Consider the following 69,686-nt stretch of genomic DNA (forward strand, 5'->3'; position numbering starts at 1 on the left):
CACGTTAATGCAATGCATCAAAGGTTTAAACAAATGCCACTTTACCTTCTTGTGAAATTATCACTCATTCATGTCCAGATATTAGCATAGCCACAGCACCCAGTCACCCCTGCCAACACCTCATAAACTTCACTCAAGTGTCTTGTTTCAGAAGAGGAATTAACGGAGCACTTGTGAAGGTACTGACTCATTAATAGTTTATGATCACTTTTGCAGGCACCCAACAGGCCTGGGGTTTGGCTGGGAGAGTGGCATTTTTGCATTCTATTTCATTTCCAGTGACCAGAAGCCTGCTGCAAAGGGCGAGTGCCACTAACTCTTTAGTGTGGAGGCCTATTAAACAACTACATCAGCAAGGGAGACAGGCAGAGCAGCATGAAGCTTTATTGTATACTTATCCCACCCAGCTTACAGGCACAGCTTTCATCCTGGAACACACATATAGAGGGCCTCAATCCCTCCTAATTACAGTACAGACACCAGGTATTCTCTCAGTTAGACAGACAGCACAATAGTGCTATTGACAATCAACACGAGGCGACACTTCTGAAGGTCATTTTCCAGTTAAAATAGCCCATTGTGAGCTTACATGCCATCACGCAGCTGCTGGGGTGCTGGCTTCCATCTCCGCGGTACTGTACAGTCACAGCTCACTTTGCCACAGTGGAAATAGAACTATAATCAACATTGACCCTACCCATTGCATTAACAACTGCATAAATAAGGCCAGTAATACCACCTCCAATGATCACTGGGGTGGTGGAGTGCAGACCTTTCCCCTCTGTCCTTCACACACACAGAGCTACCACCTTTGATACAATTAAGGTTTGGAAGTAGTTTCCATCAGTGACTGGAACATGAGAATCCAATGAACTGGCCTCTAGCATCTATTAGATTAAGAACCCAAGAATCATACATCCCACAGCCTAAAGCGATGAAGTTCAAATCTCTAAATCCTCTGCAGTTGCACAGCCTGGCTGCAGCATGAGTTACCACTCAGTATCTGTGAAGGCTGCGTGCTCTCAGGCCAAGGGATTAATACACAACACTAGAAACATTTTCTAGTCCAAATCCTTTGCTCTTACAGTTCTTTTTAGATAGAGAAAAAGAATGTTTGCCTCCAAAAAACAAACAAACAAACAACGAAAGAATCAGGTGTAATAGGAGTCCTGTGGACCTTCTTCTGTAGAGAGAGCAGTCTGTATGGGAAGAAGCTGTCCAGGCCTCAGTTACCCAGCACCTTCTTACGTGATGTCCTTCTGCCTGGGGGGCCGGTGAATGTTCCTCACCACGCATTTCACCATCCACTCAATTCCCTCGTTCACCCCATTGCTGAGGAAACACAAGACAAAAAGCAGTCATGGCCCCGACCATGCCATGCCATGCCTACCACCCACCCCAGCATGTTTAGTTCTCTCTATTCCCTGCAATCCTTCATTTGGATTATTACACTGGCTCCTCACGCATCTGAGGAACAGGATTCAGTTGTATGCATCAAATTTTAAAAATATTCCTCTCTTCGGTTCCCTGTTTATGCCTTTTGATGTGGGTCCCAGCTCGTACACCATGTTTTAGATCCAATTTGCTGGTAGTTAGTGGCTGCGTGAAAGGCTCATGCAAAGCATCAAATCAAATCACTCAACGTTCGGCAGGGTAGGGACTTTACTCTGAATGTCTGGCCAGCTCTATGCCCAGGTCTGCAAACCTCCCAGACTCACCTGAGTCCAGTTTGCAGGGCCCACCTTTGTGATTGGGTACTCACAGCTCTGCCAGGCTTCAGCACCGTTTGAGTTTCTCAATTAATTTTCCATTCGTTCAAACCCCAAACTCAGAACACCACTTGGGAAGAAAATTCCGCAGAGATCAGAGTGTTTGCGCACAACTCTGGGAACTGGAAAGGCTGCATTTCACATGGCTGTTGGCACCCATTCCTGCTCTAGGCATCACCTAGATACCGAGCTTTTGTTCATTTCCTTGGTGGAAATTACTTCTGTGCAAGGGTTACATCAGTAGCTCTCCTATTTGAGAAGGTTCTTTTCTCCTGCTCTCTCTGGTATTCCTGCCATAGGCTTGCAAAGCATTGCTGCCAACTAACCAAAGCTGGCAGGGTACGCTCGACCTGAACTGGATTCAGAGCCTGCATTGTAGCCTTTTCTAACCACTCATAATAGGACTTTGCATTTATACAGAGTAATACTTTTCATCCTAAGAGCTTTATACAAAGTAGGTAGTGATTGTTAGCCCCACAGAACAGAGGGCAACATTTGGAGAAGTTAAGTGATTTTTTTCCCCAAGGTTACACTGGGTGATCACCTGACTTCGACCCCCTTGTTCTAAGCACAAGCAGCACCTCAGTCACCTGTGCATGCATGCTGCAGTATTGTTCTCAGGCCTATCTACTTTGAAATGTAAGTACATCTCCTGCCTGAGAAACCAGAAGGATGGCAAGAGGGTAGTTACTTCTCTTTTTCTGAGAACAGACACCCACCCCTCCCACTGCCAAGAGTCACAAACGCAGTCATATTCCCATTTGGTTTTCTGTGGAAAATGCCTTGCGGAAAAGTTAACTCATGCAACTGGGATCATGGTGCTGCGTCATTAGGCAATAAAGCCGTCACCAACTGTTGCACAATCCAAAGTCTCAAGGTCCTATAGCACTAAGCAAGTTCGTGAACCAGGGAGGGTACCTGCTTTTAGTACAGACGAGCAGTGCACACAGAAATCCCTAGGCCCACAATGCTGTCCTCCTTTCCCCTGCCCCGCTTCTCTGAGCACCCTGCACGTGGTTAGCTCATTCTAGCAACGTACACTCGGTTGCGGCGGTATTTCCCCAGGACACTGTCCAGACCCACACTTACCCAGTGAGAGCTGAGCAGGCCTGCGTCAGGCAGTCTCTCCTCCCAATTTTGTTAATGCAGTCACTAAAGGCTGTCTTGATGTCAGGGATTGACAGACAGGTCTGTAAGGGAAGCCATAAAATATAAGCCTCATATGCTACAATAGAGATCATTGGCCCACCTTCCTGAAATGGATCCTACTGTGCCCAGAGCAGTTTCCAGTATTCCACCTCCTACTGAAAGCAGAGAGGTTTTCAGCTGTTGTCCAGGGTGCTCCACTTGAACTCTGCTCTCTGACCATCGCTAACCAGAGCATCACAGCCTCACCCTGCTTTCTTTCCATCTGAAACTGAATGATCTAGCCTTTGGAGTGAGCTTTAGTGTTTTTGAAAGTATAGAAATGACCTCACTAGCTTCAGACACGTCTATATTTAGGTACGTAAACCTGGCTCTCCAAGGCACAGGCCTCTCCGAGGCAGAAACTGTCATGCCAAATTGTGCAATGGGTTAGTGACACAGACCGATATCCCCTGTGGAGTGAAGTACAGAGCAGAGCACCCTCTGTATCCTTTTCCATCCCATGTGCATGGAAAGACTCCCTCTTCCCATCCACCAAACAAGCCCTCCTCCTCCTCCAAATCACTCCCTACAACACCTGGACTTCACAAAGCCTTTCCAAAACCACCTCAACAGGGGGCCTGCACCAACCCCAGCCCTGGCCAGAATCCCAGACAGAAAGGAACCATTTTGTCTGTTTCTGTAGCAGACCCTGGGAAAGAGATGGTGTTTCCTCAGCACTGAGTGCACTAGTGGAACTCAAAGAAAACGGCTCAAATGTCATCTCAGCTCACGCCTCTGCAACATTTCCATTAGCTAATGTGGCCTCCCTAGACTTTTCTTCCGGCAGGGAGTAGTGTATTCTTGTTAGTGGGCCCGTGACTCAGACTCACTTCGCCTGCATACTTTCTATGCCACTGGGTCAGTTTGTTCTCGGTTGACATAGGCTGACCAGTTCTTGGGTGCAGGTACATTGTCCACGTGCCCAGACTGCTAGGAGGAGTGGATTTTAGAACATGTAAGTGAATAAAAAGAAGAGGAGGCCAACGTGACCCACCCTGCTCCTAACCTTCCCCGACACAACATTGCCATGAGGAAGCTTTACCCTTCTCAGACTAATGAATCAGGCTTTCAGATTACGACCTCTCGGGTCAGAATGGCAAGAGACCTTTGGTTCTCCCCTCCTCCTGGCACCACTGGAATCCTGTAGTTCTCACCTCTCGTTCCCGTCGCTGCTAATCAGACACAGTTTACAGAAACTTTAGAAAGCGTTAGGGTCAAATGAAAGCGTAGCTGTTGAAATTTTCGCTCTGGCTTCCCTCAGTGACACAGACTGTCAATGGAAAGCCATGATCTCATAATTATCTGTGTCCTGCTTGCTAACTGCCACATTGACATTTTCTTACATGCTTGTGCAAAAGACAGTTGGAGCTCAGGCTCCAGAAACCAGCAGTGATTAATTAAAAAGCCTCTAAAAGACATGAACAGACTTGAGAAGTTTAATTAAAACGTGATTAATGTACACATGAACGTTAGCCACAGGAAATGATTTGGTTCAGAGTTTCCACATTTCTAAATTAGAGCAGGAGGGTGGAAAAGAGGAGATGTGATGACGACATGTGGTGGCCTAAGTAAAGTCTAGGAGCCGGGATCTCATACGCTCTAATTCCTGTTCCAACACTGATGCTCTCTTAGTAGTCCTGGACAGGTCATTTCAGTGCTTTATTTTTAACTAGGCATTAGCCCAGCCTCCCTCTTTGCAAGCATAGTTTGAACCTGCAGCTAGTTACAGGCTCAGACCTACTTTTGAGCCAGTTAAGTATCTTGTTCAAGGAGCAAATCAGGACTTTATCTGCCCAAGGAGCAGAATTTTGCGCTCACAATTACTGCAGACAAGGAAAAAACACTACAGGTATAATTTGTGCAGATTGTGCCCGCCAGATGAAAATCCATCTTCAACAAGGCTAGACCTTAAATTTATCTTCCTTGTCTGCAAGATGGGGATAATGATCCTTGATACCTATTGCAGCACACTGAGGCGTTGCATGGTTAACATAGGGGAGTCCTCTGAGGAGGAGTGCTGGAAGGGAGTACCATTATTCTTCAGTGCTCCTGAAAGCGAGAGGCTATTGGCAGTTGGAGCCAGGGTTAGCATGTGTTTCCCTGCCCAGCTCAGCCAATGCCCCTGACTGTGGCCTTGTGCACCTCCCCTTGCTATTCTAGCCCTGTCTTGCACTTGAACAGTGACAGCTAATTGTGCAATTTCTAGTGAGCCAACCAGGACTAATAGGAAACCATTTTCTCTTGTGCCCCAAGTTGGGCTTTGAACTCCTGCTCTCCAGCAGCAAAAGGTGAGTGTACAAATCAACTGTACTACTTAGACCAGGGGTCTCAAACTCCCAGCCCACAGGCCATCTGCAGCCCAAGAACCTCCCCAATGTGGCCCGCAGGGCTCCAGCAATTTTGGGGCCGGGTTTCTCCCTTGGCCCTGCCTGCCACCCCCAGGTGCTCCCCCCCCCGGCCCACCATGCATCGCGCCCAGGGCACCAGCTGCGCAGTGGAGCTGAGCAGCTTCTACCTGCTTGCTCCACATGTCTGCCGGACCCTCCCTGCAGCCCCGGGCTGTGCCTCCGCACGCTGCCCCTGCCCCGAGCGCCCCTGCAGCCAATGGGAAGCTGTGGGGGCAGTGCCTGGGGGAAGCCACGTGCGGAAGCCCCCCAGCCCACCCAAGAACCCCAGGTAAGCGCTGCACCCCCACCCCCTCCTAGAGCCTGCATCCCCAGCCCACTGCCCCAGCCCAGAGCCTGCACCCAGCACCCAAACTCCATCCCAGAGCCCAACCTCTCACCCCTTCTGCACCCAAACTCCCTCCCAGAGCCTGCACCCCAATCCTCTACCCCAGACCTCCTCCCCCACCCAAACTCCCTCCCAGAGCCTGCACCCCAATCCTCTACCCCAGTCCTCCTCCCCCACCCAAACTCCCTCCCAGAGCCTTAGGCTGGCTGGGGCTGGAGTTTTGGGGGGCGAGTTCTGGGCAACATGAGTGAAATCATTGGCCCGCTGGGAGGATTTGAGGACTGGCATTGGCCCAAAGGTAAACTGAGTTTGAGACCCCTGGCTTAGACCATATGCTACAGTTCGCCAGCCGTGGAGCCATAACAATCAACTCTCCGCTTCTTTAATCGGCTGCAACGTGTAAATACGATACGTCCAGTCACCTGTTGTGTGGCTCACTCGAACCCTAACTGCGTTGTGAGTCAGACGGGCCCTTGGAGAGGCAGAACTCACAACAGAGGGTCTGGAAGGTGAGTGAGACACCACCACACTGAAATGATTGCGCCCCTACAGATTTTGTAGGCACTCTCTCAGGCACAATGTTCACTGAGCAAAGAGAAGGGCAGAGCTAATCACCTCCTGACAAATGGAAATTCAGGCCAAGATCCGTACTAGTGAAGATGAAGAGCGCTGCCTACCAGGAAATGCCCGCTAGGAAATGCGTAGTATTTACTGTAACATGACCTTTTTTTATTTGGAAAGTGCGACTTTGCAATGCTAAGCTGCTGGACATTAAAACCTCTGAGGTAACTCACGTTGAAGGGACACCGTTCAGCTTATCACGTTTTGATAAGCTACATCAGATTCTCCACGGAAGGCTTATGGGTAGACAGAGCACTGACTCATTTGGCTATAACGTCCGATGTGACTTTTCAGAATCTTTGAAAAATTCCAAGGAGCAGCAAGATGCAAGTGAAGAGGCGAGAGGGCCCTGTAGGATGCTCTGTGTTAGGATCTGGAGCTCAGGGAAGAAAACAGTTCTACTGCCTGGACTAGTATTTTGGGATAGAGCAGAGGGGGCACATGCACATATGCACCCCTGCTACCCGCATCTGTAGAAACTCTCCTGAATGACAGGATCTAGGCCTTAAGTAATAGGGGGCTTTTACCTCTCAACTGCATATTCCCCCTTTAATCTCCCCCATCCCTCTAGCGTAGGTACATCTACAGCCCACGCATCATCACAACCCCAAGCGTTCTAACTGTACCGCACCAGCGAGCGAGGCCCAAGGTATACCGACTTCAATGAATTCACTTGTCCTGATCCAAACAGGCCAGTAAGGCACACTATTGTTACAGCAGACATCACCTACTGCTGTTGTTACACCCAGCCTGCCAAGTTCTTTTTCTCTGTGCGCAAGACACTTTTGTCTTGGAAGAAATACTCGTGTTAGATTGGTTTCAGAGTAACAGCCGTGTTAGTCTGTATTCGCAAAAAGAAAAGGAGTACTTGTGGCACCTTAGAGACTAACCAATTTATTTGAGCATGAGCTTTTGTGAGCTACAGCTCACTTCATCGGATATGAAGTGAGCTGTAGCTCACGAAAGCTCATGTTCAAATAAATTGGTTAGTCTCTAAGGTGCCACAAGTCCTCCTTTTCTTTTCGTGTTAGATTGTGGCTGCCTAAGGTTCTGGGATAGAGAGAGTGGTGTGCAAAGCAGGAGCATTTGCTCTCTGCTGTGGGCTCTGGTTCGAGTCAATTCTAAAGGCAAAGTTGCTCCCTGGGAATCAGGCTTTGGTGCTGGGCTGAGACTGCTGAAAGAAGAGACTGCTGGCATCTGTCATCCAGGACTGGTATGTGTGTCACTACAGTCAATAGATTACACTTGGAATATAGCCAGACTCTGCATCACTGGTTTCTCCTCCACTTCTTGAGGCCTTGCTTGTTGGCTTCAATCTGATACCGCTCAACAGAGAGGCAATGCTACAATAGTAGTGTGGTGACTTCTCTCATCCAACCCCTGCCGAAGGGACAAGACTTTACAGTCTTGACCCTTACCATGGTGGTACAGTGGACACCGCTACAACACCAGGTTAGTTTGATATTAGGCCTGGTCTACGCTATGAGGGGGGGAATCGATCTAAGATACGCAACTTCAGCTACAAGAATAGTGTAGCTGAAGTCGACGTATCTTAGATCGACTTAGAATCAGTTACTTCGCGTCCTCGTGGCGCGGGATCAACGGCCGTCGCTCCCCCGTCGACTCCGCTTCCGCCTCTCGCCCTGGTGGAGTTCCAGAGTAGACGGCAGAGCGATCGGGGATCGATTTATCGTGTCTACACTAGATGCGATAAATCGATCCCGGATAGATGGATCACTACCTGCCGATCCGGCGGGTAGTGTAGACGTGGCCTTAGACTCACTATAAGCTGGAAACTGATTTGGCTTTCAGAAGTTATCCCAGGCTCCCACTCACAGGCTTTGGAGGATTGGCCAGAACAAAAGAAAGCAGGATGAGAAATAAAGACCATCTTCACTGCTGCTCCCTCTGTCCAGTGCAAAATAGCCAGCCTGGAGGCTTTTCAAAAGCACTGTAGTTCCAACGGCCATGCACACCAGCTCCCTCTGGGTGGCCATTCTCCATGATCTATTAACTTCACATGTTTAGCCATTGGAAGCCCTTCTGTGCTGTGATGTAGAGGCCCAGAGCGTCAGTCTACTTCACTGTGTCCAGATCTCTACAAAGGACTTGGGGGGAGATATTTTCACCACTCATGGCACAAACAAACTTGGAGAGGCTCCACCTCAATAGTAGTTTTGAATGCTGTAGTCACCCAGGAGGCTAGGAACAACTTTTACACACTATTTCGGTCACTTCTCTTTCTTGTTGGCCCCGCAATGATGGTTACTTATTGTGACTTATAGAACCAGGCAATCATTGACCCTCAATGGAAACGCAGGTCAGAGGAAAACCAAGGCAGGGTTTATGCTGACTACATTAAGCAGCTAGTGCACTAGGATGAAGAATCTGCTTTGAGGATTTAATCACACTTTGTCTCAAGAGGAAGAACAGCAGCGGGGTCAGCAGTAGGTTGTTGATACAAGGATACACCACTTTTGACAGAGTAGTTGCTTTATTACAGCCTCCAAAAGGAACGCATGAATTGGGATCCTGAAAACCATTCCTTTCGGCCAGACACATTTGAATGCTTGGGAGAGAACGTCAGCATAGTTTAAGATTATTTTCCCCCCATGCTTGCAAAGAGATATTTTAGAACGTCATTTTGTTTCTTACGTAAAACCATCTAAACTAAGAACAAAGTGATGGAAATCAGATCAGTAAGCACACAGGATAGCATGTCATTACAACAATACAACCCACACAAAGACTGCCCTGGAAAGGTCAGATTCATTAGTTATTTCAAAGCAAAGTCACACAACTGCAGAAACTGTTTTCACTTGAGGAATAAATCTGCATCTCAACTCTCCATAAACAGTAAATTCCATAAAATCCCTTTTATGAAGAATGGCTGTTTCCAAGACACAGTCACTTCCCAGAATGGTCTTGCTTTTAAATCTTAGGAGCAGGCTTAAATCCTTTTATGAAGGATCTAGAGAGGGCTCCAGGGGAAGTGCTGCACCTGAAGGGACCCTGTCTATTTTCATGTCCTTGACTGGAAAAAGACAGTGATGTCACAGAGCCACAGTGTCGGGAATATGCTTGAAATAAATATGGGCTCTTTAAATGCCTCACGAGCAACTGACTAGCAGGATAGGAATAAGATTGGGACTGTTCTGCTAATTCCAGGATGGGTAGCAACGCTACCAGTGAGAAACATTTAAAGAAAAGAAAATGCATGACCAGCATACCCGATCTGCCATGATATTCTTGGCTTCCTAGAATATAATCTTATTTTATGGATAGGTTAAAATAGTAGGGATGCAGTGTTTCCTAGTGGATACAGCACTGGCCTGGGACTCAGACCTGGGTTCTATTCCTGGCTCTACCACTGAGAGGCTAGCTGACCTTTGGCAAGTCACTGCCTCTGTGCCTCAGTTTCCCATACATAAAATGAGGATATTAATACAAGCCTCCTTTATTAAGCACATTGAGATCTACTGCTGAAAAGTGCTACATAAACTAGGTATTATCAAAAATTGGAATTGCCAGTAGGGGCAGGAAGAGGCAAATTTCCTAAATTCTGCACCACTAACAACTATGAGGCAAGATCACCAAACTCCATGAACACACAGCTATCCACCAGTACTCCTCCCATCTCTTTTTGTAAGGCCTATCAGGAAAAAATGGGGGCTCTCCAAAGCTCTGGGGTTTCAGACTTCATTTTCAGAAATGTCAAATGATTCCCTTGCAATGACCACATCTCCCTACATTTACATACCACAGCCCATACTCAGAATACGTTATAAATGGGCAGGTCACAGTTTTCCAAAATAAAATGTTTTTTGCATGAAGTTTCAGCCTCACAATTTTCCCATGACACTGACATTTTTATCACCCCAGTCACACAGGAAAAAGAGCGTAAGCTCACATTTATGCAGGTTTTACTAGGATAAGCAATCAAAAAAATGTAAACTTGTCTAAACATTAGGGATTCCCACTCAAAACCACTTGAAATATCTTTGTGGGAGAAACTGTGAGGTTACATAGCTCTGTCACCAAACCAGTCTGTCTTCAGTCAGTCTAAATGCAAAAAGTTCTGATCTGAATCTTCAGACTTAGCACTGACTATGCATCGGATATATTAAGAGAAGCTGTATTGTACCATTGGTGGGGTCCCACACTCCGGTGAGCACGGTGCAGCCTACTTGCATTGAACTTGCATTCTATGCTTTTGACAATGCCAAATGCTGTTACTCTGAAGTGCCAGGGCAAACTGGAACAGTTCTTGGAACCAGTGTATATGACTGGTTGTGAGTGGCTGAATATGAGAGCGAAGATGGAAATGGATTATGGGGCCCTGGTGTAAATTACAGTGTTTCATGGCAGCTTATATTCCAGTTTCCCCACAGTAAAGCAGCTTCTTTTACAGATAGAGAATCTGAAATAAGAGATTCAGTGACATCCCCAAGTCACAGAGCTCGTCAGTGGCAAAACTAGGGCTAGAATTCAGGAGGCCCTGGCACTCAGGCCCATACTAATTCTTCTAGATCAGGGGTAGGCAACCTATGGCGTGTATGCCAAAGGTGGCATGCGTGCCAAAGGCGGCATGCGAGCTGATTTTCAGTATCACTGACACCGCTCAGGTCCTGGCCACCGGTCCTGGGGGCTCCGCTGCCAGCCTGGGGTTCCATCCGCCGGCCCCACTCAGCCCACTCTGCAGCTGGCCCCAGCCTGGGGCAGTGAGGGGTGCAGACAGGGGCAAGAGGGGACACAGCTCACCACCCCCACCTCAAAAATTGTTCCAGTGCCACTGTACTGGGATATTTTTAAGTCCTGATTTGCCACATGGAACAGCGCCACATGGAACAGCGCACTGCATTTGACGTTGAGATTAGAATGTTCATACAAGAACTGGAATCAGAATTTTCTGACAGATTTCAAGATTTCCAGCAATTTGGCCCAGTGCTTTCTTTTCTAATTAAACCTGAAAAGTTCAACGAAAGTGACTTGGATTTGTCTGTATTTCAGTGGATGGGTGTCGAAGATTTCGAAATGAAGCTCATTCAGTTAAAAAGCTCAGAACTGTGGGCAAAGTTTGGAGATCTGCGGAGTGCACTTGATGCATCCGATGAAGAGAGCTGTAGCTCACGAAAGCTTATGCTCAAACAAATTTGCTAGTCTCTAAGGTGCCACAAGTCCTCCTTTTTTATTAAAATGTATCTGGCTCTCTCTAGAGGATAACAGATGTTACTGCAGCTCTTGGAATTCCAGGTAGACCATATGAAAAAGGAAAGAGAGAAGTCTTACATTTCCTTAGAACAGCAAACTGTCACTCAAACAGTATCCACAACTTGATCTGAAACTACAGTAGGTCTATTCTGTAATTCTAGATATCCAAGAGAGTTTTGAAATTATAAACCCAGGAAAAAACAGGCTGAATCTTCTGCCATTCACTGCTTTTTCCAATGGAGAACTGTAGCAGAGACTGTCTCTTTGAGTAATGCTGGTCTGGTTCAAGGAAAGAAGAACGAGAGCATCTCATCACATGATTTGTCACACCGGTATGAGATTACATGAGCACCGAGTTTCACTGGGTGTTATTACTCATCAAAAATTGGATCAGTTGTATTAGGTCAATATTTAAAAAAAACCAGCCCTGTACTGTGTTGGTGTTCACATAAAGTACACGACAGCTACTGCAAAGATGGAAATATTTGCTAGAGAGTCATTTTACAATGTGGAGGGAGGGGAGGGGAGGGGAGAGAGGAAAATACTTGAAAAATCAAATTCACAGCAATTACGTCGAATAGCAAGAAAGCATTGCCATTGCTCAGCCTAAGAGCAGGAAACAAATGCAGAGTGAATACACGGCCCACCTTTTTTAAGCTAAAATAACATGCAAGAAATTTGCTCAGTTGAGAACACAATGTACGGGGGTGGAATGTCAGGAGATGATCTTACCTCTACATCCTGCTTGTTAGCTAACACCAGTATGGGAACCCCTTCCAGAGCTTCACTGGTGACCACTTTCTCTGTAAAGCACAGAAACAGGCAATGTCTAGGTAACTCTAGAACATATAGAGACTCCTCCAAATACAAAAATTACATTGGCTGGATAGACAGGAGTGAAAGCCACCATGTGCATCACTGCTTACTTTGATCAAACCTAGAACCAAATTAGTCATGGCACAAAAACATTACAACTTCCACCCTTTACTTTGATCAACTGAGTATTTTATGCAGGTATTAATTGGATAGGTTATAAAAAATTTGCTACATTTGGAATAAGGGACAAAATGCTGACAGACAAGGAAAACAAGACCAAGGAAAGATCCAAGAGAACTAAAGGCGACTACAACTAAAGGTTTTGTCAGTAACAATGTCTGAATGACAGAACAGGCAACACGCCCAAACAGTCCCATTGATTTCAAAACATATACCTGCAAAGTATGCAAGCCATGATATGCACATAGGTGGTCACATGCGTAATACAATCAACTGTATATTTCAATCAGAGTGGCAGGAAGGGGTTTGACTGAAATAAAAGGAAGTCTTCACAGGATATAATGATAAGGACATAACTACAAGTAAAAACCCAGCGTACTCACCAAAAGCTCTTTTAGAGTCTGAGAGCCTCTCTTCATCAGTGGAGTCGATAACATAGATGACCCCATGGGATTCAGCATAGTACTGAAATCACAGCACAGGTGTTAGTCTCTAACAGTTGGGGATGCTTGCTTGTCTTTTCAACATTGATGTGGATTTAATATGATTTTTGGTACTCATGAAAGAGATGGACCAAGATCAAATAGCCAGAGCCAGGCACGGTCCCGGCAGTTGATTTTGCAAGCTCCATCTACGCAGATCTGCCGAAGTTCCTCTATCCAGACAGGTAAGATGCACTGCCTGCTCCTCCTGTTGTGGGCCTCCTACTGAATTCTGCCAATACATCTCAATCTCGACTTACAGTACCCTGTGCTAGTCCAGTGCCACAGGCTCTCTTAAGCAGAGCCTGACAGTGGTACTCAGCTGTGCGGATGTTTTCAGATGTGCACAAATTCACAAAGGGCTACACAGAGATGACAAAACTCATTACATTTATTCCAGGAAACAGATTTGAACCTGTTGAGCTGGCCTCACCCAACAGAGCACCACAGCGTGGATTGGGTGGCTTTTAGAGCATGGTACAAAGGGTGTTTAATCAAGTGTTCTATTAACTAATGATCTGGTAGCTATGAGGATCCGTTTGTCAGACAAGTACACCCAACAGTAAAGGTGGCTTGTCTGGATGACCTGCGGGTACATTTATTCAATTTTACATTGGACAGCAGCCAGATGCTATTGTGAAGGGTATGTAATAATTCTTCCTGGCAATGTAGGTTATAACATGACACAGGACTCTGCCGGAGAGGTTAGTGCCCAGCACGCAGGGCTCTTAGGGATGGAGACTGCTGCTGCTAACAGTTACAGACATTACTTTTTCACAGTGCTGTAATAACCAAGGGGCATGGTCAAGCCAAAAATTCCTAAGTTCTAATACTGGCTTTCATAGATTTTTAAGGCCACAAGGGACTATTTAACCTCCTCTAGTACAAGCAAGAGAAGCTCCCCCAATAATTTTTGCATCAAACCCGTAACTCCTGTTGGAGCAATAATACCTAGCTCTTGTAAAGCACTTTTAGATTATGGCTGAGAAGCACTACACAATGAAAGTCAGTATCAATATCCCTATTTTACACTTTATAACCTATCTTTTAAGAAGCTATCCAAGCTAGACTACCACGTCACTCTGTGATCTTGTGCACATAACTTCTGGGTTAATTAAGCTCTGCCCCAATTTCCTCTACTTGTTATATAGGGATGAGAATAGTGGCACTTACCTGACATGGGTGCTGTGAGAAGTAGTTAGTGTCTGTAAATCTACAGTAACTCCTCACTTAAAGTCGTCCCAGTTCATGTTGTTACATTGCTGAGCAATTAGAGAACATGCTCATTTAAAGCTGCGCAATGTTCTCTTGTAACATCGTTTGGCAGCCGCCTGCTTTGTTCACTGCTTGCAGAAAGAGCAGCCCTTTGAAGCCAGTGGTGGGGCCTTGGAAGTAGGGCGGACCAGCAGCCCCCAATCAGCTCCCCACTCCCCTAAGTTCCCTGTGTGGCAGCAGCCCAGCTGCGCTGAGCAGTTCAGCTGTCCCTCCCGACACTGCCATGTGCTGCTCCCGCCCTCTGCCTTGGAGCTGCTCCCCCGGAGTCTCCTGCTTGCTCTGGGGGGGAGGGGGAGGAGGAGAGGGGTGTTAATAGCAGGGTGTTCCCCTCCTCCTCCCTGCTACTTTACCCCATTTCCACAGAGCAGGGGAGGGACACGACAGGGCTCAGGATGGAGGGAGCTTGCCGACAGTAGCTGCTGTCTCAAGCTGCTGATCTACTTAAAAAGGCAATGTGCTTTGAGTGGGGTCAGCCCTGTCTCCCCACCCTCCATTCTGTGCTGCCTTGTAGAGTGTGAGGCTACATTAACAACAATGTGTTAACCCTTAAGGGCTCAGCTGAGTGTTAGTTCATCATTCAGCAGTAAGGCATTCCCTGGGAAATATCCCCCCCTCTGACTCCACCACCTCAACCAAGCTTCACAATCATCATGGCTGTGTACAGTATTAAATTGTTTGTTTAAAACTTATACTGTGTATGTGTGTGTATATATTAAAATATAGTCTTATCTAGCAAAAAAATTTTCCCTGGAACCTAACCCCCCCATTTACATTAATTCTTATGGGGAAATTGGATTCGCTTAACATTTTTCAGGAACGTAACTACAACATTAAGCGAGGAGTTACTACACGTGTAACTGTTAAATATTAATTTTTGTGACTCTCTCAAACAGAGAAGTGGAACAACAGCACAAGGGTCAGTGCTAAGGAGCAGGGCTGGCTAATTATAAAGTATCCCTGTTTCTCTGCAACTCTGAGACACAAAACATTTAAAATAGAGAAGTTATTTCCCCTACCTTGTCCCAGAGGGACTGCAGCTCATCCTGTCCTCCAAGATCCCAGAACATTAGCCGGGCTTTGCCCACATCAATAGTACCAACTAGGGCAGGGAAAGAAGAAAAAATAACCCAATGCAGACTGACTGTTCTCTAAAGCAGGCAGGCATGCATAGTCCCACAGGAGGGAAGGCAGGCTGGAAGAGCAGCGTTAATCCTCAGCAGGATAGCAGTACCTATCATTGGCAGATAGTGGGTTAAACTGACCTTTGTATCAGCAGATACAAACCCATTGATTTCAGTGGAGTTACCCCAGTGTAAATAAGATCAGAATCAGGCTAACTTCAATGGTGTTACCGTGCTGAATTTGGCTTAGCATCACTAAATGAGGCACACTCGCCTTCAGATCCAGCATGTTTTCTCCATCTGATGGAGAAGTCCATTTGCTCTTTAAAGCATGCGTGGGCAGGTGTGTGGGGGAGGGGGGGTGTTGGTAGGGTCGCTCTTATCAGGAACTATTTTCACAGTGTAAACTCTTGGAATGATCACTTGTTGTCTAACTTTGTCTGAGGCAGCAAAAAACCTCTAAACAGATTCACTTACTGTTTAAGCCCACAGTGGTAGTGATTTTGGATAAGCTCATCCCCTTGTAGGTCCTGTTAAATCGGGTTTTAGTCTGCTCAAGGAAGGTCTGAAAGGGAAGAAGAAATAAAACTAGCTACTATTATATACTCTTTATTGGCAAGGACAATCCTATCCAAGACCTGTTCTCCCCCCTATTGGATCAGGATTCGCCATGAAATCTTAGAATACAACACAGACCTTAGTTTTCCACTATAGCACAGAGCCATGGAAGAGTTCACAGGTGATTATGCGCTTAGCGAAGCCCATGCTGGTGTGTGTCTGAAGGCTTACTGTACTAAAATTAGATGTGTGGGAGTCAAATTCATACTTGGGATAACACCACTGAAACAACTGAAGTGACACCAGGGAAGAAATTGGCCCGTGCTAACATAGTTGTGTTTTTGGGGAGGAGTGAGTGGGGCTGCATGTGCCCTCCATGTTAACGGGTAACTAAAAGCACATACCGTTTTCCCCGCATTGTCCAGCCCAAGGATCAAAATGCAGTACTCATCCCTACGGAACATGTACTTATAAAGTCCAGACAGCAGTGTATACATCCTGCTCCTGCAACAAATATCAAGACATCAGCAAATGAGTCTTCCCAGGGCCTTCCATTCAACTGTATAATTCTGTTCACTGCCAGATGATAATACAATTTTATATTTATATAGCACCTCACCTTGTGGGATCACAGAGCAACTCACAGACTCTAGGAAACAGACCTTAAAAAGAATTCAAGGCCAGATTTTCAAGTGCTCAAACTCAATACTTGGGGGTGGATTTTCAAGAGAGCTCAACTCTTGTTTAGGCATCTAAATAGGTCCAGATTTTCAAACACGCTCAGCACCCAGCAGCTTCTGTCACGACACCGATGGCCAGATTTTCCAAAGAGCTCAGCACCTAATGTGCACCCCTCACGCTGACCATTTTTGAAAAATCTAACCACTTATTTTGGTGACTAAATGGGAGCTGAGCACTCGTGAGTATTAGTCTAGATAGCGCTCTGAAATGTAGCTACCTCCGCAAAGCAAGGGCGACAGCCAGATGCGTAGCACCCACACATGTGCAGAGAGGGGGTATTTTGACTAAGAATGAAGAGGGCAACCCCTACCTCTGATGAGACACACTGGGGCACACTTAACGATTACATGGAGCAGACAGGACCTATGTTTTAAAAACCTACGAAAACAGTTTCTTGTCAGAATTCAAACATTCCCCGGCAGGACCTCCTCTCGCAGTGTTTGCAGTATACACATTGCATCACCACCTGCATGAGGACCAGACCCTGAAACTGACCAGGCGGTACCCTGAGGATGGCTCTAGACTGTTCTCAGTGGTAGCAGATGACAGAACGAGGAGTAATGGTCTCAAGTTGCAGTGGGGGAGGTTTAGGTTGGATATTAGGAAAAACTTTTTCACTAAGAGGGTGGTGAAACACTGGAATGCGTTACCTAGGGAGGTGGTAGAATCTCCTTCCTTAGAGGTTTTTAAGGTCAGGCTTGACAAAGCCCTGGCTGGGATGATTTAACTGGGAATTGGTCCTGCTTCGAGCAGGGGGTTGGACTAGATGACCTTCTGGGGTCCCTTCCAACCCTGATATTCTATGATTCTATGAGTGAGGGTGGCAGACTCAGACAAAGCCAGGTGGCTGCTGTACAAACAAGAACAGGAGGACTTGTGGCACCTTAGACACTAACCAATTTATTTGAGCATGAGCTTTCGAGAGCTCTAGTGAGCTCTACGGTGCCACGAGTCCTCCTTTTCTTTTTGCGAATACAGACTGACACGGCTGCTGCTCTGAAGCCTGCTGGAAAAACAAGCACTCTTCCACGGGGCTTGCCTAGCAGGGGTGCGCACACACACTTCGCCCAACCCGAGGCCAAGTTTACTTCAAGTTTATGAAGGGGGCGATATGCTGTGGCGGCCTGTGAGAGCAGGCGGCCTGTGAGAGCAGGCGGCTGAGCGCGGTGACTGAAGGTGCCTGCCGTTCCACACCGATGACAAGGGGGGTGCTGGCCTCTCCCCGGGAGCCGGAGGCCTGCAGTCACAGCATCTCACAGAGCCCCCAGAGTCTACAGCAGGGCCCACGCCCCCATCCCCGGGGTCACCCGGCTCCGGCTGCCGAGCTGGGGCCGGGGCCCAGAGATTCCCCCTCCCGCCCGTATCCCCGGGGTCACCCGGCTCCGGCTGCAGGGATTTGGGCCGGGCCCATCGACCCATCCCCGCCCGCCGGGGCCGCCCCCCAGCTCGACCCGGACGCCCCGCGCCGAGGCCGGGCCCCGGCCGCGAGCCCCCCGCGGCCGGTGGCGAGCAGGGAAGGCCCCGCCCCCTACCTGGGTGACGGATCTCGGCGGCCCCGCAGCCCCCCGCTTCCTGCTGCGGCTCCGTATCAGCCCCCCCACCTGGGTGGGCGGCACCCGCGTCCCGCCGGGCACCCTGGGAAACGGAGTTCCTCCGGCTGAGACGGCCCGCGCCAGCGGCTCGGAAGAAGGAGGCCTAGTGGACTACCACTCCCAGAATGCTTCGCGCGCCCAGGTGACGTGAGGCGTCCCTGCCTCGGCCCGCCGGAAATCCTATAGGAGGCGGAGCTGGAGGACTCGTCCCCCTCCCGCCCAAGATGGCGGCCGAGGCGGAAGTCAGATCTAGCCGGAAGTCGGGCGGTATCTATCGTTCGGACTCGGTGCGGGGAGGTGGAAACCCTGGCAATGGAGGGTGTCGTGGCGGTGGCTGAGCGGGAGGCGTAGGCCTGAGGTGAGTGGGGTCTTGGGGGTGGGGCTCTATGGCTGGGGAGGGGCTGGGCCCCCTTGGGAGGGTTGGAAGTAACCCCTCCCCCCTCCGGGGGGCTCCATCAGGGTGGGGGTATCCATGGCTGGGGAGGGGCTGGGCCCCCTTGGGAGGGTTGGGAGTTACCCTTCCCCCCCCCGGGGGCTCCATCATGGTGGGGGTTTCCATGGCTGGGGAGGGGCTGGGCCCCCTTGGGGGGTTTGGGAGTGGCCCCTTCCCCTGGGGCTCAATGGGAGGGGTGGAAGTAACCCTTCCCCTGGGGTCTCCATGGCTGGGGAGTACTGGGTTCCCTTGGGGAGTACTGGCAGTTGTTCCCCCTGTTTTCTACCCCAGTGAGTGGGAGGCAATGAGGGAGAGGGATTTTAAGCGCCTCACCTAGGTGGTAGGGTAGACTCTGTGCCCCCAGTGAATCGGAAGCACTGTGGGGCTCCTGATGGGGCCTGCGGAGCGTGGGAGGCGTTGGAAAGGTGCAGGTTGAGAGCAGCACAGGTGGTTTTGCCCCCAGTTCCATAGCAGGTGAGATGCTGCATGCCATTGAGTGGGAGGCAAAGTGTGCGGAAAGATAGGATTAAAGAGGAGGTAGGCAGTGATGGTGTTATGTCATGGGGCTGCAGGTTTAAAGGGACAGAGAAGCAATGCAATAGTTATGAAGAGAGGATAACATATGCTTGAATTTGCTGAGCTAAGTTAAAAGCTTAACAGTTTGCACTTTAATTCTCTGTTTTGCAAATGCGATGTGTCAGGTTGAATGTACATGACTCGTGCTAGGTGGGTATAATGCCACATGGTGGTAGCTGTCTGCATTAAAGATGCCTTGTTCAATTTAGGATGGCTACCTTCCTTGTGAACCCTTTCTCTAACACAGCTTTATAATATTTGTTCACTGCAGTGATCTTCATTTGGTTGCACCAAAGGGAAGAAAACACAGGACCACCAAGAAGATTGACAACTAGTTGGGACAAAGATTCAATGTTTCACATCACTGTCTAGTAAATTACTTGAGTATGTACTGAATTCCCAGAAAGGAATCAACAAAACAGCTTTTTGCATGATAACAATGGATGAGGAGAGTCTGGAAACAGCAATTCAAACCTATAAAGCACAATTGCAGCAAGTGGAGCTGGCTTTAGGGGCGGGGCTGGATCCATCACAGCAGTCTGACTTGATCCAACTGCAGGAGGATTTGAAACAATTGATAGAACTCACTGAATCCAGCCTGGTGTCAGTGAAAAAGAGTAAACTACTGGCCACTTTAGACACAGATGCACCCTTCATTTCTCCAGGAGGTCACCTAAAACAGGACAGTAATTCAGGCAGGTCTGGCAATGATGAGGAGTATGCTGCTTTTAAGGAAGCTATTGCTGAACTCAAGCCATTGAGTACTGAAGATGAGGCCTCTCCAAAGCAAGATGGAGAGGCAGATGGGGAAAATGAATCAAAGTACAGTGAAGAGGAAGAAGCATCTGAGGAAGAGGAGGAGGAAGTGAGTGGGATGAAGGTTAAAGCCCCGTACTACAGTCCATGGGGTACCCTGGAGTACCATAATGCCATGATTGTGGGGACAGAGTGTTTGGAAGATGGCAGTGCAGGAGTCAGAGTGCTGTATCTCTACCCAACTCACAAGTCCTTGAAGCCATGTCCATTCTTCTTGGATGGCAAATGCAGATTTAAAGAGAATTGTCGGTAAAAAAAACTTATCTCCATTGTGTAGTAAGAAGGCAATTAGTGGCAATGTCAGCCCGTGGGAACAACTTCTCACTTGTAAATATCTCACCTTACTTGGTTTTTAAATCAGCTGCAACTTTGCCGAACAACTTTCTATTTGTTTAAAGTGTTGTCATTTTACTGTGCTTTGTCAGTGCGCGTACACTCCTTCAGCTAACCCATGGAGAAAATGGAAAATCCTTAGAGGGAAAAGTACAAGGATTAGTTCTAATATATTGGGTAGCTAAATGAATATTGGCTAAAGAGGGGAAAAAATAAAATCTACTGTAGGGAAAATACCACGTCTTAATAAGAACTTTGCATTTAGCTAGTGTATCTTATCCTAAAAGATGTGAGCCTTGTCATTTTTTTAATGGATTTGTCACTGGCCCATGAAATGCAGCCGCTTCTGGGGTCAAATGTGACACTTGGTTAATAGAACACAATAATGCTATAAAACAGTCTCTTTTTAAGACACCGTGAAGGATAAGTTATGCAGTTGAAACTATTCTAGTGGTGAGATCTTCACAGTTATTGGTGAGAACGATGCAGACAATTTGCCCATAATTCCATAAGGGAAGGAAACTTTTTCTAGAATCCCCTTCGAACAAGGGCAGATCTGATTGCTTCTCCCTATATCCCCTGCAGGTTTTCCCATGGGCAAGTGGTATCTATGGACGAGCTTCATCCATTTCAGGAGCCCAATCTCAGCTCTCTAGAAGTGGGCTCAGCTTGCTTGGCAAAGCACCATGATGGAATATGGTATGCTGCAAAAATCACTGGTGAGTCTTGTTTTATCTGGGTGGGTGTTGAAAGGTGAACAGAAGTATGTCAATCTTCATTCTAACTAAACTCCTAAGACAAAACAGAGCAAAGGATGGTCTTGTAGGCTAAAGCCCAGGAATGGGAGTCCGAGACAACTGAGTTCTCTGCCACAGACTTTGGGGGTGGCTTATGGGGGATCTCAGATGTTGTGATGCTTAATTCATTAATGTTTGTAAAGTGCTTTGAGATCCTCAAAGGCAGATGATCTTTAAGAAGGGGGAACCAGAGAAGGATTTAGGGATAGGAAGGCATAAAAGTGGTGGGAGGGATCTACAGGGAAAGTTTGGGAGACTTGGGAGAAGAGAATAGTAGCAGAGCAGAGGACATAAAAATGAAAGAGAGAATGAAAAAATCAATACAAACAACTAGACATTCAGTAAATTGTCCTTTATTTTCCTACCCCCTGTTCAGCTTTGTCCTGATAATTTGTCAAATACTGAAATTCGATACTTGGAACCACTGGCTCTGTTTTAATCCAGTTCCAGTTTAAACAAAGCCAGAGAACTTCACCTGCACACCAGTCACTGAGAGGAGTGTTAGACTGGTGCTTCACTGTGTGTGTGGGGAGGTTGGATTTGTTCCTCACACTTCATCTCAAAGCTCTGTGAAGTAGCATTTCTCATATTTCTCCAAATGTGTCGTCCTTCCCCTGTAAGAACAAACTCTGAGTAATGTGCTCAGATGCTGTAAAACACACTGGTACCATTAGAAACTGAAGATAAGTGATGACCCTAGTACTGTTTATTATGACACTAGCTCTATGTTTGTACCATGTGGCAGTATCTGATGGTAGCAGTGGGTGATGATAGATCCACCTTCTAACAGAAAACCCAAAATAGATGAAGCAGAAAAAGCCAAGAGGAGACTTTTAAATCCATGTTCCTGGACTAAACTCATCATAGGTGTCATTCCACTGAAGTCAGTGTGATTAGCTAAGATGGGATGAACATGGTCCTCTAGTTACATTTTGTACTCCTGGGAGACTTCTGCACCAAAAATTAAAAATTCTGCACATATTTGAAAATTCTACATATTGTCAAAATAGCGTAACATAATCATGCCAGTTACAATTATTTTGGTAATTTATTTCAAAATATCTGTCAGCAAGTATGTCTGTAACAATACAGACCAAAAAAAAATTCTGGTAATTTTTTTTTGACAAAGAGATTCCTTACTAGGCATATTAATACAGAACTTTGTGTAATTCATTTAAATTACAATATAGAACTGTATTTCCTGCACTTTTCAGAAGCAGTGCAAAGGCTTTGGGGGGGGGGTCAGGGGTAACGGAAGAGCTGAGGGAGAGGGAAGGAGCCTAGGAATGAGCATGTTGGGTTTGGGTGTGGGTGGGGGAGGTTTTTCTTTGGGGTTGGGGGGGATTGTTAGGATGTTGGGAAGCCTCCCCCATGCAGACCCTGTCTGACCCCAAGCCTCTCTGTCAGTCAGGCCCTTTTGCCCCTATTTCCACACCTCTCCTCCTCATGGGTCTCTGCAGTCTGTCTCAACGCTGTCACCCCACTAGCTCCTGAGCCCATGCTCCAATCTGTCCCCCCCACGAGCCATTCTGAACCCCCAGCAGCCTTGTGTGCCCCACTCTGTCCTAACCTGGCTCCGTGGGCAGGGTGCTGTGATGAACCCTATTCCTGGGGGAATTCTGCAACGCTGGACATAGAGTTTTGTATTTTCCTGCATAAAATAGATTTTGCCTAAGTAGTGCCACAGTTCTGCCTATTGCCCACCAGAGGTCGCTGTGGTGCTAGAACAGCCGGCATGATGGCAGCTGGCTGTTATGGCGCCACAGCAGCCTCTGGTGGGCAAAAGGCAGAACTGCAGCACTTCTGAGGCAAAATGTTTTTTATGCGGGAAAATACAAAATTATATGAGACCGATTAATTCTGCATGTCCGCAGATGCGCAGAATTCCCCCCAGGAGTAATTTCGTGGAGATTTGCTCATGTGGTCCATTGCTTTTCCTCCCACAGATGTTGACAGTGGTTACTACACGGTGAAGTTTGAGTCATTGCTGCTGAAGGAGGCTGTCGTGGAGGGAGATGGCATCATGCCACCACTGAGAAGCGAGGAAGACTCTTCCTCTCCCGAGTCTGAGGAAGACAATGTAGATGACTCTGGCTATGCTAAAGGTAGACAAGGCAGAGAGTGAACTGCAATTGTCCGTGATCAAGGTCTGCTATTTAATTCAGGACCTCTTCGACCATTGCCCGACTTGTCAGAACTTTGACAATGTTTTTTACCTCTTGTTCTGCTGCAGGAGGAGATGAGAGGACATTAAGTATCATGCATATCACTGTCTCCAGTTAAAATCTCTGTGATGTTTCATGCTAATGGTTTTCACTAAGCTGATGCAGATAAATAGCTTAAATGAAAAAGAAACATAGTTCACCCCCAATGGGACTAGAGAGCATACCGGAGTGAAATGGAGTTTAGGAGTAGGAACCCCTGTGGTGGTGGTGCGGTTTTGCTGTGTGACTCTGGGCGAGCTAATTAATTATTTACTAAAAAAAGTTTTGAAAATGAAATGAAAAACAAGGAGACTTCAAATTTCCAAAGGACGTTGCTAGGACACCAGGACATCTGTCTTACATATTTACATGGCACCCATCACTGTAATACCTGAGCGCCTTGAAATCTTTAATGCACTTCTCCTGTGAGGCAGGGCAGTGCTGTTATCGCCACTGTACAGGTGCTTCTGCGTGCCTCAGTTCCCTAGGTGACTTTCTGAAGGTCACACTGGGAGTCTGGCAGAGCAGGGATCTGGCTCTCCCTAGTCCTAAGTTAGTGCCCTAACCACATTGTAGAAACAAACAGGGAGTGTCCTGGGATCCTTAATTTTAGGTAAATAGAGAAAAGGCTCCTCCGTGCCATTGAACCTGTTAAAAGTACGATAGAGGCACAGAATGATGTTCTTCTGCATGCTGAATTCTGTCCTGATGAAACTGTGAAATCTAGCCAGACCCCAGAAGCATGGAAAGGATCCACTAACACTGCTGGATGATTCTGCTTGACTTAGGGGTTTCTGTGTGTAGTAAATAGGGATCTCCGCGTGAACCCCAGCATTTAAAACCCTGCTTGCTCTTCACCTGGGCTGATGCATTAGGGAGTGGCTGCTCAGTAGGAACAGGGGGGGCAGAACTGATTGTACTCCGGAGGTCTGAAGAAGAGGCTGCGAAGTTGCTGAGTGCTTGTGTGGAGGGAGAGGTTGCTGTTTTTTGCAACATTGCTCACAGCTTCATACCTGTTGAGGTTTTCACTTGGTGCTTTGCTTCCTCAGCCTTACTGATCAATCTCCTTTTTGTGCTACAGTGATCGATTCGGAGCCCTTGGAGAACGGGGAAGGGGCTCCAGCTTGCAGCTCCTCCTTTGGTGGCTGGGAGGCACATACTCGTGGCATCGGCTCCAAACTACTCGCTCAAATGGGATATGAGTTTGGAAAAGGTAAGGGCAGAAGAATAAAATACCCGCAGGACAGGAAGCCTGCATGTGTTGCCTGCTGCTTAATCCCAGCCTCACAAAGGGACCAGGGGCTTGTTCCTGCAGAGTGGGGGAATGGGGTGACACTAAATCCTCTGTCCATTGACAGTAAGTCTAATCAGCATTGCTTGGATCACGCCCAAAATGGGGTATGCATTCAATTCTAAATGCAGGCTTACACGTGTGGTGGTGCTGAAATATGACCTAGTACAGTTAAGGGATAAAGTTTTAATATCTATGTTTGGGGGGATGCAGGTGTGTGCTTGTTGACGTTCATGTTCAGTGATACATCGGTGGGGGGGATTTTAAAGCAATGGCCAAATGATTAAAGCTGTTAGAGCAGAGCTTTAGCTATTCAGCTGTCCTGTAGGGCATTAGGTAATGGGGGATCTGGCTCAGGGACTTCTAGCCCTGAACACAGGCTTCAAAGCCAGCTTCTGATTCCAGACAACTTGTGCTGAAGTTCTGCTAAGCCAAGTGGGCTTGGGAAGCCAGCCTGCTGCCCATGCTTGCCTCCTGTTCTTGTGGAGAGACTGAACCTGCTTTTGAAGGGGAGTGTCTTCTCTGCTCAAGGAGGTGACAGTGCAGATCCAAGCGTGGCTTCGCTGCAACACCTCGGCTGCATGACCCTGTTCTGTATCGTTGAGGCTCATGTGTGCGTAACAATGTGAATCGTGTGTGTATGGGGGCAGGTGCATCTTATCTCTTGTTGCCATCACGTATGTAGTCCAACACTGCTCCTGTTGACGTCAAGGGTAGCGGCACTGAGCCCCAACAGACTGTTTTCTGTTGTTCTGAGCCTGGTGGCTGTGCAGAGGTGGATGGGAGGAATCATTGGTGGATGAAGAGACTCCACTGTTAGCATTTGGCTTCTATTTTGTGCCCTTCTTCCTCCCTCAGGTTTGGGGAAGAATGCTGAGGGCCGAGTGGAGCCAGTGCAAGCCATAGTGCTGCCTAAAGGGAAGTCCCTTGACCAATGTGCCGAGATCCTTCAGAAGAAGAGGCTGGATCCAGCTAAGTCAAGGAAACGGCGAGTGAAAGCAAACCATGTTGGCCGTCCCTCTGCAGGGAGCCGCAAGACCTCTCGCAATGTCTTTGACTTTCTGAATGAGAAGCTTCAGGGGAAGGGCTCTGGGGAGCAGGATGGAGGGATGACACCAGTGGAGAGAAACAACAAGGAGATCTACCATGCCAGTAAGAGCACCAAGAAGGCCCTCAGTGTCCGCCTCTTCCAGACAATGGAGAAGATTGACCAAACGCAGAAGACCATCAAGGGAATCCAGGAGGCCCTGGCACGCAATGTTGGACGGTATGGGGAAACCCCCAGTTGGGGTTCCAGAATGATTGTGGGTTGCCTGTTATTTAGGCTTTGGGTGGATCATGCAGGTCATGGGAGCCGAAGGTGAAGAGTTGGATTATGTTACATTAAAAAGTAAGAGTTTTGAAGAGGACTCAGAATGGGTACTCAGGGATGGTCTAGATAGAAAATACCTAATCCTGCCGTGAGTGCAGGGGACTAGATAACCTCTTGAGGTGGCTCTCTATAGGAGAAGAGCTGAACTTATACTAAGGTGTTTGTCACTGTTCCTACTCTACCCACTGGCATGGGAGGAGGCCTAGAATAAAGTGGTAGGCAAAAGCTTCCAAACCATGACTTGGACCAGATTGTGTGTCTGATTGCTGCCTTAAGAAGGCAAGGACCCCTGGGCCAGAATCCAAATTGGGGAAGGAGGAGAACCCTCCAGAGTCCTGCAGAATTTTCTCTTTGTTTTTTTACACTGATCGGGGCCATCCTTGTAGTATTTCTATGAGTAGTACTCTGGCAAGAACAATCACAGTTGTCTGGCTCATGTTTTGCTTGATATCTGACACTTCATGGCTCCCAGCAGGTCATTTACATCCACCCCACTGCTGAGACTGGGATTCCTAGCAGTAAAATGGAGATGTTAATGAGGAACCTTTGTTCTTAACATGCGAGATATCCTTAATGTGCCTGTCTTCTGCTTTCAGGCACAGTATTGCCACAGCCCAGCTGCAGGAGAAACTAGCTGGTGCTCACAGACAGCTGGGGCAGTTGCGGGCCCAGGAAGCCAGCCTGCAGCAGGAGCAGAAAAAAGCAGAGACACACAAGAAAATGACTGAGTTTTAGTCTTCAAGGAAAGTTGTTGATGTGATGTACTGGTTGTCATTATGTCTGAGCCAGCACTCAGTGCGTTGAAACCGGGATGAGCTGGGCCATCTCCTCTGGTCTTGGGCAACCCAGCTGTGAAACTGGAGTGAAAAGCAGCAGTTCTCCCAAAAAAACAGATGCTGTCTGAGCTGAGCTTTCCTGGATGGGGAGAGGGGGGAGTGAGTACTTGCTCAGTCCTGAAGGTGTTCAGAAGGCCCAAACTGATTACATTGACCTGCTATAAAGAAATCAGGCCACTACACCCTGCTTTTGTTCCCTTTTCCCAGTTATCACCATGGCAGTTCTCTCCGTCCAGAGAGTCTATAGCCACCCAGGTGATACCATGGTGGTTCACAGATCAGCTGGTGGGAAGAACCATGGGAGCCCCATGGCCTGTCACTCTGCCTTGGAGACTCAGTGGGTTGTGCCTCTGTGTGTTTATCTACTAGGCTGGGAACTGAGTCCCAAACACATTTCAGCACTGCAGAAAAGACAGTCTGGTTTTGGTGAAAACCAGGGCGGGTCACTTCAGCTATCAGCTTCCCTCTATCATTGGCTCTGGGTGTCACTCAGGGACACAGGAGTCAATGCTGGGTTTGTCCCTATTAGTTCTGATGTTGCTGTGATATTTAAAGTAGCTCTTTAGAGCACGAGCACGCTGAACAGAAAGAGAAGAGGCAGGACCGTGTTAAGTTCTGAGATCCCCAGGCCTTGCACTATTGCCAGCTGACTGCAAAAGTATTACTGGGTCCCAAACTAGTACAAAAGGCCCTCCCTGTGAAGTCAGCCTGCATGCTAATGGTGACAATATGGAATGCTGCCCCATTCCATATCACAGCACTGAGTGCCAGAGGTAGGGGAATGTGGCAACCACATAAGTAGCTAAGTACATAAGAGGTCAGCTACATACCTGCCAGCCGGGAACAATACTACAGGCAGCCTTTTGCTTTCGCTCTGGCTGCTTTGAGTTTTTCTGCTCTAGATCTCTATGTGAACAAGTAGGTTCTTCTTGTTGTGAAACACCACAGAACCATACAAAATGACACAAGATCCAGGTGTACCCACCACACATACCTATCCCTGTGAAAGAGCAGACTCTCCTGCCCTGCAGTGGGTACAGACAATCTCAGGCAGCTGAAAAATCTCCCAGACAGGTTCTGTCGGTGGTGGCCAGCTCTTGCTGTAGAGGAGGTGTTGATTCTATCAGGCGTTCTGTGTTAGGCAGAGGCCTATACATTCGAGTGTTTTCTAGTGCACCTTTATTTTCTGATTCTGTAATTTTTGCAGGTGTCTTGAGAAAACACTTTTTTTTTTAAGTAAAAGATATCCGACCCCTGTTATCTTAGAAGAGACTTGTTTTGCTTTTTTATCTCCACCTCTCAGATGCCTTTGAAGGATTACAGAGCTGTCAACCTCAAGGGTAACAGTCACGAGAGCTGCAGACAGTGCTTCCTTGACTGCAGGGGCAGGGCAATTGAATTCAAATGACCACAGCTTTCACAGCCTCAGACTGAGGTGTGGAAGTTTTCTCTCCTCCGCTCCTCCCCATGACTTAAGAGCAGCAAAGGAGACTGAAAAGGAAGTGATGGCAAGAATGAGAGAGAGAAAATATATTTTAAAAAAAAACGCTAACTTCTTGCCTACTTCAGGGATGCAGGAAGAAAATTAGATCTTTCGTGATTGTCCTTTTCTGAGAAATACTTGATCCTACAGCAATGGGCACTATCATAAGACCTTAAACAGGAGCTGAAGTTTCATCTCTTCTGTTTACAGTGTAAATGAAGGTGATGTGGATTTTGTCTTGAACACATCAGTCTCCTTCCAAGCCTGCAACTAATCAGCACCAACACCACAAGCATTATCATTCTGTGACTAAGTATGGGTCTTCTCTCTGCATTGGGTTAATTCAAAGCTGTTTTGGGTTGGGAAATGGGAGACAGGTGGTGAAGAAGGTTAACACACTTAGCTCCCAAGTTACAGTTAGTGGTCTCATATGAGTGCTCTTTGTGACAATTTGTGGTAAGATTCACAGCTCCACATGGCTATCTGTCTCCATTTGAGAGATCCGGTACTGGAAAAGCATGTCAGGGTGGAAGAGTCTTGCATGGGAACTTCTTTTGCCAGTATTCATGGGCATGTCATCTTTATTTATTTTGTGAGAGTGGGTATGTTAATTCCATTATCCAATAAGCATAACTGTATTTTAAGTCCCTTGAATTTTCTAAGTGGTTTCAGTTGCCTCCTCACATACCATCCTAAACACTTTCACCTTGAGACGGTTGCATGTCAATGGTGGATAAAGCGATCTCTCTTTGTAAAGCATTTTGTGATCCTTCACAATGAACAATACTATACCAAAAGGTAACTTATTCTTTTTCACTATATTAATCTACAAAACAAATCAAGCAACCCCTACAGGTGTTATATGCTTCTGGGGGAATTCTGCGCCACTGCGCAATGCAGAATTTTGCAGAAATTAATGTGCATGCAGTTTCCTTTCCCCCACAGAAATGGGCTGCTGGCTGCCACTAGGGGCTGCTGGACCTGGTAGAGCCCAGCTCACACATAAAAGACATTGCTGTGGGATGGGGAATAGGAGGGGAAGAGTAGAGAGTTCCTAGCAGCTGCAGTTCCCAGCACACATTAAGGGAAGGAGACTGCAGCATGCAGGAAACTCCACATAAGCCTTGGACCCAGCATCAGGCTGTTTCTCCCTCTGGATCCATGGGCTCTGAGGGGAGGGGGGCGGGTGTCTGGGCTGTGGGGGGGTCACAGCTGGACTTTGGGGGGCAGGGGATGGATGTTTGGGCTGAAGGGTGCCCACAGCTGGACTTTGAGGGGTAGTGGGTGGGTGTCAAGGTGGGTGAGGTCCCATGGCTGGGCTATGGGAGGGGGAAGGGGAGCGGATATCTGGGCAAGGGGGGACCTCACAGTTGGGCTCTTGGGGCGGGGTATGGGATTCAGGTATATTGGCTGGTGGGGGCCCGCAGCTGGGCTCTGGGGGAGAGGGGTTGTGGGTGTCTGGGTACCTGGCTGGGCTTGGAGGGGGGTGTGCCAGAGAAACAGGAAGCGGGTTGTCATAGGGGTTTCTTTAACTCTACTCCTGGGGGAATTTTTTTGTCTGTATTGTTACAGACATACTTACTGACAGGTATTTTGAAATAAAATTACCAAAATAATTGAAACTGGTGTGATTATGTAGTGTTGTTTTTGACAAAATTTGCAGAATTTTAAAATATTGTGCGCAGAATTTTTAATTTGTGGCACAGAATTTTCCCAGGAGTAAATGGTGATAGAAATACGGTCAAGTACTGATGAATGGCCAGGCGTGGGTGCTGTTGCACATAGTCCTGCTGATCCCATCCACCTGCATGTTTTCTGCAAAAGCAGAGTAGAGAGAAAGTAAGTCAGTTGGGTGATATGATGACTTTTGCAGGCCAGGAAATGAGCTGTGGTATTAGACTGCCTGGTGTCTCAGCTCAAAGGCATCTCTATCTCCGGCTGAAAATCAGGGTTGAACAAAGGAGCAGCCTGAGAAAGAGGCACAATCAAGATGTTTGAAACACTCCATAATGTGTAGTTCAGAACAGTTGTATTCTGCAGTGCAAGGGGAGCAGGCATAGAAGGTAAGGAAGGATATGGAAGGAAGAGGATATGGATGGATTTCTGCTCTTCATGCTATCTGGCTTCTTCTGAGTCTCTGTAAAGTAAGTGTTTCTTGTTTCTTACCAAGCAAACTCGGGTATCTCCTTATCAACTACTGAAAAACATTGCTGCATCTCCTGTATCTGAACCAGTTTTGTTCATAACCCTCTAAGTATTGTACGTAAATGTTAGGCTGGCACTGCTGGAATGGCAAGATTCTTGCTCCTCAGTTAGCTCTGTATTGGTCAGGTTACTTAACAAATGTCCATGTGTTAGTCACTGGCCAATGAGGGCTGTCAGCTTTGTGCACATTAAGATTTATACCCATTGGAGCATCTAGGCTTAAATGCACAGAAAGGTCCGCTGAGCTTGATAATGTGTCTGGCATCTCATGAGTGGAACTTCACAGCCCTGCAACTGACACCCTGTTAAGAACAGTGGGGGCTGTTTCATTTCCTAGTGCCTGGTTTTCAGAAATGCTGAGTTTGGAATCAGTTGAAACTGGAGGCTCAGCACCTGGGGTGGAGGGGTGGGAGAGAAGCAAAGTCAGGCCCCTGATTGTTTGGGTTGAGCCACCTTCTTGTAGAAATCCCCAGCATCACTGACCACACCACTGGAGTTGAGGTTGTGAGGGGTGGAGAGACTGATCACAGAAATAACAGCATATATCCGGGATTTCAAACTGTGTAAATGGAGGTTTCAGAAGCAGGTGAATGATTCTAGTAACTACCAAACACATCTCTCTAAAAGCACCTTCCTGGCGTACAGCACGACTCGGTATTTTGTAATCTGGCTTTCTAAAAACGTAGCAATGAGAATTCTCACCAGAACTGCTACCTTGCTGTTTCCAGCCCAATATTTGTATCAGAAACCTCTCTAGCAGTGCCTGCCTCATGTTTTAAAAATACATACAGTTCAGCAGAAACAGTTTTATTGTCTCAGTCAGCAGAAGGGAGGCACAAAATAATCAAATTTCTGAATCTCAAGGTTTCAGCCAGTTTTCCATGGTGTTCAAGGTATAGGAGGGCAACCTAACATTTAAAGCCACAGGTGTCTTTACCAAAACTTCTATTTATTTTTTCCACTTATTTTTAGTGTAAACAGCAGCACCTATGCTGTGATCAAAAACAGGGCCGAAGCTGTCGGGCACCTAATGTGTACTTGGCATTGGCCCAGCTCCGTATGGCAATCATTCAGAGTTTTGCCATGGACTTCCAGGGGAGAAGAGTTAGGCCAGTGCTGAATGCCTTTTAAAAGCCCACCCTACATGGAGCAGTAAGCACTGCAATCGGAAGTGTTTGTGCTTTTGTGTCCGTAGCCCTGGCCATTCTGAGACTAACCTTCATAAATCCAGCACGGCTCTTCAAAAACCCAAACCACACCACCCCCAGCCATTAGCCAAAGCTGTCGCTCAGAGCCTGCCCATCTCCTCATGGGTTCTGTTGCTGAATTGCTGTGCTTCTGTGCTCAGTTCAGGTTTGAAAAGTTCTTCTCGGATTTGTTAGTGCTTTATCATTAGCAGCCTCCCATGATACTGTCCTGGGCTGACTGTAGTTCTCGCTGAAGTGAACCTCTCTGGCTTCTTTTGCTGTTGTAGAAATCTTGATAAGGAGAAACCGTCTTTTTTTCAATAACCCCCCTCCTCCTCGCCCCAAGTCCCTGAGAGCCGTGTCAGCCACAGTCCAGCTGATGATCTCTGGTGGTGCCCAGCTTGTGACCTTCCTCTCTCCTTCTCCTCAAATAACAGCAAAAAATTGAGCCAATGTTTTGGGGGATTTTGAGGGCATCTCTCTTTCAAGCTGCTATTTCTTAAATGTGGATTCATGTTCATTGATTTTTTTTTTTTCCACCACAAGGGACCATTGGATCATCTGGTCTGACCTTCTTTTTTACACAACCTGTCGAATTTCATCTCCCAGTGAATTTCATTTCGGGTACTCTTGCAGCCTAGCTTGGATGTAAGCCCTACTTGTAACAGCCAAAAAAAAAAAAAAAGGTGGGGGGGGGTTGGAAATCAACAGCAATGAACTATTTTCATGCTTGATTAGCACCTATCTTTGCATGCTTTTCCTAATTCTCCTAGTGCCTAGGTGTTTCTGTATTCTGAACACATGCTAATAATGGTAATTGCCTGATCAAAGCTGCTATGCATAGCCTGTAAAGCTTGTCCTCTGTGTAGCACTGCTGTATGTCTTTACCTTAGAGAACAGCTGCAGGGGCTTGGGTCAATAGCTTTATTGCCAGGGAGCTTAATTGCACATTTCAAAGTCCATTTAAGGACTTGATCCTGCAAACCCTTAATTGTGTGACATGCCCTTATGCATGCAATGAGGCCCACTGACTTCCATGAGGCTACTCGCAGAAGGAGAGACTCCTCATGTAAGTAAGGGTAAGCAGAGTCAGCCGGTAAATTTTAAAATTTCAGATGACCCCGATTCATAGTCCATAATGCTGACTCCAGCCTCCCAAAAGTATTTTTTCTTAAAAGTAATCATACTTTTGTCAACAGATGTAGGATTCTCCTTCCCCTCCTCATTCCTGCCTTGTTCTTCTGTTTTTTCTTAAATTCATAGAGTTTGAGGCCAGATGAGAGCATTATCTCATTGTGGGTTCTGGGATCATTTTTTGCTAGTTGAGTGTTCTGACTGTTGTGATTTGTATTTTATGGAATTATTGTACAAGGCCATCTGGACACTTGATGGGCCTTGAGGAAATGTTAAAACCTGGCTGAAAACTTTCAGGAAGAAAGCTGCCTATAACGTGAGGCTGGGGACTCGGCTCACTGGTGCTAATAGACAGTAATGTTTACCTCCTCACACTGGTACGTTGATACTAAAGGAGGGATCGGCAACCCTTGGCATGCGGCCTGTCAGGGTAAGCCCCTGGCGGGCTTGTTTGTTTACCTGCAGCGTCCGCAGGTTGGCCGCTCCCGCTGGCCGCAGGTTGGCCGCTCCCGGCTAATGAGGGCTGTGGGATGCGATAGCCAGCACGTCCCTTGGCCTGCGCCACTTCCTGCAGCCCCCATAGGCCTGGGATGGTGAACCGCGGCCAGTGGGAGCTGCAATCAGCCGAACCTATGGACGCTGCAGGTAAACAAACTGGCCCGGCCCACCAGGGGCTTACCCTGAGGGGCTGTGTGCCAGAGGTTGCCGATCCCTGTACTAAAGGCTGTATCTGTATTATATGGTCCTAAGGCACTGGGTCTTCCGAAAACAGATGGGAGTAGATATTGTGGTAGCTCTGTGCAGCAAACGAATAATCTATCAGCGCGCTGTAGTGCACACCTGACACCGTGTTCATGCTTCTGGACCGCAGCTACACTTGGCAGCATTGGAAGGCTGCTAAGGGGTGAAAAATATTAGAGGATGCCTAGTATGTGTGCACCACCAGGTATCCGTCCATTTGAGCGTTAGCTTTGCTTTGCGGGACCCACACTCTGAGGCTGCACTAGGACTGTGCTAGCTAAGGGAACTGACTAAAATTAGGGTTTGTCCTGCGAGTATCCCATAAAAGACCTGTCCCCTCTGAGAGAGAGGCAGTATTGTCTAGTAAAAGCATCAAACGGGGCGTCAGAAAATTCAGGTTATCTTCTCAGCTCTGGCACTGACTTGCTGTCTCTTCGGGCAAATCACTTAACCTCTGTCTCAGCTTTGCCATCTGTAAAACTTGGAATAATTCCTCTCTGGGTGTTGAGGCTTTGGTCACTAACATTTTCAAAGGACGGTGAGATTCTCAGGTGGCAGGTGCTGTCCGAGGGCAGCACTCTGTTTGTTTGGGCAAGGATTTGTCGCGCACATTGGCTTGTACCTTTGGGTGCGCAAGCCTGTGAAGAGATCGGTCAGTCTATGGGAGCTGTGGCTTCCTTTGGCTCCCATTTCTCAAGTGGCTTCCCCAGGCACGTGGCCTTCGACTGCTGAGGAAGGGTTGAGGGCGTCTGTTTCCAATGTGGTGTGGCTGGAGATTGTGTTGCTTTGTTAGGAGGCTGATCCTGGAGCTGCTGAGTGCACTCCCGCTGTAATCAAGGGGAGATGAGGGAGATCAGCACCTTCTAAGATTGGGCCCTAATTTCAACACGTGGGGCTGACACTAGGGCCTGCCATGGGCTGACTGAAGCCGGGTAGTTGCCTGACTTTGTTTTCCTTTTCTAGGTACTTTAGTATTGGGCAGGGTGACGGGGCATTTAGGAGGCACACACAGGGCCCAACGGCATGGCTGAGCTGGTTCTTTCCCCTCCAGGGATGCTGTTGAAGTTGTGTGCTTCTGCGCTGCCCGATCCAGACTGCGAGCTGTTTTTCTAGGTAGTGAATCTGTCTTTGTGCCTTCTTGTCCATTGAGGTGAGCAGTAGCTGTTTCATTGCCTGTCCTTCCTTCACTGACTTCCTTTCAGCATGGCAGCTGCAACGATGGGAGGTTGCCCTAAGTCATTCTCTTGCAACCCCCATCCTTCCATCTGCATGGGGGTGGGAACCCCCGGTTCATTTTGCAGCCTGCCCATAGAGGTTAGGGGGTCAGGAAGAGAATTGTGGATGCACCTGGGGAACAACTGTGCTTTGCCACATCCTCTGGGGAAGGTGGGATTCCGGAAAGAGCCCTGGAAAATAGGACTCTCGCCTTCTCCTAGTTCCTGGACTCAGCACCACATCCACCTTGGCAGTGTGGTCCTTGGGTTTATGCTGTCTGTTGGGTTGCCTAGGGCACTGTGCCTGGACACTTGGCCTGCATGCGTGGATATGGGAGGAGGGCCAGCCACAGATAAGCAGGCTTAGGCCAGGTGTGACTTATTTTCCATAGGACTATGCAAAATAAAATACTTTGTCCTTCTACAGCACTCCAAGATTCTCTAGGCCCTTGGCAGACATTAAGACTCCCAAGCTTCCTAGAGCTTCGATACCATTATCCCCTTTTTAAAGAGAGGGAGATCCAAGGCACATAGTGTAAGTGACCTTCCCATGGGCCCCCCGAGAATCAGTGGCAGAGAGGATGCTGGAGAGCTTGCTGCTGAAACTCTGGCCTCTCCATGCTGTCTGGCACTGCCTCCCCTGGCCGAAGGAGGAGAGAATAGGACAAGGAGGATTCACAGTCGTCTCAGAGCCCAACACATTGTCCGCATCTGTGTTTCTAAAGCTCATTGGGTTGTTCTTTCCCTTTAACAAGAGAACGGCTAAGGCAGGAGAGTCCCCCTCCCAAGAGGTGACTTTTTTGCAAAGAGGGAAGTGGGTGAAACCTCAAAGGCAGAAAATGCATCATTTTCAACGGTGGTGTGACAACACGCATGTGGCCTTGAAACTCCCACCCTTAGAACTGCCTGTGACTTGTGCCCTACAGCCAAGTGTTCTATAAACAGGCGCAGAGCTCCTTTCTGCACGGGAAGTGCTGCCCAATGGAGAGCCTGGGTGGGTTCAAATATGGCTAATTCTTGCCATGTGGGTGGCACTGAAGCAAATCTTACCCCATCCCTAGTCTGTGCCATAATGAGGTAAACTCTAGTGCTGGCATCCAGTTCACAAACACAGGGCGACATCCTCCACAGCTATGAATCAGCACAGTGACTTTGCATTGCTTAAGAACTTAAGAGCGGCTGGACTGGGTCAAACCAAAGGTCCATCTAGCCCAGTATCCTGTCTTCTAACAGTGGCCAATGCCAGGTGCCCCAGAGGGAATGAACAGAACAGGGAATCAAGTGATCCATCCCCTGTGACCCATTCCCAGCTTCTGGCAAACAGAGGCTAGGGACACCATTCCTGCCCAGCCTGGCTAAATAGCCATTGATGGACCTATCCTCCAAGAATGTATCTAGTTCTTTTTTGAACCCTGTTATAGTCTTGGCCTTCACAACATCCTCTGGCAAGGAGTTTCACAGGTTGACTGTGTGTTGTGTGGAAAAAATACTTCCTTTTCTTTGTTTTAAACCTGCTGTCTATTTTCATTTGGTGACCCCTAGTTCTTGTGTTATGAGGAGTAAATAACACTTCCTTATTTACTTTCTCCACACCAGGCATGATTTTATAGACCTCAATCATATCCCCCCGTAGTCGTCTACTTTTCCAAGATGAAAAGTCCCAGTCTTTTATTAATCACACTTCATGTGGCAGCCGGTCCATACCCCTAATAATTTTTGTTGCCCTTTTCGGAACCTTTTCCAATTCCAATATATCTTTTTTCGAGATGGGGCGACCACATCTGCATGCAGTATTCAAGATGTGGACGTACCATGGATTTATTTAGAGTCAATGTGACATTTTCTGTCTTCTTATCTGTCCCTTACGTCAACTGTCTTTCAGGAGCCATCTCACAATGCCCTGCACTGACAGTACAACTGGTGCAAGGGAGGATGCGTACCACCGACACAAGGAGTTAAGTGTAGACACACTTAATTTTATAGTGTAGCCGTGGCCTAAGAGAAACCCCTCTGCACAGTGATGATGGAAACCGTGCAAGCACCTTGCTTAGACACAGTTGCTGGTGCCCTTTCAGGGCCAGGCCCGTAGTTGGTAAGAGGCAACAGCAGGTTCATGTCCCACATCACAGGAAGTTTTGCTAACCCCTTGTGCTGTTGCACAGTTTGCTCTTTTCTGCAAAACCTTGCACCGCCGCACACTCTCTCTCGTCTTGTTTCTCTTGCAGCCCGTCGGATGCACTGGAGACCACAGTGAGCGCGCTCGGGGGGTTGGCAGGCCAGGTGGAGGGGAGCTGTGGCTTTTTCGTTTTGTGGTCCCTTTTGCAAGGAGCACGCCTGGTGCAGGGGGGTACAGGAAACTGATTGCCCTGATAGATGGAACTGGAGCCAGCCCAGAAAGAGAGGATGTGACTACATGCCTGCCTGCTTGCATGCAGGAAAGCGTCAGCCCTTTGGGGACGGCATTGGGGGGCCTGCTAAAGGGTCAGCAGCACTACAGATTGTTACTGAGCTGGTGATGTGGATGAGTCCTTATGTGCCACGTTTAACACCTGGCTCCTACTCACGTGGGTGGGCCATGTTCCAAGCCTGCTAGTGAACAGGGTGGTCAGGCGATAGTCAGGCTGAAGCAGGTTCTAAGATGGCTCTTCTCCCTCCTATCCCTCTGGGTGGGAGAACATCCCACATCCCCTGTGCCATGTGATGAACGTCCCCAGTCCTCTGCCACTCGCTCCAGCAGCTTGGGCAGGAGGGGACAGCAGCCGAGACTTCCCCTCAGTGTACTGCCCGAAGCCTGGCTGTGTGCCATGGGAGGTGCAGGCTGGCCAGCGTGGCTGCGTGGAAGCACTCGGCCCCTCTGAAGGGGGCAGTTGGGAACAGGGTACTGCTCAGTGTGGGTCTGTCTGTGGACTGTGGGTGGAGCGAGACACAGCCACTGGTTTGCAGGCCCCAGAAGCTCCTGTGAGACATCTGGCTGCGCCCCAGCCCCATAAGTCAGCACCGCCCCAGTCGTGTGACTTTTGCTACAACCCAGACCTAGTGAATGGCTGGTGCCTTGCGCTGCCAGCGAGGATGTCCAGGGGCTGAAGCCCCAGTCTGGTCTCATGCCTCATGCCAGCAGGGGCTGGGCAAGCTGCCACAGCCAGGGGAAATTAGCAAAGGCCGGGCCAGGAAAGGAATTTGTTTCCAGTACCAGATATGATGTGTGCAGGAGCGGAGAATCCAGCCAGCAGAGGCTGCCTCTTGTCTCTGCCTTTTCCAGGCAGAGGAATGGCTGGCCAGTCCTCTCCAAAAAACCCATCCTGGTTATTGGGCCCCCCAGTCACAGACAGCATCTGAACCAGTCATTGGGGCCATACCTTGAGCCCAGGATGTGGCTGGGCTCATACAGTGGTGACTTAATGTGCATGGGAAATGGAAAAAGGCCAAAGCAGGTTTGCAGAAGGCCAGCACTGGATTCTGAAATAGCACCGGGGCGGGCTGAGATTCAAAACCTGCTGCATATCTAGGGCAAAGGGCGGTGAGCCTGCAGCCCTGCTCTTCTGTCCCACATGCATTTGTTCTCCCTTCCCTATTAAGCCCCCTTCTGACCTTGGCAAGGATCAGCTCTCACGGTAAGGATCAGAGACCAGAGAGGGGCTGCTTTCCCCGGCTGGTGTGACCTGGACTCCAAGGCCTGGGGCCACACTCAGAGCTGGTGTCAGTGATGGGCTCCACCGGCTGCGTTAAGCCAGCTCTAACTCCATGAAGCCAGCGGCATTGCATCTGCTCGCACCAGCTCGGAGTATGGCTCTCGCAGGGGTTGGTTTGCCTACAGGACTCGTGTCACTGGCAAGCTGCTGCTCTACAGAGCTGAACTTCTTGAGGGCCTAAGCCTGAGAGCGGGGAGTGCCTGCTGAGGCCTCCTCAGGATCAGGCCCCAAGGAGAATACCAGAACCACTCCCACTGTTCACAGCTGCTAAAGTAGGTCTGGTGGCTGGCTGGGCTGTGGGAAGCGGGCGGTGCGATTAACTGTGAAGCCCTCATGGTTTCCTGTGTGCTGACACAGAGCCTGTTTGCCTTCCCATTGTTACTCACCCCACAACTCAAGCCTGCTTCTGCAAGAGGCCGTGAAGATGTGCGGCTGCTGAGCTCTCTGACGGTGGGCACAGCATTTCCACTCGCCACCCCGTCCCCGGAGCCACGAGACCAGGGTCTCGATGTGCCGGCCAGAGTGGTGAGTGGGGGGAGGGCGTGGGGAAAGAGCAGTTGGGTGACCTGGACGCACGCAGCACGAAAGTGTCTTGCAGGTAGGCCCTGGCCCCAGCTGGACTTGGCCCTGTCAGGCCTGTCCACACAAGCCATATGCGCACATTGGGGCACCTGGTTCCAGAGCCGGAGTGTCCCTTCCACATCCCAACGGGCTGATCCATCTGCCATGTGGTGTTGCCCCAAGGAGGGGGCGCGTGACGGTGTAGGAGCTGGGCTAGTGCAGGCAGGCAGGCTGTTAATGGCAGAGGGCTTCTGGGATGTCCTGGCAGAGTCCGGCAGCAGGCACACACGGGGGTACGAGCTGTGTCCTTCCGAGGAAGGACAGTGGGATTGCAGGGCGGGGTTGGTGATGCAACCACCAGACCAAGGCCGGATGCTCCGGGGGCTGGGAATGGGAACTCCCAGGACTTTTCCCCATGGCAATACTTAATGCCAACCCAACTCTCCCTCGTGAATTTTTTGCTACACTGAGGCTCCCAACTTTGCATGGACCCAATACCCAGCTTGGGGATTTCAGGCTTGGGGGCTGCCTCTCATTTTAGATTTAAAAATGTGTTGAATCTAAACCAAAAGCGGGGCCCCACCCAGAACCTCATGGCTGAAGCTCCCTGAATTTCAGGAGGATCTGACTGTCTGGATCAGAGCTTCTCCTCCACGCCATTATACCTTTAGTTTTGGATCAGAACCAGGAGGAGCCTGTTACCCACTGAGATCTCAGGGGCTGAACAGCCATTCTTGGGAGATTTGAACCTAAGGAGAAATCTCATGAGAACAGACGATCTTGCAAGGTTTCCACCAGTGAAGACCAGAATGGCTTGTGAGACAGCAGCACCATGGGACCTGAATCCCAGCCTGGATTCAGCCCGCAACTCCCATGCCCGCTTGAATGCAGAGCAGATGCCCTGTTCTTAGCCCCGCTCAGTGTAAATACCTGGCTAATCTGACTCCATATTCATTTCCAAGCACCTCACCCCTGTGCTTGCTCTGTTAAGAACTTGCTGATGGGCTAGATTGAAACTTTCCCTCCACCTCCCTTTCTGATTCTACTGCATTAGGTGGATCAGAGTTCAAATGCAGTCTCGTGCGCTGGGCTCCCATCTTTTTCTCTTCTTTTTCCTCCCTTCCTTTCTTCCAAGCAGGTGCCATTACTCCAGCATCGAGCTGGCTCCAGGACAAAGTGCCACGGCTCCAGAATTCAGTGTTGTCATGCCCACTTGGCCCCGGAATCATTAGACCCCCTGGCTTATAGTTGGAATCCTAGTACTGGCAGCCCCAACTATTTGAAGATCAGGTGTCAGGCCCCCAGAGATCATAAGAGTGGCTTAAAAATGACAAGATTTTTCAAAATCTTGTCATTTGGGGTCCTTTTTCTTGGCCTCGTGCTGTTTGAGTCTTTAGGGAGCACTTGAGTCAAGTTCTTGAGCGTTTCTAGGGCTAGGAACTTTTTCTTTTAAATGGAAGCTGCAATTGGCACCTAATAACGTGATGCCCCCAGGAGCTGGGGCTTCAAGAAAAGCACCAACTTGAGCCAGACTCGTGATAGAACGGTGAGAATTAGCGATGCCGGAATCCACCTGGCTGGGCTGTGCCAGGAACAGCCGCGTAGGATTCTCCCATGGCTTGGTGCAAAGCAGCAGTAAGGAAGAGGGTGCCCTCTTGCTGAGCTGCAACTCTGCCTTCCAGGAGAGGAACCGCATCCATCCCCCAAAACACCTCTACCTGGGAGATCACAGGCTCACGGCCCACTCTGCCCGAAAGGACACTTGAGAGAGAGTACGTACAGGATACAGCCCTGGAGCCCCAGAAACTCAGCAAGGAGGGAGATCTGTTTACTCCAGCCATTCAGCATTTGTCTAGGAAAAGGGGAAATTGGGCCAGATCTGGAGACAGTGGCAGCCCCCAGGAATGCTTTGGCTCAAAGCGTCCATTGACGACGGCTGCTTTTTCTTCCTTATTGGCTCCCCCTGGTGGCAAATCCATACGAATTTCGGCAGTTCAGTTCTAGAAGACTTCATTGGCAGGACAAGCTAGATGCAGGTTGCCGAAGTGTAATTCACGAGGCAGATCCTATAGGTAGCTATTGAGCGGCTAGTACCTACCTCCAGGGTGGAGCTGCGCTCTGTGCTGGGGTTTGATCCGTTTTTGTTGGACTCCATGTCTATGCTGTTGAATTAAACTTCCTAACTTACAGTAGCTGCAGCGGGAGAGGTGGCGCTTTGGGAAGCGGAGGTAGGAGGAGCAGGAGATCGGCTGCAAGGATTGTGGCTCCCCATCCACGCTGGGAAGATGCTATTGTAGCTGCATTCACCTGAAACTCTTGGCTCAGGTGATGCGACCCACTGGGCCAATCGGTGCCTGAATCCTGGGCTGGGCTACTGAGTGTGGATACATTGCTGTAAACTCAAGACATGCCAACCAACTGCTTGTTATGGTGCTTTGTGCTTGGGATAGACAGGAGGACAGGAGTAGCTGGGTTCTGGCATCATGCTCAGACCTGGCTCTAAACAGACAACCTACCGAATTCTCAATTACTGAGGGACAATCTCCACTCATGGATATATCTTTGCTTTCCACAACCAAATCTCTGTACAACTTCTCATGAGTGATGTACCCGAGTATTCAGATTCTAATATTTAAACTGTATTGTTAAATCTGTTCACCTAAACTTGGGTTATTGCTGATAATGTACTCTATATATGATACGACTTTTAAAAACTAACTTTATATTTGTGGATAATCTAAGCAGTACACCCAGATGTACAGACACTGTTTTCCCAACTTATGTAGTCTATAATTTTTTTAACTTTTAGCTTTAATAAAATTTTTAAGCACGACACTATTACTTCCCTCGCTGGCGTGATCCCATGCCTGCCCCAGCCCGAGACGGGGACATTAGATGGCATTGCCCTCTGCATTCTCCTTCGGGTGCACTAATTACCAATGTTCTCTTCCTGCAGAGCTCTGCGTGAAGTGGATTTCTGAAGTGGCTCCAGATCGTGGTGAAAGGATGGCTGGGCCCCATCGGCCCTCCTTCACTGCCGCCCTGGGACTGGCATTGCTCGGTGTCCTGGTCTTCCTCTCAGCCCTGTGTGCTGCCTGCAGAAGGTACGTGTCTGAGCCTCCCTCTCACAGTGTAAACCACGCGTCAGGGTAGAACAAACCTCAGGAGTTTTGCATGGGTCTTGGAAGGGTTAATTCATACATGGATCTCCTTTGGCTTAAGTAGTGGCAGTCTGTATGTCAGCCCCTCTCCCCCACCCCGTCCCACTGTCCCTCAAATGCAACCAACCAACCATGGAGCCGTGCATGCTGGGGCAAGGCTGGGGGAGCTTAGCTGATGCTGATGCTGTGTGGATACCCACCTATCTCTGTTGCTCAGCAGTGCAGGAGTGTGAGGACCCCAGTGCCTGGATTTCAGTTGCCTGAAACCCCCTGCTGCAGACATGCAACTAGATTCCAAAAGCTCCCACCCTCCTGCTTCACTCCTCTCCCCTCCACCAAGGACTATCCCTGCCAGGTTTGTTCCCCAGCATCAAAGCAGGAACAAAGCTCCAAGCCAGCGCTGCACTGGCTGCAAACAGATGAGTCACAGGCTAGGGAGAGGCTGGTATCTCCCAAACTGGCGGCTTTTTCCAGCCAACCCAAACCACAAGCCACAAAGCCAAGCTAGGCTCCCAGGGCGGGGATGGGATCAGAATCAGCCCTATGCTCTCAGCTACGATTGGGCCTCTCCCCATGCTTCTCCATCGCCTGGTCTTCTGGCCCCAGCACTTGCCTGGCACAGCAGCTGCCCATCGCTGTCATAAAAAGGGGGCTGGACATATCTGTCCTGGCTGAGTACAGTGAGACCTGCCTTAAACCCCCCACCCAAGGGACCAGTAAAGATCCCCCTTCTTGCAGAGGCGGGGCTTGAACTAAAGGCCAGACAGGATTGTCCTGGGAAGGGCCTAGGGAGGCTTAAGGCTGCCCATTGGAGGTGGGGTTGGGCCATTGCTCCCAGTGTCACCATGCCATGTGGGGTGAGGTATGGCTAATAGGAGGAGTTGGCCCTTACGCCACCATAGAGATTCAGAGCAGGGAGGTTAGGGGAGTCTGAAATGTAGGGGGAAGTGATCCTAGCAACACCCCTCCGCCCCTTGGCAGCAGCATGAGCCCAGGAAGGCTGCCAGGGCCCGGAGGCATGTGTCAATCCCACCGGATCCTCATTAAACACTTCCCATAGGCTGATGTGTAAACTAAGGAGGGCCCGGCACAGCTGCGGAGATGCCAGGCCCTTTGAAGAGGGAGCCCTGAGGTTTCCATCAGGGTTAGCTGCAACTGAGCGTGTCGAAGGTCTTGTCAAGATAAAGGGAGTGGGCAGGATTCCCACGTCGAGCGCAGCAGGGCGCTCTGCAGCACCAGGCTGTCGGAGAGCCCAGACAGGCTGGGCAAAGAGCAGGGGAGTGGGGGCCAAGTGACAGCTGCCCTCAGGAGAAAGCAGTGCTGCAGGAAGCACAGAGAGTCGGCTTGCCACCTCACACAGTGTCCAGGCCTGGCTAGAGGGGGCTCTGGAAAGATACAAGGCAGGACACTCACAGCGGTGTATGGGCACAGTGAATCCTGAGTGGCGGGCAGGCTCACAAGAGCACGTGGGCGTGGATTCAGAGTGGCGGGCGTGCTCACAGGAGCACGTGGGCATAGATCCTGAGTGGCGGGCAGGCTCCCAGGCACAGGTGCAGTGAGGCGGGAACAAATGCGATGCACCGTGTTGTACAAGCTTAGGAGCTGTGCAGTGCCGACAAGATACCAGGTCACGGGCATGCTGCAGCTGGTGCCCGTGCAGGCAGGATGTGGTGTGTTCGTCTGACTGATCCGCACAGCTGCACGATGCACTGAGTAGTCTCAGGAAGCAGAGAGCGCTCGCCGATGGTGCTCTCATTAGGCTCATTCCCAGCATTCGGTATATGCTCCTAATGTCCGCGTGACCACTGTACTGCAGTAGGAAACGTGGCCTTAGCTATAACGGTGATGGGCATGGTGTAAGACCCTGGATACAATACACCTGGATCCACTGGGCTAGCCATGAGAAGCCGATTCCTTGGGTGATTAGCATTCACCAGTGCTGCACAGAAACAATACGTTAAAGCCGAGGCTTTAGAAAGTGACCTGTGATTTTGGGTGCCCAACTAGAGACGTCTCACTGGGGCCTGATTCCCAGGGGCAGGCTGAAAATCGGGCCTCTTGGAGGCCTCTCCACAAGGGCCCCCAGAAACACTGGTCACGTCTGAAAATGTTGCCCTGCAGGCCACAGGAGAGCTCTTCTCACAGGATGCTTGCTGGCGGATCCTTCACCACCATCCAACCTTTGGCTTAATCCTTCTCCTTGCAGGAAAACTAGGAAGAAGGTGGTCCCACCGGACGGGGTGAAGCTGGTAGATGTGGTAAGTGCGCACATTGGCTAGATAAGCTTATGGCCCCAAAGTCACGCAACAACCAGCGGGAGCTGCTACTCCTGCTCCAGGGGAGCATGGGTGGCCTAGGGGGAGCCCAGCGGCACTGCCTTAGGAAAGGGCCAGGATGGCCGTCTCCTGGACAGCAGCTGTTGCAGGAAAAGCTCTAGAAATGGGCTGTCTTAGAGCCCCATCCTGCACGGTGCTGAGCACCTTCTCCTGGCTCAGTGGGAATTGGGGGTGCTCAGCACCTCACGAGGACTGTCTGGAAGCCTCTGGGGAAGAGCTGTCAAAGTGGAAGGTGGAGCGAGTCTTCTCTGCCTGGAGTGAGCAGCCCGCGGGAAAGGGAATTGGGACGGCCTGTCGAAAGGTGTCTGTGTTACTGCTCTGGGAGGGACCAGCTGAGCTGGGAGCCAGGTTGTAGCCGAAGCAGCATATTTTGGTGTCCAGAGATGCACTGGAAAGCTGAGTTATTTTATTCCCAGGCATTAATTCAAAAACACGAGCAGCAGGGGGCTGGAGTGCTCGTTACACAGCAGAGACCAGCCTCCACCAAGCATAGTATGTGACAGGGAGAAGGCACTGAGCCCTAGCTGTTGCTGGATGGTGCTTAAATCAGAAGGTAAAGTTCACCAGCATGGCACTAGGCGGATGGAGCAGGCTTGCTGGGTGGAGCTGTTTGGGGAGGGCCTGGGGCAGTGCAGCCTGGCTGTAGGGATCCCCCAAAATGGGTACTAGCCAAGCAAATGGCAGGCAGGGTTGGTAAATGCAAATTGTACTGCACACTGGAAAACATCATCCCAAGTACACCTACAAAATAATGGGGTCTAAATTAGCGGTTACCACTCAGAGATCTTGGAGTCATTGTGGATAGTTCTCTGCAAACATCTGCTCGATGGACAGCGACAGTCAAAAGAGCAAACAGAATGTTAGGAAAGGGACAGATAAGACCAAAAATATCATAATGACAAGATAGGTTTCAGAGTAACAGCCGTGTTAGTCTGTCTTTGCAAAAAGAAAAGGAGGACTTGTGGCACCTTAGAGACTAACCAATTTATTTGAGCATGAGCTTTCGTGAGCTACAGCTCACTTCATTGGATGCATACCGTGGAAACTGCAGTAGACATTATATACACACAGAGACCATGAAACAATACCCCCTCCCACCCCACTGTCCTGCTGGTAATAGCTTATCTAAAGTGATCATCAAGTTGGGCCATTTCCAGCACAAATCCAGGTTTTCTTACCCTCCGCCCCCCCCCCCCCCCAAACTCACTCTCCTGCTGGTAATAGCCCATCCAAAGTGACCACTCTCTTCACAATGTGTATGATAATCAAGGTGGGTCATTTCCAGCACAAATCCAGGTTCTCTCACTCCCCTCCAAAAACCAAACACACAAACTCACTCTCCTGCTGGTAATAGCTTATCAAAAGTGACTCACTTTTGATAAGCTATTACTAGCAGGAGAGTGAGTTTGTGTGTTTGGTTTTTGGAGGGGGGTGAGGGAGTGAGAGAACCTGGATTTGTGCTGGAAATGACCCACCTTGATTATCATACACATTGTGAAGAGAGTGGTCACTTTGGATGGGCTATTACCAGCAGGAGAGTGAGTTTGTGTGTTTGGTTTTTGGAGGGGGGTGAGGGAGTGAGAGAACCTGGATTTGTGCTGGAAATGACCCACCTTGATTATCATACACATTGTGAAGAGAGTGGTCACTTTGGATGGGCTATTACCAGCAGGAGAGTGAGTTTGTGTGTGGGGGGGCGGAGGGTAAGAAAACCTGGATTTGCGCTGGAAATGGCCCAACTTGATGATCACTTTAGATAAGCTATTACCAGCAGGACAGTGGGGTGGGAGGGGGTATTGTTTCATGGTCTCTGTGTGTATATAATGTCTACTGCAGTTTCCACGGCATGCATCCGATGAAGTGAGCTGTAGCTCACGAAAGCTCATGCTCAAATAAATTGGTTAGTCTCTAAGGTGCCACAAGTACTCCTGTTCTTTTTGCAATGACAAGATATAAATCCACGGTACCCCCACTCCTCGAATGCTACGTGTGGTTCTGGGCTCCCCATCTGAAAAAGAGATATTAGAGATATTAGATATGGAAAAAATACAGAGAAGGGCAACAAAACTGATTAGGGGTGTGGATCAGCTTCCATATGAGGAGAGATTAATAAGACTGGGACTGTTCAACTTGGAAAAGAGACGACTGAGGGGAAAGAGAATCAAGGTCTATACAATCATGACTGGTGTGGAGACAATGAGTAAAGAAGTGTTGTTTACCCCTTCATGTAGGACAAGAGCCAGGGGTCACCTAATGAAATGAATAGGCGGCAGGTTTAAAACAAGCGAAAGGAAGTACTTCACCACACAGCACACAATGAACCTGTGGCGCTCATTGCCAGGAGCTGTTGTGAAGGCTAAAAGTATAATTGGGTTAAAAAAAGAATTAGATAAGTTGATGGAGGATAGGCCCGTCAATGGCTATCAGCTAAGACGGTGGGGGATCCAATCCCATGGTCTGGGTGTCCCTAAGCCTCTGACTGCCAGAAGCTGGGACCGGATGATGGGATGGATCACTCTGTAAATTGCCCTGTTCTGTTCATTCCCTCTGAAGCATCTGGCACCAGCCACTGTCGGAAGTCCAGACACTGCGCTAGATGGACCCTTGGTCCGACCCAGTGTGGCCGCTCTTGAGAGTCTCACCGGTGCGTCTCCTCCTTTCTTTGCAGTCGTTGCTGAGGCAGATGCAGCTCCGATCACTCAGTAAATCTGACACCAAACTGCATGAGCTCAACAGGGTGAAGCACGTGGATGAGCGTGAGTGGCTGTAAAATTCTACCGTAGCTGGAGCTGATGTGCAGAGAGATCTGGCGGCTCTGGGGCTGGGAGTGCGCCGATGCAAAGGGAGATGGTGTCTATGCCTGAGGAGCAGCGCAGCCTTCCAGTTGCAGGGATAGGGTAGTGGTTCTCCCAACATCCTCTCTGGTAGGGCCACGTTGCCTGCTACTAGATGGCTGGTGTATTCCTGCGATTACACGTGTCCACACGGGGTAGTTGCACGTGCAAGTCATCCTCGTTAGCATGAGCAATGACACTCGTTCACGCTGTGAATGAGCTTCCCAGTGAAGGGGTATTGACAAGGGCAGGGTATTATTAACACTTATCTTTCTAACTCTGCTTGGTGAGTCCATTGAAAGAGCCAGCCAGTGTCCCCTACAAGAGCCAGCGCAGACTCCTTACGCACCTCTTCTCTTCTCTTTCTCTTTCTCTTCCCAGACCAAAGACCAGCCAGCATGGATTTCCTTTACCCATCAGGGTCTTTGGAGGATGGAGAAGGAGCTGCGCATAGCTCGAGCTTCAGCATCCTGCTGCACCGAGAGCTGCCCCAGATCCCCCATTCCAACCCTTCGGCTGATGCCCTGAGTCCTGACCAGACTTACTCGAACCTGTTCTTCTCAGCCCCGCTGAAACCAGCCCCGGAGGCGCTGTACGAGTGTGCGGCCGTGACTCAGGAAGGGCCTCAACCAATGCCCGTCTTGGGAACCCCAGTGGAGGCGTCCCCTCTAAGCGAGGCAGACAAGGCAGTGACAGCTGAGTACGCCTGCGTCCGCAAGGCGAAGAAGAATTTCCAGCCAGAGCTCCAGGACGAGACACAGAGTGAATCCTTTGTGGGGCCTGCGGACCCAGAAGGCTGGGAAGGAGCTGCCTGTAACCCCCCAGCGGTGAAGGTACAGTAACATCCATCACCTCCTCCCGCCCTGAGCCTCACAGTGCTGTGGGATGGGAGACGGGCAGTGTCGGTGCTAGGTGGGTAGGAACACACTGCCTGGCCCTGAATGGAAGCCCCGAGCTTGGCTTGCCATTATCCAGGGGGTCGCATTGTTCTTTATTTGTGGGGATTCAGGTGGCTGGGGAGATCTGTGGAAATGGTTACAAATCCTGCCAGCCTCCTGAGTGTCAGCAGGAAGGGTATATTTATTATCGATAGCACCGAGAGGGGGCCATTGCTGGGAGCTGCAGAAACTCAGAGCTCAAGGACTGACAAGCCCCAAAGAGCAGAGTGCTTTATTCTCTGGCCCCTGTTATACAGGAGGTTCAGGGTAAATGATCTCGCCTTAAACTTTATGAATCTACCTATTTTATTCATTATTTGTCAGCTCCTTCCATTTGAAATGTTTGTTATTCAATCAAGGAGCAGAAATGTGATTTTGGCAGCCAACTACTCGCCATGAATAATGACTAGTCGAAGCAAACAGTGTGGGAACAGCGAGTTTGAGGATATTCATCCAAACTCGTCACCTCTAGTAACGAAAGGTGAAGGAGGTGAGAATTGACTTGCAAACCCACTGTCATGGAGATTGGGTCCCCCCTGTGGAATGGGGGAAGAGAACTTGAACGCAAGAAGGAAGCCAGGAGCTCTGGAAAATTTTTAAGCTTTCAGAAAGTTCTAAGTGGAACTAGAGCCTGGGGCCCCAGAATTGTAAATATTGTGCCTGTGAAAGGCCCAAGTGTTGGGAATTGTGTGCGCAATCTTAATAAATGCACATGCAAATGTGCATGCCGTTCTGAAAACGTGGGCCTTGATTTCTTTCCCCCTTAAACTAGATTCTCACCTCCTTCCCTTCCCCACTAAAGAATACACTTAACCAGTTATTGTTGCTTTCATTCTTGGGGGAGTCTGGGTGCAGACTAGCTGCAAGATGACCCTTAGAAGGTTTCCTTACAGGAAGATTCTAGGTCCGCCTCAAACAAAGCTTGATGGGGCTGGTGCTGGTGCTGATGCCTATTGGACTAAGGTTCTAGGTCTATTAAATCCTCTGCTCCTAGGAGTGCCAACAGTCCCTGCCTGTACTGATGAGCTGACCTTCCTTAATCACACGTCAGAAGGGAAGGAGGGGGTTTGGATTAACTCTGGATTTGGATTAGGTTTAGGCTGGATTTTGCCTGTGCTTCTGGAAGGGAGTAAAACAGTTTATCCTGTCTTCGCTGTTGTAACCGGGCATCTGCCGGGCTGATGAGTAGCTTATCAACTGAGTTCAGGAGGCCATGAGCTTGCAGGGGATCAACTGTGCAGCAGGGTACAAGGGTTCACCACAATCCCTAAGGCAGATCTGACCTTGGGGGATCACTGGGGCATCGGGCAGTTCAGTCAGGGCCTTATCCAAAGCTGATGGGAGGAAACAGGAGGCTTTGCTTTGCTTTAGGTAAGCCGTGGCTCAGGCCCTCGGGATTCAACTTCACAGGTGGCTGAGGGAATACAAAATTGATTTGGGAGGGCGAGACCCCTTGGAATGACCCAGGGAAAACACTTCCCTTAAACATGTGTACATAGCCCTTAGAGCTGGTGAAAGTCTTTCCGATAAAAAGTTGGGGTGGGGGTGGAGGGGGGTGAGATGGGGGGAGGGGTTGATGAAAGTGTTTTTCAGAAAAATAAAACTTTTTGCAAAAGAAAAATTTTAAATTTTGATCAAAATTTTTCAGCCAACCATTCTGAGCTGTGGGTGAAATCCCAGCCTCTTCCCCCTTGTTTTTATTCCTCCCCCAAACTTTTTCCACTTGAAACCAGTGGGGGATGTTTGTATCCACAGAAAATTGGCAGTCTTTTTTCACCAATAAACACACATTGTGGGAAATTTCAATTAAATAAAAAACATTTTGTTTCTGTCGACATTTTTGTGAAATATATTTGACCTTTTTAACAAATACCAGCTCTGGGTGGGTGGGTGGCTGGGTGTAAGCTTCATTGAGTCAAAGTGCTGGATTCAGACCTGGCTGTAACGGCAGGCACTCATCCCACAGGTGCCCCCTGGCAGTCCAGTGTTGAACCACAGTTTTGCCTGCCTCCGTTTCCCCTAGTAAGCTTTCAGTACGTTCAATGAGACTTGCATACAGTGAAAAGCGCCACTTCTGGAGTCTGGTTTATTAAGCATGGTATGTAAATAAGCTGTCTCTTCCTGCTCTAAGTCTCCAGGGCTCTCCACTGCTTGGAGCTCTGTAACTTCTCCCCTGTACAACTTTGTCTTTTGTCTTTCTCCTTGGGAATTTTCTCTCTTTGCATTCTGGGGGGGATCTGAGCAGATGCCTCTGCTCTCCAGGGTGGCATCACTGGGAGTAGCTTCTCTCTCCCCAGAAGCTTCCTCTGTCCTGGGGCCTCCTGACTGAGCACTTTATAACTCTTTATACAGCCCAGTGTCAGGACTGGGACAGTTTGATCTAGTGGTCAGAGCCAGGGTGGTCAGAGCCAGATTCTAAGCCAGGGGTCAGAGCTGGAATTGGGGAGCAGTAGCCACTTGGGAAATCGCTCAGTTTCTTGGACAACTCCTTGCGCCTCCTTCTGGCTTAAATGGTTTGGTCAGGCCAATCAGTGGGGCCAGTCATCGTCCCCAGGCTGGATTCTTGTGGACAGTGCCTGTGGGCTGGGTTCGAGTTCTGCTAGCCCCTCACTTCCAGCTGTTCTGGGTGGCCTGCCTAGTGGTGGCCGGGGGGAAGGTGCCTGGCACCTGTGAGCCCTTGCAACCCCGTGTTCCTTAACTAACTAACTGCAGCTCAGCAACTTGTCCACTTAACGATGCACAGGTGAAACTTGCTCTCCCTAGTAAGAGCCGGTCACAGGGAGGCTGGCTGGCTGGCTCCTCAGAAGCCAGTCCCTGGGACAGAGGCAAATCCATTCACTTCAGTTGGTTTGTCCACCGTTTACCCCAGATCTGAATTTTTGCAGAGGGCGATCCCTCCAAAGAACGGGCCAAGGCCAGGGCAGGTGTAAGCCAGTGACTTTGAGCAGGGCTGAACTTGCCCAGTGACTGTTGTTATGGCAAGGGATCCCCTAATAGGGCTGCACATATCAGAAATCCAGGAGGCCTTTTTCCAGCCTTGCCCAATTCCCTCCTCCTTCCTTATGTTGTCAGAGCGCAGGCACCATCTGGATAATGCTCCTTCCCCTTGGTGAGTTGGGATGATGGCCGCTGACCTGGCCATGGCTCAGCTGAGAGCTGCTAGCAGAGGGTAGACCCAGCAACCTGGCAGGGAGAAGACAGGTAGATTGTTTCCACTGCAGACAATGGTGGAACTGTGGAAAGCTAGTGAGCTCCGGGCAATGACACAATGAACTTTTACCCCCACGGAACTAAGAGCTCAGGAATTCTGGAGTCACAGGATTTGACGTCTCATACATAACTGTGCAGCCTGCCAGAGGGGCCAATGGGTAAAAGTGGCTTCTCCACAGGAGGGGGTGGACCTCTGGTTGCAGAGCGGAGGACTCCAGACTTGGTCCCAGAGGAGCAGCTAGCTACACCTGTGACTTGGGCTGGGATAAAGTGGCTCAGGAGGAGGAGAGAGGGAGGGAGGCCAGCTCGGTTCAGTTTGCAAGAAGCCAAACCATGGTCCAAACTGGAGGAACCGAGCCACTAGGCGTGTAGAGACAGAGGGAATTCAGCAGCAGATTGCCAGTCCTTCTGTCTCCGCACTGGGTTATTTTTAAAATCCCTCCTGTCTCGCCAGCTTTCTGGCTCTAGCGTCCGGCGGGGTTTCCTGGAATGTTGCTGGCTGGTCCATGGCAGCATCTCCAGCCAGCCCTGGCGAGGGCTGTGCATTTACAGGGGCCAGAAGGCAGAAGAGCATTAACAGCTTCAGAGAAAGCAAAAGGCTGATTGTTACCATCCCAAGCCTCAGCGGCGGGGGCGGTGGAGCTGGGGGGGGCAGGGGAATGTGAGTGCCAGCAACTCCTCCTCCTCTATCTCCCGAGGGAGCATCCAGAGCCAGTGACGTTCGCTTGCCGAGCCCCACAGCTAAATAGCAATATAAACAGCAGCTCCCACTCCCTGGCTTTTGGGGCCAAAGGTGCCGGGGCTTAAGCTCTGGGTATGTGAGCTGGGTAGACAGATGGCCGGTGGCGGGGCTCATGTTGAGCACTAATAAAGAGCAGTGCGGGTGTTTTGGCAGCAGCGCGGGCTAGCCACGCGAGCTTGCACCGAGGGGGTAGCTTCGGGTGGCTAGTCGGAGCCTCTGCCACCTGGCTCTTTTTAGCTTGCTAGCACACGGCTGTCTCCCCGGGCTAGGAGGCTCGTTCCCCGCTGTAGCATCGCCATCCCGTTAGCAAGGCGCGGGCCTTCCCTTGGCCACGCCACACTGGGGGAACGGTGCCAAGAGAGGCCTGTTCTGCCCGTGCAGGAGCTCGCTTGGGCCTGGGCATGCGGGTGGAGTGTGAAGGTGTAACGCGCCATCGTGTGCATTGCTACACAGACCAGCCGTGCAGCGCTGGGCTGGGCCGTACACAAGCGATTATACGGGCAAGGCTCCCCCCCCATGGCAGCAGAGCTCCTCCCTGCTCAGACCCTGTGTCCCAAAGACCCAGCCCCGTCAGAAAAACGCCTCCCCAAAGTGAGACTAAATTGGCCAGACGTGGGCTGAGTTGCTGCACGGGGCGGGGGGGGTTGCACAGCCACCAGCCCTCCACCGAGGATGCTGCACCTGCCTGGAGAGCCATGTGCCAAAGTCTCCTCGCTAGAAGCTGTCAGGCTGGACTGCAGACAGCCCCCGGCCCTCTGTGCTGCTACCGTGATGCCTGCAAAGGACTTGCCACTGACCACAGCTCGGCAGAGGATGTTCCAGGACCTTGGCTTTTTGTGCTATAATTTACTCACTTTGCTGTTACGTCACCCCCCGCCCCATTCATCTCATCTCCCTGTGGCACGTTGCTCTCTTGCTGTAACCTAGATCGTGGGCTTTTACGGGCAGGGACTGTCTTTTTAGTGTGCGTCTGCGCAGCAGCCAGCATTGTGGGGCCCTGATCCACGAGGGGAGCTGCCGGGCCCTCCTGCAGTAGAGGAATACGAATAATCACAAGAGGCAGGTGAGGACAAGACTTTGAAATGGATCCCTCTAGGATGGGAGCTTCGCGGGCTTGCCCGAAGAGGAAGTTAGTGAAAGGAGAAGGGGGTTGTTAGCCAAGTTTAGACCCTGAAACCTCACCAGTAGATGGTGTCCTAATGGGAAAACCATGAGCCTTCCTAGGAGGGGCTGTGGTGGGCACTGAGAAATACTGGGCACTTTGTTCAGGGGTTTATATTGGGAGCTGAGTCAGTCCATCACCAAGGCTAAAGGCTTCTGGGAGGAGGCTCCTTGTGTTTCTCTTGGATCAGATGTTTCCCCGGAGGGAAGGATGGGAGGCAAATCAAAGGAACTGAATTCCCAGGATCATCCCGGGTAGGAACAGGGCGACTGAAACGGCTGCCCAGTATTCCCTGTAACAAATCTGGGCTGGGGCTGATGGAGGCAACTTCCCCCATTTCCGCACCCTCGCTTCAGGTGCCCCGGGCAGCTGGGCGCACCTTCTGCTGAATTAGTACTAGGCTATTGCCCTCAAGTTAACGTGCCTTGATATAATACCCCTGTTACAGGGGTCAGGGGCTGATGATTTAGGAAGTGCTTTGGGCCTCTGTTAATCCTGTTGGCAGGTCGGGTAGATGTAGAGCCTCTTTGAAATCCAGGTCTTGGGGCGAAACCAGGCCTGGCATAAATGGGTGCAGTTCAGCTGCTCCAGGGTTGAATTTGGCCTGTTACGTCTAGATCAGTTGTTCTCGACTTTTTCTGTCTCATGGCTCCGTTACCCCCTGGTCTAGATTGACCTTTGCTGCGTAAATGCCTGGATGCCCTTAATTCTGTGGGTGGGACTGGTGACTTTATAAAGCAAGTGGGCTGAGCGTGAGTCACAGGCAGGAATACACGGGCAGGTTTTGTTGTCCCACTGCTGTACAGGAATCCCCAGTAACCGCAGGTGTTCTTTTCTAGGTAGAAGAAATGTACTCGACGGTGTGCAAAGCTGGCAAGAAGAAGAAACACCAAGGCTCTGCTCTGTCCCTCTCTGAAGGAATGGACCTTGGGGAGACGGGCCAAGGAGAACAGGGGTGGCCAGCTGCCCATCTTGGAGATGTCAGGGCGGGGTATCAGTCCACACCGGGCCAAGTCTCGCGCACTAAGCCCTGCTATGAGTCTATCAGTGTTGGATCCTGGACTGAGCACAGCAGGAACCCAGCCCCAGAACCGGCCTACGAGGCGGTAGATGTCAACTGGAAAAAGCCCAAGAAAAGGGACAAGTCTACCAAGAACTGCCCTGCTGAGAACTTGTATGAAAGCATCAGCGAAATGTGGGAAGGGGACGCTAGGACCACAACTGCCCTGACGGCTCCCAATGGGTTGGAGATATACATGACAGACTTATAACCCCTTATGCATAGCTGCCCCCTTCCAGGGACGATCTGTGCTCCTCCACCGAGACCTCCAGCTGTCTCAGATCTCAGCCACATGGCGAGGCACAACAAGAACATCCAACACCACAACGGTAAATACTAAAAACATCAACCCGCTCTAAATCCTTCTGCCTCAGGTCTCAGGCCAACCTGACACTAATGGGAGTTTCCCTGTGGGCCAGGTATCCCATTGCTCCTTCTGCAGAAATCCTTGCACCTTCCTCTGAAGCAGCTGGTGCTGGGCACTGTCTGAGGCAGTTCGCTGGGCTACATGGACCTATGGTGACCTGAAAACTACAGGCAAAAGAACTGAGTAATTCTAATAGGTGCCCATTGGAGTTTGGCATTGCTTGGGGGCTGTGCCCATTCTAGGAGCACAGACACCCAGGTCAGGTACCTGTCTTGCCTGAGTCTTTCTGCAGGGTCCAGTGAAGCTGGGCACAAAAACCTAGTTAAGGAAAGGGGCAGCTGAGTTAATAAAGAGGACTCTCCCATATGTATTTTAATCCTGTTCTGAATTTCTGCCTCTGTCCCAGCCAGCAGGCTAACAATGCAGCAACTGAGAGACCCAGAAACAGGATGGTTTTTATTGCCTGAGAATGCACATTTAATGGGATAAGATTGCCAGTTTGTTCCAGTTGAGATGGTGAGGGTTTCCTGTCCAGGTGCTTGGAGCTCTCATTATCAGCCTGAGCTGCCCAGGGCTATAACAGTTCCGGGGTAGCAAAACCAGGCAAACGTTGGCCAGACTTCTGAGTCAGGCTGGAGGGCACAGGCCACAGGCTCTGGAGCGGCAAAAGGAGAGGACAGGAAATTGAGGCAGTGCGGTGAATGGGTGGAGCTCACCGTTTGGGGCTGAATGCACCGCAGGTAGAGCAGATAGCTTTGTGCTCAGTGCATGGCCTGGGGGCAGGGGGAAAAGGGTGGCTCTAAGCCACCTGTACCCCTCCTCCATCCTTGGGCTGAGCAGGGCCCTTTCAGCCCCTAGCCAAAACAGTACCAGCAGGAACGGTCCTCCAGGTCCTGTTACGCTACCCAGGGACTGCCACTTTGGCCTCAGCCCTTCCTGCTGCCAGCCTTCCCTGGTGGTGGCTGAGAACCGGCTATGCCCTTCTTACGCCACCCTGGGATTCTCCAGTGTCGGGGCGTCCCCAGGTGCACTGCTTGTTCTGCGAGAGCCGTGCATGCCAGACAGACAGAGGGCTGAGCAGCTGGCCCAGAACGCCCATGTGCCAAGCTTGGGAGTTATCGTTGGGGGCCCCGCTAACGGGTTACATGGAGTAACTGGCTCCTCTAGTGCTTGGAATATTGAAGAGTCCAGAGACAAATTAGCAAAATAAGGACTGTTTATTAAGAGAGAATTTCTGCAGAACTGCAGGGCTGAGCTGGAGTGAGGGCTAACGCCTGCCCTATGCGGATCTAGGAATCTCCTCTCCTCACTAACCAACGTATTAATACAAGGAACCCACGCTGGCTGACAATACCCTGAGAACCCCAGACACTGGTGCTTGCTGCTTGGGGAAACTAGGGCTGTGTACAAATTAACCCTTTCGTGGTGGACACACACACACACTACAGCTGCCTTGCCTTAGGCTGGGTCTACACTCAAGAGTTAAATCGACCCAGCTGTGTTGCTCAGGGCGTGAAAGATCCACATCCCCTCGCAACGTAGTAAAACCGCCCTAGCCCCTGGCGTAGACAGCGCTCGATCAGTGAGAGGGTTCGTCCGTCAGCTCGCTACCGCCGCTCGGGGGAAGTGCATTAAATTCGCTGATGGGAGGACCCCTCACCCCGCTGTCATGAGCATCTACACAGAAGCATTTCCAGTGTAAGGAAATCCGCAGTCCAGCAAAGGAGGAGAGAATTGAGGACTCTGCCCCATGGCGCCTCAGAAATGGTGCTTCTGCCCAGAAAGCAAGCCAGGCCTTGTCTCCGCCGGGATTCCAGCCACTGGTGCTGCCGCACTAATGCGGCTCTGATTTGCCCGCTGGCACGGCTTACCTGCAAGGAAACTGTTCAAATCATGCAGTGCCCGGGACAAGCGTGCCTGGGGGCTTCCACCACTGGCTGGAATCCCAGCGGAGACGAGGACTGCGTTCCAGAGAGCTTGACGAGCTGTGCTGTTCAAAATGTGTGCTGTGTATGTAGCGTTTCTGTGTAACGTAGCACCCTTTTAAAGCCCTTACCCTGTAACAGAAATCACAAACCTCCATGCACTGCTTTGATAGTTTGGAAGGTAACTTTGGGAGGCAGTGTTGCCTAGTGAGGAGAGCACTGAAGTGGGACTCAGAAGAGATGTGGGTTCTATTTCTGGCTCTTCCACTGGCCTGGGTGACTATAGGCAAGTCCCGGTGCTGATCTGTGCCTCAGTTTCCCCATCTGTAAAATGGGGATAATGATATTGATTTCCTTTGTAAAGTGCTTTGAGATCTATTGATGACCAGATTCAGGGATTACTGTTTTTCTTCTAGATGTCTCCTGCTGGCTGTTGAAGGTCAGAAAGCCTGCAGCCCCCTTCAGTTTCCTATCACTATAATAACACAATAATATTAAAGGGCTGAGAGTGTTTTTATACTGGAGTAAACATCTTTTTAAACTTTCACCTAAAAAACAGGCTTGTGGTTGGGTTTTGTTTTGGGGTATTTTTTCCTGACACATTGTAACACACAAACCAAACCCACCCAGACTTTATTGTCATGTCCACTAGGATGGCTTCAGGGTTCAAATAAACACAGTGGCGGCATTTCAAGTGTGCCAGCATGTTTGCATTACCAAAGTGCTCGGATGCAAAGGTAACGACAAGTGGCTCTGCAGAGCCTAAAAATGGTGTAGATTTGCCCTATGCAATGGTTCCCTTTGTGACAAACCTGAACCCAGAACACAGCTGGAGGGACCAGGCCGTGCAGGGAGTGGGGAGCTCTGGACTCCAGGCCACTCCGAGAGCCTCAGGCCTGCACACCTCCCTCCTCGCCCTGCGCACGCGCATGCGTGACCATTTGAAAAGCCCTGAGGTGCATTGTGGGCTGCTGGAGGTGCAACCCCTCTGCCAAGTTTTGTAAATCCTACTTATTCCCAACCCCTAGAGCTCTGTGGGCCCGTCTGGGCGGAGTCAGGATTTGCCCTGGGAAGGTTTGATGTTGATACAGGTAAAACTCTGCATTCCTCAGCTGGGACAATTGGGTTTGCGCTTCATTGTCTCTCTCCAGCATCAAATGAGTAGGCTAGTTTCTGGATCCCTGCTGGAGGGAAATGTTTCAGGGATGGGGGAAACTTCAAAGGCCATTAAATAGATTAGGCTGTACACTTTGTCCTATCCTAAGCTAAGGAAACACTTACCTGCCTTTCAGCTGCCCATGAGTTATCAAGGTGCCGTGGCCCAGATGTTCAGACCTGCGCACCTCGTTCTCAGGTGCCAAAGCGTGCATTTGCTGTGTGTTACTGCAATTGCAGCCATTGTGCCCTGGAATCGGGCTGCACAAATATGCACACCAGGTCCTAAGGTATATTTACTACTCTCATTTCCCCTGGTGATCAGAGCAGGCAATCTACAAGGGTCAACAAACGTGTGTCATTAACATAGCGTATCAAATGTTTCCCCCTCGTGCATTCTGGGGAACAGGCAAGTATGGTCATATTTGAATGTGGTTTAGTGCATCTGTGTGGCATAGCGTTACTTTGGTGGAAGCAGCTTAATTCCAGTTGGTTCTGATTGAAGTTCCCATCTTGTTTACAGTCCGTTTAGCTAAAGGGTACATAGCCCTGCAGCGGCACCTCTTTGCAAGTACTGAAACAGTGGTGACCTTTAACAGCTCTCCTGGCACCCTTGATTGTAACTGGCAAAGCAGTATCCTGCCAAGATAGACATTGAGCACAAGGCACCAAGCAATTGGTGACCTTTCACCATTGTATTAACACCTCGACTTTTAAATGATGCAGAAATTAGGCTAAATAGTCTTCCAGTGCCCAAAGCCCAAATCCCAAGCCCAGTGCAGAGACAGAGCCGGCATTCCGTTTCATAGGATCGAAATCACATAGCATCTCCGAGTGGCTTTGACCCTCTATTGAATTTCTTTTAAAAACGCTATGCACAAATAACGTTAAGCCTAAAAGCCTTCCAGGCAGCAGGGAGTTAATGGGCCATTCTTCACGTGCATTTTTGTCAGACTGATGCTTATTGGTGAACCACAGCCTTTAGCGATAGAAAAGCCCTGCTAGAAATCTGGTCCCATCTCTCTGCCAGACACAGTTCCCTGATAGGGGACATATCAGATCGTGAGCCTGTTATAACATTAGCACGCTGTATGTGGCTGCTTTGAATTTAAAAGCATGTGGCTAAGGTGCTAGATTGGGACTCAGGAGAGAGGGGATAAATTCCTGGCTCTGCCAGAGCTTTCCTGAGCAACCCTCGGCACCCTCTGTAAAAACAGGGCTACTAATCTTCCTTTTCTCCCACGCTTGATCTCTCTTATCTCTGTGCATTGTAAACTCTGCAGGGCAAAGATTCTCTCTCACTAGCGGAGCGTACAGGGCCTAGCACAACGAGGCCCTGTTCTTGGGTACAGCCTCCAGCTGCTCCTGTAACACACCTGAGTAATAATGATGCCGATGGAACCAAACCAAGTGCCATGACATTCGCGCTCGTGGGCCAGGGTTTCGGCTATTGAAGTCGTCATTCAGTGACTTCAGTGAAGGGACGTCAGTTGGTACCAGCTGAGCCTCTGGCCCTGGGCATTCAACTAGTTTGTTAGTTACAGTGCTGAGATAGTGATGTGGAGAATTAGGATGCCCGTTCCTCAGGAGCTATCTGCTTCCCCTCCTCATTGACTGCAATGACAGCAGCATACACTGTCAAAGACAATGAAGTCTTCCGAGAGCAGTGGAAACTCTCATTGGGAATGGCTTGACTTTCATGCCTAGCCGATCTCAATCGGTGCTCTGAAGTGGTTTTTGTCCTCGTTAGCAGCTGGTTTGCAACGCCTGGGCTGGCCAAAGCATTCAGCAAGGTCTGAATGGCCACAAGCTTTTTAATCCTTAAAGTGCTGGTGGGGGGCAGGGGGTAGCAGATCTTCAAAAGTGCTCAGTTCACAGCTCCGTTTTTTCCTGGATGGCAATGAAACAGGCTACAGCAGGACCCAGATCTCTGGCCAGCTAGCTCTGAAACCTGTCCCACTGCACAACTGTTTTATTTGTCACAAGCTGGCTGGGTTTACCCGCGGTGGGAACGTCCAGAGCCTATGGGCTATGGTAGGACCTAGGTGGGCTCAGAAACTCTTGGAAAGACACTAGATTTGGCTAACTGCCAGCAAAGACATCATGCCCTGAAATGTGAACTGTCCCAGGGGCATGAAGCACCTGGGTGAGAACAGCTTCCCTCCCTGTGGGCTCGGAAGCTGGGCAGAGATTAAAGTGCAAATTGGCAGGGCACCCTTTTTTCCTCAGCTAGCATCCCAGCAAGGGAGGAACCTGCTGAGCCATCGGACATACAGCTGAGGATGTGGGGGCCAGTCCTGAGCCATGTGTGAATCCTGTACAAACAGGCAGCATCCAGGGTTCACTGCAGGAGTGAAGCTTCACACCCTCAGGGCTGCATTCACATCTGTGGTTCCTGCACTCCCCCTGTTGCTGCAGGATTCACGGGAGTCCTGGCACCTCTTGCCACAACCCTGGCTTGGCCCGCAAAGTCCCTTGCCGGGCAGTGCAGGGAGAGTCACCGTGGACGAGTGCTCGGGTGCACAGAAGCCGGTTGCGTAACTATCCTGTGGCTGGGTTCTTCTCACTGCGTCAGAACTGCCCTGGCTCCAAGGACTTCCTGGGGCTGCAGGATCTGGCCCCCTAAAGGAGTCAAATATGTCTATGCATGTTGCGTAACTGCCCCCATTGGGGTTCTGACTTTAGGGAGACAGGCCATGGTGTGCCCTGGAAAGGGGGTGATATGACTATTGGCCCCATCCACTTCTGCAAAGCCCCTTAAGATTCATGGCTCTGCTAATGCTAGTGGGATGGTTTCATTATTCAGCTCGTCCAAGGATTGCCCCTTTTGACCTTGCTACAGACAAGATTTTCTGCTGGGAAATGGTGTCCCGAGCTAGTTACCAGAACGAAGGTTGGAGAGCGCTGAGGGAAATGAACATCATGTCTGCAAACCTAGTTTGGAGTTTGGAATGCTGCAAGAACTGGGGCCTTCTCTCACCACAAGGGAACCCATTCTCTTCTTCTGATGGGGAAGAAATCAGGAAGAAGAGGATAGTCCCATCTCTGTCATATGGCTTTGTGCACAGATGTGTAGAAGGGGAATTGCTGGCTTCATGTCCTGAACAATAGCTGCATCTGTGTGGTCTGGGGGAAAAGCTGGACCGTTTTAATCAACATTTGCCTTGTGACTTTTTCTGATGTGCATGTTCCAGCCTATTCCTGTGCAGCAAAGGTCTCTCTGTGGGGCCACGGTGCGTGTGCCTTCGGACCAGGCCTCTTCGGAATAGGCCTAAGTGTATTGTGGAGAGGCATCAATCCGCACTCACATTGGCATCTGGTACCAAGAACAGTGCTCTTCTGATATACCCTGTCCTCCTAACCAGCATCTTCACCCATATTTCCCTGATAGGCTCCTGATAGTCTCTTCCTACCTGGTCTCATAACCAGAATCCATTCCACATGGGCACAAGAATCTAGTCTAGGTTTCACCTGCGGGTGTCCTGGGTTAAAAGCATTAGCTAGCCCAGTCTACAGGGTCAGAAAGACAGAGGTCTCTCCCTGCCCCCCACAGGCTGCACATGTCTTTGGAATAAAGAAAAGAGCTTGGTCTGGATTCTTCTCCACAACACACCTGCACTTCACTAGCCCGGTGGCTGGAAGACCCAACAACGCTCCCAGGCTAAAATGCTGGAGTCGGGCCAGTGGCCCGGCTCCCACACAGCTCTGGGAAGTGGTCAGATGAGTTCAATGGGAATTGGACCCACTTATGCCAAGGCCAGCGATGGGCCTATTTCTCACATTAAATGGTGTGACTACCAGGGGTCTCCCAAACCCGCTCTGAGCAGCATCGTGTGAGCAGCATTTGGAGAAAAAGGTGCAGTCTGCCATGTTGCCAGTACTCATGATTTTGTCACCGGCCTCATGGTATATGGAGTTTGCTGTCAAGCCCCAGCTCCTGGAGTCCAGGGATTAAGGGAAAATCTCAGCTTTCAATGAAAAAAAAGAACAAATTTCTAATCCTTGTGAAGGTGTAGAAAAGTGTCAAAATATGACCCGAGTGCAGCCTAATGGCTCAAAAATCAGAAACCAAGTGAAAAGAACCCCAAGTTTATGATTTGACTTAAAAATCAGGAGATTTTCTTTTCAATCTCATGATTTTTGGGGGCCTGACTCATCGGAGGTTGGTGATGCTGAGTTTGAATGGAAACTGTGCCTGCCATGTTTGGGGTCCAGCCATGCAGCACAAACCCATCTCTTCCTAAACCCTTGTGGAGAGCTGCTCCTCTCCGCCGCGCGCCTCGTGGGACTTGCCCAGGTATGATCAGGGCTTTGTAGACACCGCCATGCTGCAGAACTGGGCATGTCCCCAAGATACCACAGAATTCAGCTTTCTCGCGGCAGGGTTTGCCTTGCTGCAGCTGGGAGCCCGGCATTCTGGGTCTCTGACCTGCCCAGCTGCAACCTTCCAGCTTTCCCCACAAGGGGGAGTTAAACGGAGCACGGTGCGTGTTCCTGGAGCTGGTCAGCAGGGGGCTGATGAGCCAGAGCTGTCTCCATCTTGCAGCCAGGGAGTTGAGGGGGAGCCAGAAGCGTAGACTAGCCAGGTTGGATGTAACGGCCAAGGTCTAGGGAGCTGAGGAGTGGAGCTGGCCCTCCTGGAGCATGTAGACCAATGCCATTTGCTTTGATTTTCTAAGTGCCTTTGGTTTATACTGGGCACTGTCCAACTTAGGCTCTTCTCGGGGGATCCCTGTGGCTCATCTCCAAGCTGAGGAAAACAGACTTCTGTCCTTTGGGTAGGAAAATGTGCCAATCCAAGATGCAGGGTGAAAGATGCCCCTTCTCCACAGGTGTTAGCAGGCTGAGCCGGCTGCAGGCAGTGAGAAGGGCAAAGCCCTGCTGAGCTGGCGGAAGAGGGGACAAAAGGTTACAGCGTCCCTCTTGCCTATCTAGGTGGTGACTCCAAATTAGGGGTGAGGCCTGTTGATGGGGTCGTATGGGGGAGGCTTGTGCCACGGCTGCCTTTCCCGTGCGGGTTCTGTGGACAGTCAGAGGAGGTCAGGCCCCAGGACTGTCCATCTGGCATCTTCTCCTTTCCAGCGAGAATCTGGTCTGCCCCAGACAAGATACCAACAAGGCAATCTCCTGGGGAAGCAGAATAACATCCTGGAGACCCCTTGGAGAAGCAAGGTAGCCGGGACAGAGACCCCTCGGCCCCAGAGGGTAAAGGCAGATTGGTGTCTGTGTCGTGGGCTCCCGATGCAGGGGAGCTCTTGTGAAACAGCTGCAAACTACATTAGCTGTGGTTGCATAATATTTAAATTGACTAAAGAAGCCAGCTCAGCATTTTTATGTTAAAGATTAAACAAGATTGGAAAAAAGGCAGCCTGCAAGCTGACACCCGGGTCCCAGCGTGATAACAGCCCAGACTTGTTATTTCGATAATAATTTGAGAAAAGAGAAAAAAGGGGCGTTGCCTTTCCAGCCAATGGCAGGTTGTTCTGCTGTTAACTCTTTCCGAGCTCGACAAACACAGGCGGGTTTAACCAAGCCCTCTTCTTCGCCCCCCCAGCTGCTGCACTGGTCCATATATTGTAACGACCGTGGAATTGTATATGAGCAGGGACAGCTGTAAGCACAGCACTAATTGCAGCAATTCCAGGGCGTAGGTGGGCAGGGTCTGAGAGCTCGGGTTTGAATGACCAGGAGTAATCTCATCATTTTAGCCGGTAAAGGTTACCAAGGAGCAGTCCAGTGAAGGCAAGTGGGCTGCACTTGGGGCTCATTAAGGGGTCCATTTTCAGCCTCCCCTGGAAAATGCACAGCCGGTTCTGATCCCGGCAGCGGAATGCACCAATCGCATATGTTTTGTGCACCCCAAACCCAGCTGTCCCATTTGCACATGTACAGAAAATTGCCCACATGATGCCTGTTCCTGTCCAGGTTTGCGGGTGTGGCGAGTTGCCTGGGCAAAAGGGAGTGTGCTGAATCAGAGACCCGGACTGCAAGTGAATCCCAAACTGTTACCACTCCTAGCGGCATGGTGACCTACGCAACCCCAGGATTGCGGAGCAGGGTCAGAAAAGGAAGGTCAGCCATGTGGCCAAGAAGCATTTTGTCCTGCACTGCTTGACTGCTGGTCCCGTGGCTAGGGCACTAGACTGGGAGACATGGCTTCAATTGCCCACACAGCCACGGATTTCCTGTGTGTTCTTGGGCAAGTCACTTCATCTGACCTGTGCCTTCCCATCTGTAAAATGGGGGTAACCCTTTCCTATCACACTGGGGTGCTGTGAGGAAAAAATCCATTCATGACTGGGCGGGCCAGATAAGTATCTAGATAGTTGAAGAAGTCGGAGCTCATGTTCATTGCTGACTCCAGGCTGCAGCCCACAAGGGATCCTTTTGGCACTTGACTGTAGTATGGAGCATTAGCCTAACTCCACTAATTCCAGCAACTGGGTTTGTTTAAAGTGAAAGCTGACGGAGTCTCTGTCACGGGAAAAGCGAGCAGTGCCCTCAGTTGCTGGCCGCCCTGGGCCCTGCCATCCTTGCATCAAACTCCAGTCAAAGTCAGTGGGCGCTTCGCTGGCTTAAACGCTGCAAAATCAAGCCGAGCTGCTGTTTGTGGCGAGGTAGTCACGGAAACTAGAGCTGGAAGAGACCGGCAAGTCCATCCGGCAAGTCCATGCTCCTTCCACCTGTGCAGGACCTTCTCCTGCGGAGTGGTCTCTAAGGCCTTGTCCCATCTGGTTTGGAATGGCACGTACGAGGACTTCTCTGGGGAGATTGTTACACACAGGCTTCTTGGAGGCATTGCCTTGGACTGCAGAGCGGGCGGGAGGGAAGCCTAAAATCTTAACCCGTATGTTCTTTGCAAACCACGTGAGTGCAGTTATGGGCTATGGTTACTGAATTAGCCCTGGACATGGGCATCCGGGATCCTCCTGTGTGGTAGCTCTGAACCCTCCTGCCCCACTAGGATTAAGGCAATCTCTAATAAACAGACCCTGTTGGTAACTGTTCCGTGATGGACAGTCTCCTGCAATAGGCTGCCTCCGGCTGGGCAGTCTTCCTGTAGTACCTCAAAGGGAAAGACCTGGGTGCTCTCCACTAAGGGAGTGGAGGGGAGAGAGGGGTATAATATTACTGATCATTTACATGACGGTGGTGCCCATGGCCCCAGTCGGGATTGGCTCTGCATGGTGCTAGGCACTGGACACACACACATGAAGGGAGAATCCTTGCCCTGGGCAGCGTAGAGTCTAATAGGCATCCAGCCCAGGCTTAGATGCAAATACAGAGATGGTCCCACCCACTTCAGTTTGAACCAGATGCCAGGTTTTCGAGGGCTTCAGTGGTATGTAGGCCTTGCAGTGCACAGGGGTGAACTCTAGAGCGGGTGAGTCTGGTCTGACTTCAGCCCCCAAAACTGCTCCTTTATCAAGTTCCAGCATTCTGGGTTGGTTACTTGGTGGGACAGAGCTGGTGAGGTGCTTCCTCAGGACCTCAAATTGTACCCATCATTTGACTGTTATCCACTGCTGTGTGTGGCGATCGGGGCTTTGGGGATTTATTCAGTTACTGTTTTGGTTCCTGAAGGGTTAAAAGGAATTGCTGTTCCCTGGCGAAAAGAGGGAAACCGTGTGGGAGGAACTAAATATAAAAATAACGCCAAAGAAGTTATCTGTGTGCATGAGGGGAAAACATCATCCCAGTGCATGGGACATGGTGGGGGTAGTTTCTGGAGAACAATCTGGTTTCTAGTAACATAATTTTAATTTCACAGTCCTGATGAGAGCAGGAGGAGGATGAGCAAGCGAGAGGTTTTTGAACCTCAATATTCTTGTAGCTAAAGGGCCCCAGGCTCCAGCCCAGAGAGATACGTCATGCTGCAAGGAAACGGAATGGACGGATGCACCTAAGTTCATGTTCCATGGGCAGCAAAAGGCGAGGGATCCATATTGACTTTGTCCTGGCTTTTCAGCCTCCGGTTTGTAAAGCAGACAGTAAGAGCGTCTGGAAAGCTTCTACCCACTGTGCTGGCTGCCAACACTGAAAGTATGCTGGGGGGAGAAGACAGTGCTCAGAGAAATGCTAACTGGCCTGTCATGTCCATGTTCTTCCTCCTAATGCTTTCCTCTCTCAGCTCCTCCCCCCCCCCCACTTCTGTCCACACACGCGTGATCTTGCTAGGGTTTTCCTTGTGTACAAGAACTGTGGAACTAAGAGATGGGCGAGCCAACGAACGTTCAGGCTAAGCATGAGCAGAGTAACCAGCTATGTGTCCAAGCCAGAGGAGGACCTAAGCTGCCAGAGATTTATTTGGCATCACTTCCCAATGATCACACTGACCACACAGATCAGTTTCTGAACTTCCTTTTCCATGCTCAGAGTTCAGCTCCAGTGACCCGGCTCCCCCAAGCCAGACCTTTTGGCTTGGCTCCACCTTCAAACTTTGTGGCTTATCCTGGTTTAGCAGGGAAGGTCAATAGTCATGGAATCTATCTTTTGGCAGGTCAAGGCGTCAGATGACAGGAAATGAATCAGTAACACAATGGTCACAAGATGATAGGCAAGTGTAAGATAAATGGAGCAAATGCTCTGCGCACACTGTAAATACGCTCACAGAAGCATTAGGAGCTACACAGCCAAAGAGAACTAAAGAGCCCAAATTCCTAGGTTAGCAGCAGGCAGACTCCATGCACCGTAGAATGTGCCCTCCAGAAGACAAGCCCGCCAGCTTGCACCACAGACTGCAGAGTAAAAAGAAAAAATGACCCCACAATGTTCTGGGACAGAGTAATTCTCTGCTCGTCCTCAGCACTCTTCATCCAGGGATCTCAAAGAGCGTTCTGGATGTGAATGAATTAACCCCACTGCTTTGGTGGGGATCAGTTTGCTGGCCACTGAAATGCAGCCACCTCTTGGATGGAATGCAGCCATGCCACAGCACTGCACAACAGCTTATGAAAGGATGTGAAGCAAAATCCTGCATCCCGGGGGAATGTAGGTAGGTGGGATGTAGTTTCGTGTGGAATTTGGCCACAGCACCTGGGTTCACGCTCCTACACATACAGAAAGTGACTTGTGTTCTTTAATGGCCACAGGCAGCTAGTAGCATTTTCTCTAGATGTGAATCCTCCTGGGCCTTTGGTTCAGTAGTGGCTCAGAAGGAAGGGGATTACCTGTTGTAGCACCAGCACAGGTCCCTGGAAAACTTATGACAGGTGTACGCTGGAGTCTCTGGTCTCCCATTCAGGTACGATCTGACCCAAGCTTTCTTTCCTCATGATGGCTGGGTTCACTACCAAAAGCCCTGGTGCATTATGCATGTGCCACATTTGCATACCTCATGTCCCAGCAACGCTAAACTCTACACCTTTAAGCGTGTGTCCTAGATGGAGCATTGAAGGCTGGGCCCTGTAGTCTCCGTGGGCCACACCATCATATGAAAGATGAGGAACGCTGCAATCTAGGCCACTTTATACAGTTTTGGTGCCACCTTAAGGCTCCTGGCAAGATGCTATTCGGAACCTCCTGGGCACCTCTTAGTAGGCAGCTGGGAACACAAAAACGCAGACCCATAAGTAGGATTTACCTGCTTATGTTACTGCAGTTACAAAATGGTTTGCCTGAACAAAATTAGTTCTTAGCCGTGTCTTAGCCAGATCGAGCTAGGAAGTTGGTCTCTAATGCTTAGGTAAATTCTTAATTATTAACTCACAAGTCCTGAAGGAGCTATGATACCACAGCCTCTAATACCCAGCTGAGGCAGCTTGTGGGCTTAAAATTGACACAGAACAGGCAGAGATTGAAGGAAGAGAGGAGAGGCCAAGAGGCTGTTAAATGCTCCCTGCTCCCAGCATAAATGTACCAGAGAAGTACTGTGGGGTTCAGCAAATTCATCTAAGGAGAGATCCTCCACGCACTCACTATCAACCATTTTTCTTACTGCTGTGACTGCCCCACTGAAGTCAATTGGCCAAATTCAGAGGTGATGCCATAGGTGATATAAAACTTTACAGCAGCTTGGATTCCCTTTGACCTACACCCACGTGGTCCATGAGTAGAGGAGGCTAGGAGGGTCTCACTTAGTTGCCTAGGAGCCAGAGGAAGACGTGAGAGTACATTAAAGTATGGTGGGAACTTGCACCTTCTTAGGTGGTGGTCTGGTGCTTAGATGTCCAAGTGATGGTAGCTCAGATTACTACGTACAAAGGTAGAGTGTGCAGTCCTAAGGGAGTCTAGCTGGCTGTATGAGGAGGCTATGCGACAAAATTTAAAATAAATGTTTCTATTCAATAAATACATTAAATAAAACACCCTCAATTAAACATTTTTGTAGGAGTTTAATCATATGCTTGCACTGTTTGCAACCCATGCACTATAGTATTAAGATAGCAATTAGGACTCAGAAAGTGAAGCTGACTACAAACAAAAGTGAAACAGACTAGTCCATTTTGATCATCCAAGCTGAGAAAATAAACAAACAGTACATTTTATTATTGTAGGTCTTTCAGTTTTTATAATCGAAAGTGTTATTAGTAATATAGGTAAGGCTTGAAAATCACCAGAACATAATGTGTGGTGTAGTGAAGGGGTATGACCTCCCTCCAAGCCTGATGGGGAGGAACCCCCGCCCACCCCTGGTGGGCAGAGCCAGGACATCTGTGCCCACCCAAAGCAGTGAGGCAGGACAGAAAGTATAAAAGGGGGGCCCTGCAGTCCCGTTGGGCTGGAGCCACTGGAGGAGATGGACACCTCTTGCCTGCTTCTAGGGCTCGAGCTGGTCAGAGACCGCTACAGCACCAAGGACCTGGAGGAGCCGTCAGAGCTGCCTGCAGCCAGAGATGCCGAGGCACTGGTGGGACTTCCATTAGCGGCATACCCCGGGGAGATGGAGGACGACTCTGAGTCACAGGTACACCTTAGGGGGAATGCAGGAAGTAGCCCAGGGACACTAGACTATCGTCTGGTTGTGTTGTTGCCTGAATCCAGGTCAGTGGGTTTCGGCTGGATCCCCGCTGACCCAGTGATGGAATACTCCACCACTGTTAGGGCCCTGGGCTGGGACCTGGTGGAGTAGGGTGGGCCTGGGTCCCCCTACTTCCCCTGCTGCCTAGGCCCAGAAGCCTGTGTTTGTCTGTCATCCACCTAGGGTTGCCAACTTTCTACTTGCACAAAACCAAACACCTTTGCCCTGCCCCTCCTCTGAGGCCCTGCCCATATCCCGCCCCTTCTGAGGCCCCGCCCCTGCTCACTCCATCCCCCATGCCTCTGTTGCTCACTCTCCCCACCCTCCCTCACTCGCTCATTTTCCCCCGGATGGCTCAGGGGGTTGGGGTGTGGGAGGTGGTGAGGGCTCCGGCTGGGGATGCGGGCTCTGGTGTGGGGTTGGGGCTGAGGGATTTGGGGTGCAGAAGAGGGCTCTGGGCTGGGACTGAGGGGTTCGGACTATGGGAGGGGGCTCCGGGCTGGGGCAGGGGGTTGGGATGCAGACTCCGGCTGGGGGTATGGGCTCTGGTGTGAGGCCAGGGCTGAGGGATTTGGGGTGCAGGAGGGTGCTCCAGCCTGGGACCAAGAGGTTCAGAATGCAGGAGGGGGATCAGTACTGGGGCAGGTAGTTGGGGTGTGTGGGGGGGTGAGGGCTTC

General features: G+C 49.8%; 3 protein-coding genes across 7 annotated transcripts; 2 read left to right on the forward strand and 1 right to left on the reverse strand.

Moving 5' to 3' along the window:
- Positions 1-361: 361 nt before the first annotated feature.
- Positions 362-18,384, reverse strand: ARFRP1 (ARF related protein 1). 4 transcript variants are annotated; one of them, XM_073308897.1, is made up of 8 exons: positions 18,228-18,384; positions 16,359-16,458; positions 15,874-15,961; positions 15,292-15,374; positions 12,902-12,983; positions 12,255-12,325; positions 2,859-2,959; positions 362-1,332 (listed from the first exon to the last, which is right to left on the reverse strand). In XM_073308897.1, exons 2-8 carry the CDS (start codon positions 16,449-16,451, stop codon positions 1,245-1,247), a joined length of 606 nt encoding a protein of 201 aa, XP_073164998.1. In that variant the 5' UTR covers positions 16,452-16,458; positions 18,228-18,384; the 3' UTR covers positions 362-1,244. The 4 variants fall into 4 exon arrangements, with proteins under 4 accessions (XP_073164998.1, XP_073165000.1, XP_073164999.1 ...); XM_073308899.1 differs by lacking the exon at positions 18,228-18,384 and adding an exon at positions 17,784-18,038; XM_073308898.1 differs by lacking the exon at positions 18,228-18,384 and adding an exon at positions 16,574-17,293.
- A 108-nt stretch (positions 18,385-18,492) lies between these two features.
- On the forward strand, positions 18,493-29,225 carry ZGPAT (zinc finger CCCH-type and G-patch domain containing). The gene is made up of 7 exons (XM_073308896.1): positions 18,493-18,645; positions 19,568-20,361; positions 21,031-21,164; positions 23,189-23,347; positions 24,528-24,659; positions 25,596-26,004; positions 26,706-29,225. Exons 2-7 carry the CDS (start codon positions 19,727-19,729, stop codon positions 26,842-26,844), a joined length of 1,608 nt encoding a protein of 535 aa, XP_073164997.1. The 5' UTR covers positions 18,493-18,645; positions 19,568-19,726; the 3' UTR covers positions 26,845-29,225.
- Positions 29,226-29,878: 653 nt separating this feature from the next.
- LIME1 (Lck interacting transmembrane adaptor 1) lies at positions 29,879-57,435 on the forward strand. 2 transcript variants are annotated; one of them, XM_073309005.1, is made up of 6 exons: positions 29,879-30,572; positions 42,116-42,263; positions 44,527-44,578; positions 47,325-47,412; positions 47,872-48,323; positions 54,382-57,435. In XM_073309005.1, the coding sequence occupies exons 2-6, from the start codon at positions 42,166-42,168 to the stop codon at positions 54,811-54,813; spliced, it is 1,122 nt and encodes a 373-aa protein (XP_073165106.1). In that variant the 5' UTR covers positions 29,879-30,572; positions 42,116-42,165; the 3' UTR covers positions 54,814-57,435. The 2 variants fall into 2 exon arrangements, with proteins under 2 accessions (XP_073165106.1, XP_073165105.1); XM_073309004.1 differs by lacking the exon at positions 29,879-30,572 and having other exon boundaries at positions 40,543-42,263.
- The last annotated feature ends 12,251 nt before the right edge of the window (positions 57,436-69,686 follow it).

This window comes from Lepidochelys kempii, chromosome 13, assembly GCF_965140265.1.
Source record: "Lepidochelys kempii isolate rLepKem1 chromosome 13, rLepKem1.hap2, whole genome shotgun sequence".
NCBI classification, from domain to species: domain Eukaryota; kingdom Metazoa; phylum Chordata; order Testudines; family Cheloniidae; genus Lepidochelys; species Lepidochelys kempii.

Coding starts and splice junctions, on each gene's coding strand:
- ARFRP1 (XM_073308897.1), bottom strand. CDS start 16,451: ATGTATACACTGCTGTCTGGACTTTATAAGTACATGTTCCGTAGGGAT. Junction 15,962..16,358: donor TGGACAATGCGGGGAAAACG/GTATGTGCTTTT, acceptor CTTCCCTTTCAG/ACCTTCCTTGAGCAGACTAA. Junction 2,960..12,254: donor CTAACAAGCAGGATGTAGAG/GTAAGATCATCT, acceptor CTTCCCTTACAG/ACCTGTCTGTCAATCCCTGA.
- ZGPAT (XM_073308896.1), top strand. CDS start 19,727: ATGATAACAATGGATGAGGAGAGTCTGGAAACAGCAATTCAAACCTAT. Junction 23,348..24,527: donor TGACTCTGGCTATGCTAAAG/GTAGACAAGGCA, acceptor TTTGTGCTACAG/TGATCGATTCGGAGCCCTTG. Junction 26,005..26,705: donor CTGGCACGCAATGTTGGACG/GTATGGGGAAAC, acceptor TTCTGCTTTCAG/GCACAGTATTGCCACAGCCC.
- LIME1 (XM_073309004.1), top strand. CDS start 42,055: ATGGCATTGCCCTCTGCATTCTCCTTCGGGTGCACTAATTACCAATGT. Junction 42,264..44,526: donor CTGTGTGCTGCCTGCAGAAG/GTACGTGTCTGA, acceptor TTCTCCTTGCAG/GAAAACTAGGAAGAAGGTGG. Junction 44,579..47,324: donor GGGTGAAGCTGGTAGATGTG/GTAAGTGCGCAC, acceptor CTTTCTTTGCAG/TCGTTGCTGAGGCAGATGCA.